We start from the raw sequence: 71,387 nt of genomic DNA, 5'->3' as shown, positions 1-71,387 counted from the left end.
ATTATCAAAATTATGTACCTGTTCAACTATAGATGCACTCGCCTTTTCCTTGGACTTTGACATTGGGCAATCTCGTTCAAAGTGCCCCTTCTTGCCACAACCCCAACACTCTGTATTCTTCTTGTTCACACGAGACTTTGATCTGTGCTTTGATTTGTTCTTTCCCTGTTGGCTAGTCCGGGTAAGAGGCCACTTGCCTGGTCATCTCTATCTCCTTCAATGTGCCTCCGCACATCACTAGAGTTAAGTGTCTGCCGCACTTGCTCAAGCTTGATAGGCTCCTTGCTATACATCATTGAATTCTCAATATCACGATATCCTGAAGTCAATGAAAATAGCAAAGCACATGCAAGCGTCTCCTCCTACCTTTTAATTCCTGCAATCTGTAAGTCCATGACAAGTTTATTAAACGCATCTAAATGATCTTGTAACGAAGTACCTGACCCCATCTTAAATGTGTGAAGATGCCATTGTAACAACATTCTTATTGTCACTGATCGGTCTTGGTATAGACCTTCTAGCTTTTCCTACAACTATTTGGCCATCTCTTCGGTACCTGTACTCATTTCACAAAGCACGTTAGGTGCAAGGGATAGTTGGATTGCACTCAATGCATCCCCTTCAATCTTCTCCTTGTCAGGAGCTGATATATCCGTAGGATACTTTCCGTCAATAGCATGGATTGAACCTTCCCTCCGCAGTAACGCCATCATCTGGATCTTCCAGATATTGAAGTTGTTGCGTCCATTGAATCTATCAATTTCAAACTTCATGGAACTCATCTTTGCTTGTTCTTCCTCCTTGGATCGTTAAAGAATCCTGTCGCTCTGATACCAATTGTTAGCGGAAACGTAAAAGAAAGAACACAAGATTTAACGTGGTTCGGATCAAAATAATCCTACGTCCACCAGAGAACAGTTGCCTTTTTAATATTAACAAAGGAAGGGGAGAGTTCCCAATTACACTTAAGAGAATTTCTCTCTTAACTCTCTACTCACTACAATGTGTTGTATTATTTTTGGGATGATTTCTACAAGTGAATGAGTGCATCTATTTATAGAGGTAAAGACCTCCTCTTGATGTCATTGGTGACATCAAACTACCTCCTCTTGATGTCATGGGTGACATCAAAGGAGGAAGCTTCCTCTTAGCATCCACACCAACTCTTTCCACCAACTCTTCCAATTGGCATGCCATTGTTGACTAAACATAAACCAACATTTTCAGCATGTCATTGTTTACTAAACATAAACCAACATTTTCACCTAGTTTATTAATAGATCTCAAAAAGTCATTCCAATTTTCAACTACTAAGTGTAGTTCAGTAGTAATTATTTAAAAATGGAAACGAATAAGACTGTATATTAGTACAGGTATACTATATATCCAAATCTTATTTTTACTGTGTCCATTTCAGTAGTGGTCTTCTTCACCAATTCACAAACACAAACAAATCAACCAAAATGAAAATAGCTATTGCACATGAACATGATTGCATCAACGAAAACTTTAACATAAATGAACGAAATCAAGAGAGTCTCAGACAAACAACAAAACACGCATAACAACTACACAACATACATAATTATCAAAACTTAATAACTAGGAAGCAGAGCGGAAATTAAGATTAGAAAGAAATTGACATCAAAGAGGATAGGTTTTCTAATTACAGCAGTCGTATATGAGTGAAAACCCAGACCAAAAAAATCTCGACTGAAAGTGCACGGGTTCGGAAAACCTCAACAATCGAGCAGCAAATTTCGACCTCAAAAACCTCTTGGAAATCCAGATTTTTCAGAAACCTTTTCTTGGTTTTTGGATCTAATTGGTTTGTTTTCAAAAATGGGTGGCTGATTTCTCAGGCGTATCGCCTCTGTTGGTTTCCAGCGGGTGGTCGTTGGGTGGTGAGGTCTGGCTAGAGGCGGAATTGGGGGGAAGTTCGACGACTGGCCTCTCTTTTGAGAGGTTCATTCCTTGGGGTCTCTTCAGGGTCCTAAGCTTTTTGGTTTTTTGATCTTTTGGTTTTTGGAAGAAAGAAGAAGGGGACAAGGTTGTCGTTCTTTAGAAGTCCAAGAAGAAGTTTTTTGGTTCTTGGTATTGTTTTCAAAACGAAGAAGAAGAACTCTAGCCTTGATGGAAAACGACTGATGTCTCTTTTAGGGTCTAGGGGTTTAGGTTAGGGTGTAGGTCTAGATCTCTTTTTATAGTCAAAGTCTAGGGTTTTAGGGGTATTGGGTTTGGGTTATTATGGGCTAGGTCCGAAAATTAGGCCTAAAAATGAGTTGTTTGAGCTCAAATTTATTCTTTCTCGGTGAACGAGACTAAAAATACGACCTCATTTACTAATTAATCTTACTTAAGTAAAATAACCATTAAAATAAGACTAATCGTTAAAACAAACCTATTTTGTATTTTCAAAATATCATACTAAAAGATAAAAAATGAAAAAATCATTGTAAAATTAAGATAATATTCCCGAAACTATTTTTGAATTTTGATAGACAAATTAAAAGTAACTAGATAAAAATATTAATTAGCTAAATAAGAGAAAATTATTTTGTAATTTTCATTTTTTGTGATAAAATAAAGCAAAAAGAGTCAAAATAAGTTGAAATAACTATATTAGGCCTAAACTAAATATTTACACGCTAAAATATATAAAATCTTGGGAAGGGTCAAAAATCACATATCTACAGGTGGTAGAAAACAACAAGGAAAAGGAGAGTCCTCCCGGGGTAGAAGAAAATGCATGATCAAATTGACTCCCCAAGTCCGACAAGCTATGAAAGATACCAGAAAGACAATAAGGGCTATTGATAGAGCTGCTTCCTATTCGGGAAGTGAATATGTGCCCTCTCGGGAAGCATCCGACTCAGACTACATGCCAGAATATGTTCTTGACTGGCCGAAGAGAAACATATTGAGAGATACACCTCCGGGCACCCCTACTGCCCAAACGTTAGTGCAAATTTCTTGTGAGTCATCTGAGGGCTCAGGTGCGGGTAGTGACAATGCCTATTCTACCTCACCTACAGCTTCAATATCCGGTGAGTATCCCATAGAAGAAGAAGGAGGGGTGAGCCCTAAGTAGGAGGAGTAGAGAGAACCAGAAAACCGGAAGCATGGCAAGATAGATTCATGAGTGAAGTGGCCTACCACAAGTTCAGAGAATGGTGGCCCGAGAGGAAGTTGATACATGAGCAGAAATTCATTACAAAGGACCTTTTGCCTCATAACCCCAATGTGCTGAGGCAGTTCAGAGAGAGAGCCGACTGGGACTATTTCATAGGCCACGTGGAGGATGCCAATGAGCACTTAGTCAAGGAATTCTACACCAATGTGGCCCACATCAAAAAGGGCACTACAGTGACTAAGGTGTGAAATTTAAAAATAAAGTTTGAAAGAAAAATGATCAATGGCTACCTGGGCTTCCGAAGAAGGATGAGACATTGTACTTAGAGAAGGTAGCTTCGGGGAGGATGCCCATCCGTGGTTAGCGGAGTACTTGGCAATCTCAGGTACCACCCCAGCATGATTGACAGCAGGAGTAAAAATTCTAAGGAGAACTCTGACTTTCGAAGCAAAAGGATGGGAGACATTTGTTTGTAGCAGGCTAGACCCCACCACTCACGACAACTCTCTTCCTATCTCCCGGGCTATATTGTAGCGTCTATCATGGCGGGGTACCCGATCAACATCGGGAATGTGATGTCCAGGGTGATTACATGGGTGGTGAACGAAGGTGATAGATTCAGTAGTAGTAGTGGCTCCTACTCAGACTCCTTCAGCTACCTCAGACATGGCCCCAGGACCCTCTACTTCTACAGCTCCAGATATTCCCTCATCTGCATCATATCCTTTGATTGCCTACCGCTTGAGACAAACCCTCACCAGTCTGGATGCAGGCAGCCTCTTCTAAGCTGTCTGTACTTTCTATGTCGGTGGTAGGCCAGTTTGCACCTCCTCAGCCACAGGTCCCAAAGTCAGTGAAGGACACTCTCAAGGAGTTTCTGGAGAACTAGAAGAAGCTCCTAGAGAACCAGCAATTAATATTGGACACTGTGGGTTCACATGGAAAAGCATTGAAGGATTTGACCAAAGAAATAAAGAAACTGAGAAAGACTCGGTCATCCAAGGAGTTGATGAAATATTTGAGGGTGGAGGTGAAGAGATTAAAGGCTGATCACTTGCCTTTGGATCTTTTATTGCATGACCCGGCTCCAGCAGCCCAGCATGAGCTGGAGTAGGAGACAGAGAGGCCAGAAAAGAGGAAGAAGGTGATTCCTCGTGCTGATGATGATGTGATAGAGTTGGAGGAGCCCGCATGGAGGTTCCTCTAGCCAGCCTCAGGCCCCAGTGCAGGCCCAGGACCCAGTACAGACCTAGGTCCCAGTGAAGACACAGGTTATAGGGATCCAGTCACAGGTTCCCGAGCATTTCGAGGACCCAGGGACCCAGACTCATGATCCTATGCAGACGGAGGGCCAATAGGGAGTTTCTTTTTATCCTCTATCTTTTACTTTGAGCTATTTTTAATTAGTTAACATTAAGGACAATGCTAGCTCTCATTTGAGGGGGTAGCCCTATTTGGATGATTTGGGTTGTATATATGACACTATTTTCTTTTATTATGCTTTTTTTTTACTTTGGTATGTACATAATTTTACCATTCTAGTTTACTTTTCGTACTTTGCAACTTTGGTCTATATATAAAGTTACTTTTTGATGTATTTATTCATTCCCCCCCTTATGTATATTTATCTAAATTCCCTCTTGTACATATTCATTCTACTTTCCAAATTTTCTCTTTCATAGTTTCTTATTTCATTTTGATAGTTTCTTATTTTGAGTTTTGCGTTCAATAAGCCTTTGGTTTTTTAACGCCACGATTCTTTCCAAAGGTGGAATTTGTGTGAACCGGGTGGCTCTTCCCGATGATGGATGGCATGACTACCTTCTTAATGGTTCGAGTCTATTTTCTTTTTGTTCTTTTTGTGTAAATAATAGCTAGTGAGTAATGGTGCCTCAAGCAAAGCTTCACTTGAGCCTAATACATTTGCCTTTGATCCTATGGTAAAAAATAAATTGTTGTGTATAGGATGGTGAAAGTTGTGACCTTGAAACTCTTGTGTTGGTCGATAATCATCAAGTAGTTTTTAGGACCATTGTATTGCTCAAATCTTAGCTAAAGTTATTGTGCCCCCTCCCCACTTGATCTCTTTAGAAATCCTATAGCTTGTGTGGTGAGAATTTGAATTACAAGCCCAAGTCCCCAGCCATTAGTCTAGAACTTGCCCTGAATATTTGTTTAGGCGAAATTTTAAGTGTAGTTTGACTCGAGATGTGATTATAGGCTCTCCTTGATCCGAATGATGTCTTGAAAACTTCTATAGCCTACCAATGTTAATATCCCTAGTCAATCTTTTTGAGCCATAGACCTTTTTCTTTCAAAAACCACGATACAAGCCTTTACCCGTTCTAAAAATACCCTCTCTTGGCACCCTATCTTTCCTTAGCACACGGCAAAAGCATAAGTTTGGGGGGAGAGACGAGGAATGCAACAAATAGGTAAAAGGTACAGATGAAGAAAAGGAAAGGCAATGAAAAAGAAAGAAAATTAAAAAGACAAAAAGAATTATCAATGTAGAAAAAAATGAAGGGATTCAATAAAAGTAAATAGACGAAAGGTGTGGAAAGTTGAAAAAGGAGAAAAAGGTTTGAAATGAACAAGAAAGAGTGACAGTGTGTCTCTATAACCCCTCAGAAAGAAGTTAATGACTCAAAAAGTCAAGAGAATGTATGCCAAAATGAAGCAAATGAAGTGCTTAAGGGAAGATGGAACCTACCTAGACCAAATATTTCCTATCCTAAACCAAAAGCCTTCACTATATCTCCATAAAAGCCCTATATGATCTTGAGTTGAATGAAGCTTACATTAGTGGTGACTCACATAAGGGGCAAGTTTATGGTACTTAGGGCCGGACTTGTGACCTTTCTTTGAGAGAGATGAGTGTGTTTCCACTATCCTCGTTCTGAGTGTTACAATCTAAAAGTGAAGTTTGCTTAGGGAGAGTTGATGAGTATGAGCTTGGGTTCCACAATGACCAAAGTAGTAGAAAGAGTTTCTTTGATGGGTTGAGTCAACTCTTGATGCTCTTGTGTCGCACTAAATCCATGGTGTTTAGAAGGTCGAATGTTGTTAATGATTCATTTGAATTGAGGATAATTGTTAGTCCCAATTGATGCTAGATGAGGTCACTTTAGGTCAGTTGAATTCTCTTGGATTTACTCTTAAAGAGGTGAGTCTTATTTTGTTTGCTTGAGGACAAGCAAAAGCTTAAGTTTGGAAGAGTTAATAACTAGGGATTATAGTTTATTTTACACTCCTTCTTACTTGAATTTTGATTAAAAATGTATACAAAATAGTCCCAAAGGCTTACATGTTGTACTTGTTTGCAGGGTTTGGTAAAAAAGGTGACAATTAGTCAAAACTAACTCAAAAAGGAGTGAAATATGCACAAGTACCAAGAACAAGTCCAAGCACAATGCAACAGATCCACTGCGGCCGCATTCCATATAGTGCGGTCTGCAGTGAGGAGATTCAGAGAGGTGCACATTTTGGAACCTCAAGCACTGTGGCCACAAAGCATTTTGTGTGGACCGCAGTGGCCTCACCGCGACCGCAATCAAGTTTGTGCGGTCCGCAAAGATGGGATTTAGAGAGTTGGGATTTTGGAGGTAATCGCCAATGCGGTCCACCGTCCTTTTTGTGCGGACCGCAGTTGAAGCCACTGCGACCGCGGTGCATTTTATGCAGCCCGCGGTGGCCAAGTTCAGAGAGCTAAGTTTGAAGCTAAAAAGCCTCACTGCGGCCGCACTCCATTTCTTGCGGTCCGCGGTACCCCCGCAAGGGTATTTTTGTTCAGGAAATTCGGCCTTATATAAATACTTTCTTTTATCATTTTTAAGTCATCTTTTGTAATCTAACTTTCAGCTGAGCACATGAACGGTGGTTTTTGACTAGTTTGAGTAATTTTATAGTGGATTTATCATTGAATCTTCAATTATTAGCTTGTAATTAAATCTTATGGGTTGTTCTTCATCTAGTTCTTTGTTTTCTTCCATTATTATGAGTAGATAAACCCATTAGCTAGGGTTGTGGCTCAACCCTAGTGTGGGTATTTGATGGGTCTTTGATTTAAGGCTTAGATGTTTATGGATAGTTGATATTTGGACTGATTTGTGTTTTCCATGTTGAATTAGGGGTTGTAAACACTAATTTGTGCCTATTTGACTTGGGTTCTTCTTGAGTAAGAGAACTTGAGTCTAGGAAAATTAGTCCAACAAGGAATTTGGGTGTAATCAAGAGATTGATAGCCTCAATTAAAGGGTTAAACCTAGAAATAGTAATACCCAACTTGAGCCTATATTGCTTGCATAATTTGGACACCCAATTGGTCTTGAGAAAGTCAATTGGGGCAAGGTCACTCAAGCTACCGAGAGGTATAGAGTGAGTAATTCCGTGCATGGGCTATATCACAATCCCCAACATAACTTCTTTGCCTTAGGCTTTAGATCCCGTCAAGTATTCACCTAGGAGAAAGTCACTTCCCTAGTGCCTCTTTAACTAATTAGAAAATCCTACAAGCAATCAATCTTAGTTTAATTTAGCACTATCATTAGCATAAATATTAGAATTAACAACCAACTAAAAGATGATTGGAAGGGTAATTAAGAACACTACGCATCTCTAGTTTAGACAGGAATCCAATTCCCACTTCTAGCTCCCTGTGGATTTGATCCCGACCATCTCGGGTAAAAACTGCTTTGACCGCTCTTGCCACTTTATAGTGGTTTAGGGTTGTCTCCGATCATAGCCAACATAGGATCAAGTGGGGAGCCTTGACGGAAGCTAAAGCGCAGGAGTTGGGGGTCAAGCTGGTGACGATAGGGGCTTGAAGGAGTAGTGCGGACGCAAGTGCTATGTGGACCACAACTGTGCAGTGCATTAGGGAAGCCGCGAGAGAGGTATTAGGGGTCTCAAAGGGTTACTCTAGTGGTCACAAGGGAGACCGGTGATGGAATGGAGAGGTGCAAGGAAAAGTGAAAACCAAGAAAGCAACGTATTTGAAGCTAGAGGAAAGTGTAGACGAAGAGGAGAAGAGGGAGAATAGGGAGAATTATAAGGTAGCTAAGAAAGAGGCAAAGCTAGCAGTTATAGCTGCCAAGACTGCAGCTTTTAGTCATTTGCATGAGGAACTCAAGGGCCAAGGTGGGGATAAGAGGTTGTTCAGGTTAGCCAAGGCGCGAGAAAGGAAGGCACATGACTTGGACCAAGTGAAGTGCATCAAGGACGAAGAAGATAGAGTTTTGTTATATGAGGGGCTTATCCGTCGTAGATGACAGACCTACTTCCATAGTCTCTTGAAGAGGAGGGTGACATGAGCATTGTACTGGGTGATCTAAAACTCTCCGGGAGTCGTTGTGACTTTGGGTATTGTAGGCGGATTAGAGTTGATGCAGTTGAGGGAGCTATGTGTAAGATGAGCAAAGGCAAAGCCCGGGCAGGATGAAATCCCGATGGAGTTTTAGAAGAGTGCGAGCAAGGCAGACTTGGAGTGGTTCACTAGGTTTTTAATGTCATTTTTAGAACGAAGAAGATGCCCGAATAATGGAGGGGGAGCATAATGGTTCATGTATACAAGAACAGGGGTGATATTTAAAATTGCAATAACTATCGGGGTATCAAGCTGCTTAGCCATACTATGAAAGTCTAGGAGAGAGTGGTAGAGCTAAGGGTGAGGAGGAGTGTATCTATTTTCGAGAGTCAGTTTGGGTTTATGCTAGGACGTTCGACAACAAAAGCCATCCACCTTGTTAGGAGATTGATAGAGCGGTATAGGGAGAGAAAGAAGGACTTGCATATGGTGTTCATCGACTTAGAAAAGGCGTATGATAAAGTTTCAAGGTAGGTTTTCTGAAGATGTTTGGAAGCTAGAAGTGTACTTGTTGCCTACGTTAGGTTGATTAAGGACATGTATGATGGAGTAAAGACCCTAGTGAGGACGGTGGGTGGAAACTCGGACCATTTCCCGGTTATGATGGGGTTGCATCAGGAGTCGGCACTCAGCCCTTTTTTGTTTGCTCTGACGATGGACGTACTGACGCACCACATCCAAAGGAAGGTTCCATGATGCATGTTATTTGTAGATGATATTGTATTGATTGACAAGACACGAGACAGTGTCAATGCGCGATTAGAGGTATGGAGGCAGACCCTGGAATCTAAAGGTTTTAAGTTGAACAGGACCAAGACAGAATACTTGGAGTATAAGTTCATTGGCGAGACTCAAGGAGGGGAAGGGGAGGTGAGGCTGGACTCGTAGGCCATCCCTAGGAGATGAACTTTTAAGTACCTTGGGCCTATTATTCAAGGGGATGAGGAGATTGATGAAGATGTCACACATCATATTGGGACAAGATAGATGAAATGGAGACTCACTTTTGGTGTTTTGTGTGACAAAAAGATGCCACCGAAACTTAAGGGTAAGTTCTACAGAGTGGTGGTCAAACCAACGATGTTGTATGGGGCTGAGTGTTGGTCAGTCAATATCGCTCATGTCCAGAAGATGAAGGTAGCAGAGATGAGGATGTTGAGATGGATGTGCGGGCACACCAGGTTAGATAGGATCAGAAATGAGGTTATTAGTGCCAAGGTGGGGTGTGGCCCTTATTGAGGACAAGATACGGGAAGCGCGGCTTAGGTGGTTTGGTCATGTGAGGAGGTATGAGAGGTTGACATTGGAGGGCCTATGGAGAGGTAGAGGTAGGCCAAAGAAGAGGTGGAGAGAGGTGATTAGGCAAGACATGACGCAGCTTCAGCTGACCGAGGACATGACCCTTGATAGGAAGGTATAAAGGTCGAGGATTATGGTAGTAGAATAGGTAGTCTAGAGTGTTCATAATAGTAGTATTGGTACGCAGTCTCGCTTTCTGTTGGTAGTAGGTTTTTATGACTAACTGTTATTTCCTTTATTATTGATCACCTTACTATCTTTTAGTTTTTATTTGGCTTTAAATATCTTTTTGGTACTGTCCCTTCTTGTCTATATTTTCATTAATGTGGTGCTTATGTTTTCCTGAGCCGATGATCTATTGGAAACAGTCTCTCTATCCTCACAAGGTAGGAGTAAGGTCTGCATACACACTACCCTCCCCAGACTCCATAATGTGGGATAATATTGGGTATGTTGTTGTTGTTGTTGTTGTATTGTATTATATTGTATTGTATTGTATCGTATCGTTTTTTGAATACAATGTTTGGATAGATTGTATTGTTTATTATTGTTAAATAATTTTTTGCTGTTTGGTTCAATTGTATCATACTGTACCGTAACTGATAAGTTTACTAAAATACTCTCAATTATTTAAATATTAAATTTATCAAAAATTATGCATAAAAATAATTTTAAAAAATAAAACAGAAGAAGGCAAAACACCTTAAGAAAGCAGAAGAAAGGAGCGAGACAGAAGAAGGCAAAACAAAGGAGTACAACTAATTAGAATTCAGTTAAAAGCAAATTAGGAGAAAAAATAAATAGAACGCGGCGAAACACCTTTAATGTTGGCGGCAGAAGTTCTGGAAAAAAAAAATAAAGTAGGTTATAGGTTGGAGATATGGAGTTAAAATAGCAAAAAAGGTAAAGGGTAAAATAGAATTGTGGAGTAATAAGTTAGGGTATAATTGAAAAGAAAAATAGGAAACAATTCCACTACACCAAATCGGTTGTTTAATAAAATAGTACTTTTTATTATTCCAGGACAATAAATTTAACAATATAATACAACTAATTTTAATGAAACAATCAAAATAAATATTATTTTAAGATAACAATTTAATACGATACAACGGGAACAACCATCTAAACAAGCTCTAAGTGAAAACTAATCGTTGAATGAGAGGATTATTTAAGTTCCCATATGGGGAGACTAGACTTTTGTTTTTTGGTAAATAAAAACTTTTCTATTTATTCTTTGCCATGCCAACAAATTGTTCCATATAGCACCAGTATAAGTACAAGTAAATAATAGTTGACTTTAATTTATTTTTAAGCAACAAGTTGGAATATTTAATTCTACCCTAGTGGGACTTAAAATGGGATGACTGCACTTTACATGATGTAATAAAATAGACATTTTTTTTGGTAAGTACAAAATGTCTTTTGGAACTAAAATCTTATATCAGAGTTTCTAGTTCTATCGTGTTTAATATCTTTTCAAGAAAATTCAAGTTATATATATTGACAGTATAAATTTTTTTAGGAATTTAATCTGTGATAGTAGGTTAATTATTATTTTTATCATATTACTTAAAATATGTGGTTAATCACCTAGAACATTTTTTGTTAAAGTTAGCTTTTGTTAAGTCATGTAACTTAGATAGTAAAATAAGTGTCAAAAGTAACAATTATTTGAGAAGTTTCAATTGAAATGCCAGGAATGGAATGTATTTCTATATCTGAAACAAAATTGTAATTGACAAGAAAAAAGACGACAAAAAAAGGATAGAATAATAAATATTACAAGATAAACGAAAATTATGGCAAAAAAAATCCTGAATTGCTAATTGATTATTGTTTTCTCTTATTATTTTTCCTTGTGTTTATCAAATAACTCTGATTTATATTCATGTTGAAAGTGGGAGATTCCATAGCAAAATTTTGGAGCAATCATTTGGAGGAATTCCCATCAATTTAGTTTCGTCTTCAAGAACTTCCTTTCTCACAAATTTCAGAGAATCCTGCAAATAAAAAAAATAAAAATTAGCCACAAAAGGAATCAACATTTTCTTTTCTTGAATAATTTTAGTCCTCAATAATTTATTTGATTTAAGGTTTTTTTATTTGTTTGGATAATGTTTATTGTAGGGTCTGTGGTGTAAATTATTATTATTATTATTATTATTATTATTATTATTATTTCCGAAAACAATATTTGTGAAACATATTTTTTCTCCTTTTGGTAAGGAAGTCATTTTCCTTCAATCATGAAAAAAATATTTTCAAAATATTTAAGTCGATCAAACTTCGAAAATTGAAAAACCTTCGTACCAAACACACCCTAAAGAAAGTGACAAAATCATGAAGTTTAGTTGTACTTTTATTTTCAGAACTTATTGTTTATTTTTTGGTAGAGTTAATTGTTCTTTTATTTTCGCAAGCACTTATTTTTTATGACAAGTTTAGGTAGAATTAGTTGTCATATATTAGTAATTGTATGTTTAGGTGTATTGCCTGTGTTTGCTTATGTAGCACTTGGCTGTCTATTCTCAACTAATGATGGTGATTAATGAAAGCTTGTTGAGGTAACCACTTCAACTACTAATTTTAATTTTCTTTTTTCTTCTGCACACGCAGGACACTTGTATACAGGGGCGAATCTAGTAGGCCGGAAGGGAGTTTAGTCGAACCCTTTTTGAAAAAATTATACTTTATATATAAAATTAAATTTTTATTTTATATGTATATATTAGATGTTGAATCCTCTTTAGCTTCTTCACGTGTTCATCTTTTTTATTTTTTAAGTTCTTTTGGTAAATATTCTGCTTCCACCAATGCTTGCATATAGATGGAGGAAATGAAAATTTAGGTAGAAAAAAGTCATTTTTCATATTTCAATTTAGAAGAGAAATTTAGTGCAAGATATCCATTTTCTTAAAATGGAGAAGCAAGAATTTACATAGTCGCCCCCAACTTATTTGGTATTGAGACATAGTTATTATTGTTGATGGTATTATTCATTTTCCTTAAAAGAAAAATGGAACTCTAAATTGAGACCCAATTTTATCCTACTTGTTTATTTTAATTGGATTTCTTGAGACCTAAGAAAATATTTTCGAATTAACATCACTGTAAAATCTTTACATAAATAGCCGGATTAATTTTCTATTTATTTTTTCTAGCCGGTATATACTGATTATACACGATTATACGAACATTATATATGAATTATACATATATTATATATCTGTCGGCTATTTTTGATTTAAGTGAATGGGTGGACGGCTATTTTAGTTTAATTCTTCATATTTTATATTATAAAAATAACTTTTCCCAAAGTGAATTAACTGGAAAATTTGTGTAGTAAATACTAGTATTTACCTGAGAAGTGTCTTGAATAGAAGAAGTGCGACCCCATCTTTCTGGATCCCAAAGAATTGAACTGTTAAAAGCAACACTTGAAACTCTAATTGGAGGCCTTTCATCTGTTGAATTATTTGCTTTCTTCAAATGCCACCCCATAACTTCAGATGAATCACAAACTGGTCCCTCTATTATCACTTCCTTCTTGTTTGCAGATAATAATGCCATTGGCCATGTCCCAAATCCCCTACAATTTAAACCATAAGCCCTAAAATCAAATATTTACCTTTTTTGGTTCTCAAAAACCGTTATGTGATCCGGGAATCACAGGTTCAAGCTCTGAAAATAGCTTCTTACAAAAATACAAGGTAAGGCTGTATATAACAAATTTAATGTGATCCAGCTCTTCACTGAATCAGTGCAATTTAGCGCACCGTTATGTGAACCATACGCCCTAAATCAAATATCTTTTTGGGTTCTCGAAACTGTTATGTGACACGGAGACAACATGTTCAAGCTATGCAAACAACTACTAACAAAAATATAAGATAAAGTTACGTATAATAAATTTAATGTTGTCCGACCCTTTCCTGGACGCATGTAGTTTAGTGCACTGAGTTATCCTTATTTTATTCTCAAACCAAATTTCTAATAAAGAATGTATTAAGAGTAATCAGACTAAGTGAACCATGTGTTTGTATAAGTTGTCAAAGATTTTCTTGGATTCTTCCTCTATAAAGACATATTATAAGATGCTTACTTGTTTTAAGAATCTCTATGTTAACACTTAGCGTTTAAAAAATTAACCAAAATAATATGAAATAAAAGAGTTTGGATTTGATAAACTTATTTTATTAGTTAGGCTTGATTTTAACAAATTAGATAATTAGCTAGCTGCCTATAGCTGTTATGAATTATGATGCTTGTTTAAGTAGTAAGACCTATAAGAGCCAAGAAAATGAGCCCACTAAGTTAGGATTTGGTCAAAGACTAGTACTATTTTTTCATGTTATTTAAATCTGTGGGGCAAAATTTCCACAACTAACACTTACTAAATGCCTTGAGATTATCCAAATGATCTGCATTTATCTTATATACACTGACGACATAAAAAAGTTTATATACTGTTAGTTCACTTAAATTTAATGGTTATAGATAATCGTCTATAAAAAGTGCGACTAAAAACCTAGAAATTAAGGTACATTACCTAGTATAATATGTTAAAACCTGAATGATTATTATTTTATTTCGAGAAAACTAAGTTAAATCAACAAATAGACTCCTACATACAAAAAATAATCTTGGAATATTTATAATGAAAAATGATTTTATATACTTTAGAGATTATCCAAATGATCCACGTTTAATTTATATACACAAATGATGTAAGAAACTTCTACACTGTCAGATCACTGAAAAATTAACCATAGATAACCGTTTGTAAAAAGTACAACTTGTACCCTGAAAATAAGATATGTTTCCTACTATAACATGTTAAAATATACTATCGTTATAATTTATATTATTTATAATGGAAATGATTTTTTAAAATGTGGAGGAGTGGAAATCAAGAATACTTACTCAATTGCTCGAAGTTGATCAAAGAAACTGAGATCATAGACATTTGATAGGCTAGCAAAATGAACAATCCCACTTAACTTGTGATGTTCAATGTGATTAAGAGCCACATTTCTTTGATGATCCACTTCTTCATGTATATTTGTGAAATTCTCCTTAAAAACCAAGTGTCTATACATAATTCCTGTTTTCCTAAGTATTTCTGATACATTTGAATCCTCATTTTGTTGCTCCACAACCACCCATAAAATTGGTTGTGGAATTAATCTCAATGTGTTTGATAATCTCCTTAGTAGCATTCCTCTATTTTGATCTTTCGCGCTCGTTGGAGTGACAATAATTAGTAGCCTTCTCGGATTCAAGAACTCTCCATTTGCTTCTTCTCGTTCTTGATCTTGATCTTGATCCTGATTCTGTTCTTGTTCATGTCGCTCTTCTCCTTCTTCTTCTTCTTCTTCTTCTTCTTCTTCTTCTTCTTCTTCTTCTTCTTCTAAGACCTTTTCTGAATGTCTCGTATCGTTTAAGTTAGACCATTCTGATGCTATTGTTGTCGTTGCTATTGTTGTTGTTGTTTCGTCTAATAAAGGTTTATTGAAAGTCTCACTTTCTAATCTTGAATGGTACAACATATTTGGTTGTGTTTGATTTGATTGAGTAATTTTAGGAATAGCACTATTCCTAGTGGAAAACAATGAACCTTTGCCTGTTGGAGCAAAGCCAGTGAAAAATCCCATAACAAAACAAAGAAGAAAATGAACAATTGCTTTCTTCCATAGTTGCACTTTTTTCTTTGATCTTTCTATAGACACCATGATTTAAAATGTGAAGAATCTTGATTTTCTTCACTAAGATGAAAAATAGAAGGAAATGATGATGTAATGGGCAAGAAAATGTTGTAACATGGAAATTATATATAACTAGTATAGTTGAGAAATGAGAAGAAAAAACCTTTTTTTTCCTATCTATTTGGTGGAAAAAAATTATATAGGGAGCTAACAAACATATAATTGAAGGTGTTGGTTGAATAAAACAAAGTGTTAGTTGTTTTCTCAATTTTATTTATTTTATTGGGTGAGGGTTTTTGCTTAAAGAAGTCATGCTTGAAGTAAAAGAAAGAAGAAATAAAGCAAGAAATCAATCATATGCAGAAATAAATAAGTTGCTTTCTTTACCAAATAGTAGTTGAGATAGAAAGCTCATACACCTAAAATGTCAAGTTTTAGGAAGCAAGAAATGATTTTCCTATTTGAAACGGCATGCATCTGCTATTTATTTTATTTTTTAAATTGAATTGTTTAAGCAAGTCGGTGACCATATTAATTTCTCACACTCACCTATATCGTATGTCACGAGTTCGAGCAGTAAAATCGGTACTGTTATTGCTAGGGGCGGGCGGGCGGCAAATGGGTGGGTTGGGCTGAATTTGGGCGGGTCAAGATGGGTTAAGTCAATAAATGGGTCATTGCCCAACCCATCCCAAAGTGTACTTGGGCTAAGATGGGCTGGGTCAAGATAAGCTAAACTGTCATAGTCAAATCCGTCCAACTTGACCCATGTTTTAGAACCATGCTCATCTTGCAAAAAAAACTTTTTACATTAAAATGTGTAAGTTAAAAAATATTTTGCGGGTGGGGGTGAGGGTTGGGTGGTGCAGAAAAACGAAAAATACCAAAAAAGAAAGAAGTAAAATTGAGGGGGTTGGGGGGGGATAGTGCAGAAAAACAAAAAAAAAAACAGAAAAGTGAAAATACAAAAAAAAAAAAAAAAAAGTAAAATTGGGGCAATTAAGTAAATTTTAGATAAGTTGGGTTGAGATCTCTTTGTTTTGGGTGAGTTTCATGGGTTGTATTTGGCTGCTTAATGGGCCAGAATGAGCTATAACAAATAATGGGTTAACTTGGGCTCAGCCCAAATAGACCCATGAGCTAAAATATTTGTACCCCAACCCATTAATCTCTGGGCGGGTTGGATGGGATTGGGCTCAAATTGCCACCCCAAGCTATCTACATCACACCCTGGGGTACGACCCTTCCCCAAACCATGCGTGAACACAGAATGTTATGTTTAACTCACCTATACTATATATTTTTGAAGGAAACTATCAATTATTACTCACTTAAAGCAGTAGGTAAGTTTAGTTCATGAAGTCAAACTGATGTTCAATCTATAATATAGAATCGAATAAAATCCTATTTTGAGTTTGAAACCTGAAAAAAGAAAACTAGTTAAGGATTGGGCTCAAATTTCTGTATGGAATATAAGCAAATAAGGTGGCAAATATCAATCCTCTTGAAAGATTAAATCTTACTTATTAGGCTCAAACTTGGGTAGGCATTAATTTGGATCTTCGTTTGATTTGTTTACAGTTCCGAATGATTGAAATAAATTTTAATGTAGCAGTGTTTCTTTTGAAGCCAAAAAGAAGTAAAAAGATAATCCATTTAAGACCAATCATCATTAACAGATTAATTTTTTTTAATCTTATGTGTGTCGTGTATACCCAACTTCTGTTTGAAATCCATAGGATAGAAGTAAAACAAAGACGAAACATTTGATAAAGAATTTAACAGAAAGTTCTTGTTAAAGTATATCAACATTGATTCTCGTAAAATATAGAACTTCTATGGCGGCAAAGTAGGTGTTTCAGAGACTAGTGTGCGCTACTAATCCGACGGATACCTATTATCTTCCACCAATACAAGTATTGAGCATTGCCGGAAGCAGAATTTTCACTGAGAGAATTTGAAAAATAAATCAAAAATAAATACACGAAGAAATTAAGGGATTCAACATATAATATATGTACAGGAAAAAAAATTGACCTTATATACACAATATAATTTCGAGTGAAGGGGGTTCAACTGAACACTCTTTCGCCCACCTAGCTTCGCCCCTGATACTAAGTAGCTCTCTCGCACCAGAGCTTAGGTGCAGATGAGAAGAATTCATCTAGCGTTGCCCCCCGGGAAGTCGAAACTTGGTTCCCAAGGTTGTTCCTTTGGAGAAACTTAGGAGACAATATTTATGTTGTAGCTTACTCCAATGTAGTAATGGTTAATGGAAACTGAAATACCCAATAATCTGACCCTGACAACTGCTCAAGCACATATATTTTACAACATTCATACAAAGTTACTCTATCCTTCGGGGTAGGGGTAAGGTCTGCGTACACTCTACCCTCCCTAAATCCCACTTGTGGGATCCTACTAGGTGGTTGTTATACAAAGTTAGATCTTTTTCGCCTAAGCTTCTCAAGCAATGGTTACTTGGTGTTACAAACAATCTCCTCTCTTTTCCTCAGCTCTTTTTCTGTGATCTGGAGCATGTAATAGGCAGAGCCCACAACTTTCTTAAAAGGATTAAAATGGTACTTTATTCTTGAAATGCTATTGTTTTGGTCCAAAAATCTCATATTCTTTAGCAGAAGAGTAGGGCTTCAATTTTGAAGTTGTAGGTCCAGTTAACTTCTAAATTGCTTCTGAGTAACAAAGCATTCTCCGAAAAGTCGCATATTCGGATTACCATATCATAATCAAAAGGTAGAATAATTTGAGCGACCAGACTTAACATACATATAGCCAATAGAGCCATTATGAAAAGGTCTACCATCTTCCAATAAAATCCTAAATAAACAACAATAATTTCAAAATATATTCAGACACGTCTAAAGTCTATACTCCAATGTCATTCAATCAACACAGCTTGCTTACAACAACAACAACCACCACCCTAGTGAATACCACAAGTGGGGTCTGGGGAAGCGAATGTGTACGCAGACCTCATCCCTATTTTATGAAGGTAGAGAGGCAATCACCAAATGAATCCTTTTACGTCGCTAATCATGTGTTTTTTCAGGAACTCAAATTACTTCCTCAAAAAGGCTGAAATGAAAGAAAAAGATTTCCTTTAATGATCATCCCTTTTGTTGAGCTTTGGTTCCCAAGTCGAGAAATTGTCTTATCATCTTGAAAAATCAGCTAGTGATATTCTGTACATGAAAAATCAGCTAGTGGGAAGTTGAATACTAACAACAACAACAAACCCAATGAGTTCCCATAAGTGGGGTCTGGGGAGGATAGTGTGTATGCAGACCTTACCCCTACCCTGGGAGGGAAGAGAGTCTAACCCCTCGACTAAACACACATGAAAAGAATTAGTGGCAACAAGTGGTCACAACAACAAGGTATAACTAAAGCGAAAGAATGCAATCAAACAATAGATAGTACCAGCAATAATAAAGAGATACCATTCTAATACTACTGCTATCGATCTGAGAAAGAAAATGGGGAACGCGCGGCTACCTACTAACCGTCCACCCTAATTTTCAACCTTAATACCCTTCTATCAACCCTGTCAATTATTGTGACAATGTGCTTGGCTGCATAGATTATTACTACTCTACTAGTTTTCTCTAACTTGTAGCAACTCCAAATCAATCAAGACAACTGATGAAAGTTTCATAATAATGAGGTTAGATTGACATTCAAAAACAAATGTCATTGTTTTACCAAACATCTCATTGCAATAATGTTTCTTGATAAAGCATGTAATAAATCTAATTAACCCACAGAATTCGAAAAAAAATTGCATGCAGAAATTTGGCATGGCATCAGAGCCTAAGTACGAGGAATCAACACACCGCACTGCTATTCTCAAACTACTATAATCAAGATCTTCATATTCACCAAAATCATAAAGAACAGTTGCGATGGCTAAGTATGAAGAATCAACAAACAGCACTGCTATTCCGAAAATGCTATAATCAAGATCTTCATATTCATCAAAATCATAAATAAAAGATGCATAGGATAACAAAACTATCATAAGAAAGTGCTATAAGATGTACCATTATAGGAGAAAATAAGTACTTCACAAGCATAACGATAATGTGCTTCCCTCCACCTCAACACTGCTCAAACTTTAGGTGGCCAGGATTTGACTACACTGCACAAGGTCTACTGTTATAGCATCAAGATTCATGGAAACTTTACCTAAAGTGGAGTTGCTGCGTGACACGTTTTAGCTCTGGTTCATCTTGTAACTAGCACGTTGATCTCTCGACGGTGGCAACTGAGACAACACCCAATCTGGTGAGTTATCGACCCAAAGCCCTATACCAGTATTCTTGTGCTTAAAATCAGGTGCTTTCTGATTCGACTTAGTAGCTCTATTATCCCACCATTTATCAGGATTTTCCAACAAATCTTTCCAAGAATCCACCTCCTTTCCTACTCCTTTAGATTTCGGAACATATACATCAAATTCAAGTCCTTCAACTCCCTCAAGTACCCACCTCGGCGCATTCTCAAGCCACAATGCAATACTACTATTATCCTTCTTCTTGAAATCAGGGTGCCTTGCTTTTACAATCCCATCTAACTTCGCCTTCCGACAATCCCACCATTGTTTCGGATTCTTGATAAGGTCCCTCCATTCATCACCTCCCTCTGACTTGCTCCCACCCGAATTAACAACAGAATCATCATTTTCCAAAGTAGACAAGCAAATATCTTTCTCATTATCAGAATGCTGCTGCTTAGTACTACTTTTCGGATAAACAAACTGTCCCCTCTCCTTTCGGGGAGCTATTTGTTTCAGACCTTGAACAAAGTTAACATTTTCAGCAACAATATGAAAAGAGAACTCATATTTATCCATTATTTCACAAGGCAATGGATCCATAGAAAATTTCCCAGATACATAAACACAATCATTTTCCTTCACATGACAAGCCACAACATGAGCTAAATCACCAACAAACACAACAGGAATCATCAAAATAGAGTTATTATTATTATCATTATTCTCATGAGCAAGAACAGTACCAGCACAGTAATTCCCATCAGGGGAAGTTTCAAATTGAATTGGGGTTTGCACAAAACCAACAAGATTGACTAAATTAGCAACTTTTGATTGGTAAGGGATTTCACTAGGCTTTGGCCAAGAAGATACATTTTCAGCTTCATTAGTTTCAATTTTTGGAGGGGTAAGTGAGTAAGATGAAGAGGGTTCTTGGGGTTTTGGGATTTTGGATTTTCTTGGGGTTGTTGTTTTAGAGGCAAATCTTGAAAAAGATAGAAAAAGTTGGTATTTTTGGGGATATGAAGAGGAGGATAAAGCTCTATTTGCTATTGTTTTTGTTAAGAAATTCATGGTTGAAATTGGGTTTTAGAGAAATTTTGAATTTTTCATATAGTGATTAGGTTTTGTGTGAATCTTTGAAGATGGAAATGATTTTACGGGAAGAAGCAGAAGGGTTTTGGGGTGGCAATACTGGGGTTTAATGTTTTGATCCAGTGAATTGGATGGTTTGCATATTTATGATAGCCTCCCTTAAGTTGCGTATAATTACAATACTATTCCTTTTAGTTTATTTTCTTTTTTTCCTTTGAAACTATCAATTGTTTTTGTTTATAGTACTAATCAATCAAGTATTAAAATTTATATTCAAGATTAACAAAATTTTACGTATTCTAATCATAATTATTTGGGCAAGAAAACTTATGGTTGACTAATCCTGACATAAGTAAATACAAGTTATGTCTGTTGTTGGTGAACATATTTCTTTTTTCACTTAGGATAGTGAACATATTTTAATTCGATGTTCTAATGGATTTAACGTTCAACTTCGAGCAAAGCGTATCGTGTTCTTCAATTATAACCTTCTATTAGTCCTTACCCTAACTACTTGCACCTTGTGTTTATATTAGCCCAATGAATACATGACATATGTATTACTAAACCATAGCTAATTAATACATATTCTTGCCTTAATTTATAACTTTAATCATGGTAATTTAATCTGGTTTGATATAAGCATTGGGAGTGGTTAAATTTTTGCTACCTCACAAGATATGCTCATTTCTTCATGTTGCATAGAATGGTTTCCAAGAGATGAAAGACAACTCACCGAGCTGTTTGTACAACATTTGTAGTTCGAATGGAAAAGAAATTATTTGAATTTGAAGTTGGAAAATATAGTTTGTGAAAGTTAAAATTACATAATTGAATTTTTTGGAAAACCAGAATTCTGTAGATAGAAGATATATGACTTATGAGTGAAGTTGAAGATTTATAAAACTTCACTGAAATACACCTTCAAACCACTATTTCGAATTTTTCAACCTGGAGAATTCTTTTTACAAGTCTTGCTGGAAAAAACTCAAACACCAACTTTAAAAAATCATTTGCGAGCGAAACTGAAAAACTCCACACACTAACTTGAAGGAACTCCATTACTTAATGAGGACCAAGGACTAAAAGAGTTTTTTCGTCGACCAAAAAACTCAGCTCAACCAGCCAATAACCAATAAAAAAAGACAACATTCATTTCTTTACCATTTAAGTGAAGATGTAACAAGAAACACCAATCCAAATTCATACATAACATAAATTACAAAGAATCATACATCAAAATTATATAAAAAAATTAGGAGCTTTGATATAATGGTGTCAAAACTGGGAGGTTGCTTCATATATCTGGCTGAGTTGAAATGGTTTCTCTTTGTGGCCTGTGTTTCTTCCACTTTTTCTTGGTCATTGACATGATCCACTCGGGAACCTCACCACCAGAAGAAGTAATAACATTTGCTATGTTCCTCAAAAAAGGAATATCTGCTTCAGTATAAAATGTAATAGCCTCTCCTCTCCTTCCTGCTCTTCCGGTACGTCCTATTTACAAGAAACACAGTGTAGTTTTCAGTGAACAGTGGAAACTGTTGTAATTCATCGTAGGACTATGACGATTGATGATCAACATACCAGTGAGCCCACGCAAAATGTTTTGCGGAAGTCATGAATTTATTAATCACTATATAAAGTGGTAAAAGTGAAACGTAGATTGGATCTTTACCAATTCTGTGAATGTATGCTGCAGCAGCGTCTGGAAAATCATAATTTAATACGCAGTTGACCCCTTTGAAATCCATTCCCCGGGACACCACATCCGTGGCAATTAGAACCCATGTTTTTCCAGCTCTAAAGTTATCAACAGCATTTTCTCTCTGCATATAATTGAAGTGAGTAGGAACCAGAATTAGTGTCCAATACAGCAGCACACAAAATTAATCAAGCAAATATAAACCATGACCCTGCACTTAAAAATCCACTTAAATTTTTCTATCAAACTTCATCAAATAAATAATACCAAAAAAAGGTCCTGCAGTTAAAACCAACCCCAGAAATATATAAAGAACTTAATTCCCATATTTAAATCAAAGGTCTAAGGTGGCTCATTTATTTGGAGCAATGAATCCATAAATAACTAGAAGTTCCTCCTACGTAGGTAAAATTGCAGAGCAGGTATCTCCATCTTTCCTGATGAAATCAGCTCTCTTCTTTAGGTGGTCAAGTCAACATCAGACTCTAAGCTCCAGTTTTCAACCTTGATTTCAAACAAGGAACCAATAAAAGCAACCAAAATAACACTCTTGTGATCCTGGCCATCCATAATCCAGCGGTCAAAGAACGAATAGACTGATAAATGCTTAGTTGAAATGAACATAATAATTACAGGCAGTCTCAAGATTATCTTCCTCTTAAAGTGTGTTCTGATTTTAGACTAAAACAGACATCCCCCTCTCCGTGATGAACCACCCGTTGATGTAGAAAATGCAGAAGACATGCCAGAATTACCTGTGTCTGAGAAAGATCTGAATGGATAACATCAGCTCGAAAATCTTCCAATTTTAGTTCGTCATATAGCTCCTTTGCACGCTCCTTGTTTTGAACGAATACTAGCACCGGTGGATTCAAACTCTACAAATATAATAAAACAATAATAAGATGAGCTTGGTATATGTTATTACTTACCAAATCATTGTAGATGTTGATCATAGATCAGCTTAACAGAACAGCAAGAAGATAGCTACCTCAATTAGCACAAATGATAAGATTTCCCAAATGATCACAATATGATACCACAATATAGAAGTACCAAACTTAGCCGTGAAAATGCAATTGAGCATTGAATAGAATGTGATTCGAAGGAAACAAAAATAGAAGTACCGCATTGAGATTGCCCCTTGAACGCTGATATTGACAGTTTATACACAAATCCAACACACTTTGACGGCAAAAAGGACAATATTTGTAACTTAAAACATATATGTTTAGCTCCCTTAGCTTTTTGGTGTAAAAAGGAAAATGTACAAGTAGATAGGATGGTTAATTTCCTCGGTCCTTTTCACATGTAGATAGTCTGATAGTGTACCAAGATGCATTTTGTTGGGGTTATAGTACTTACTCATTGCACTCTCTGGGTGCTATTATCATTACTTTTTAAAAAAAATTAAAAAAAAAACAAAAAAAAAACAAGCACCTAGAAGGTACTGTTCAAATGTGTATTTACAGAGAATTCTAAGGTGAATCCCTTCCTATTCTTAAAGGGATTCTACAAGCTCTATCATTTGCTTCAGCTTCATTTACAGAGTTCATTTACTAAGAGGTAGAGGTAGGTCTAAGAAGAGGTGGGGAGAGGTGATTAAGCAAGACATGGTGTAGCTTCAGTTGACCGAGGACATGACCCTTGATAGGAAGGTATGGAGGTCGAGGATTAGGGTAGTAGAGTAGGTAGTCTAGAAGGTTCATAACAATAGTATTGACGCACAGTTTCGCTTCCTGTTGGTAGTAGGTTTGTATGACTAACCGTTGTTTTCTTTCATTGTTATCACCTTACTGTCTTGTTGTTTTTATTCTGCTTTTATATGGCTTTTTGGTACTATCCCTTCTTGTCTATATTTTCATTATTGTGGTGCTTATGCTTTCCTGAGCCGGGGGTCTATTGGAAACAGTCTCTCTATCCTCACAAGGTAGAGGTAAGGTCTGCGTACACACTACCCTCCCCAGACCCCACAGTGTGGGATAATACTGGCATGTTGTTGTTGTTTACACCAAAAGTGCTTCTGAGTAGATTTTCCCTTTGTCTTCAAAGCATCTGTCATTTCTTTCTCTCCAAATAGTTCACCATATACGTGCAAAAATAGTATACCACCACTTCTTCTGCTTTCTACTTCTTCCTTTAACGTTCCATCACTTTAAAAGTTCACAGTAGCTCTAGGCATAGTCCATTTAAGCCCCACCATGTTAAGGAACAGCTGCCACAATTGATCAGTAACATGACAGTGCAAAATAGAGGATTGACATTCTCAGATTCTTTTCCAGAAATATAACACTTTACACTGATTACTTCCTTCCATAGTGCATGTTCTTCTGAAGTGAATCTCCACAATCATTTCATCATTAAACTGCAGTTATGTTGTCTTAATTTCGATTCCAAAACCCCTTACTTCTAATTAAGTGTAAGTGAATTCCATTTAACAAAATGGGAAGTTTTATTATATATTGCCCTGCCAAAGAAATCCCTTCTTAGCTTGCCCAACCTCTTCTCCACTTTGTTAAGGGAAATAAGGACATCACAGATGTGGGAAACGAATCAAGGACCTATTATCAGCAGCAACCAACACCCCCCCCCCCCACACACACACACAAATGATAAGTATCAACTTTTCCACCTTGCCAACCTCTTTTCACATCTTTCTAAAACTCCCTGCCAAATGTCTAAAGCTTTGTTCCTAGATCAAACGGCAATAATCCAACACACCTTTTTTATTCTTTATAAGCTTTTGCCGCATCATATAGCCAACTGGATGAACTTTGTTGCAAGCAATATATTTTTAGGCCGCTTTTGTGTATAACTCATGTATACGGGGATTTTATTCCTTTCAAGGTAGTAATACTCCTTTGCCTATCAAACCGAAAAAATGAGTCGCTTACGTAACAGTAGATGGTAGCAAAATGGTAATTTAAAAGCAGCAAAGAAAACAGGAGTTTCATATCGTGTGAGAAAAAAGAAGAAAAATGTCCAAATCATCAAACATTGAGATCCTCAAAATATTCAACAAACCAACTGGTGTCAGCTTAGTGCCCATCTTCTGGGAATGTAAAGATCAAATAAGCAGAAAAAAAATATCATGAAAAGACGGAGGCACATAATGCCCGTACAATATACTGGAGTACTTCAAAAGTGATAATTAGACAGCAAATGTAATATCCATATGCAAATCACTCATGCCCAAGGACATGGCCCTTGATAGAAAGATGTGGAGGTCGAGCATTAAGGTTGTAGGTTAGGAGGTAGTTGAGTATTTTTCTACTTTGTAGAGGTGTTAGACTAGTCTGACAGGGTTGTCTTAGACGGCTAGTGGTTAATGTTGTGTTCACACTATTTTCCCATTTTTCATTGTGTCAGGCCTTATCTACTGATTGTTGTTAGTGCTTTTCATCTATTCTCTGGTCCTTATGTTGTTGTCATTATTTCTATTGTTTTCTGTTGATAGTACTGATATATTATCTCTCTTTTCGTCTTCTTGAGCCGAGGGTCTACCGGAAACAACCTCTCTACTCCCTCAGGGTAGGGGTAAGGTCTGCATACACTCTACCCTCCCCAGACCCCATTTGTGGGATTTTACTGGGTTGTTGTTGTTGTTGTTGCAAATCACTCATGTAATTTTGTTGTGCAATTATGGTGGAGGCAACCTCCAATCACTGCAAAAGAGGTATACAACCAATTCAGACAAATAAGCAGCATGAGGATCATACCTCTGCAAAGCTTTGACGAAGAGCTAGAAGTTTTCCTTCTTCACTCCCTACGAATACCAACTTTTGCTTTATTGTTTCGGAAGCAGAATTTCTGCAGAAATGCAAAGCAGCCAAGTAAGCATTCGCCAACACAGAGAGACAGAAATAGGAGAGAAAGGACAGAAGAGGCCGACGATTTTTCTTCTTCCTCACCAAGAAACAACAGAAAAAAGTGTACAAGCAGCCCAAAATAACTGTTCACTTCACTGCAGTTTTAAAATACATCTGACAAAGGCCTATTAGTACTTACTTCCTACCAATAATGACTCGAACAGCATCATGCATTATTGTACGCGCTCTGTCTTCAACTATATCAGGTAAAGTAGCACTGAACAACGACCGAAGAATTGAAGGATTTGTGCACGCGTTCACCACAAAATCAACCTGCTCTAGCAAGCCAGGCTCAAAAAGCTTATCCGATTCATCTAAGACAAGAAATTCAACCCTGCACCAAAAAGGAGTTGGTGAAAAGGCATACTAATGCAGATTAAAAAATGGACTATATTTAGCACCAAATTCTAAATAGCAACATTTTATACGTCTACACAGTAAAAGCCAAGGCATATACTCCTCTACATCTAATTCGGCATGCAAATATTCAAATCTCAGTGTGATTGTGCAAATATAGTAGTAAAACAAAGAGAAAATCTTTGAAATCATTGCATATCTACACTAGACCCTGAGCTTCACCAATTGGGTTTTATTATGAATTACAGTTCAAATTATGCATTCATCCTGGGATCTACCATCTCATCGCCCTCTAGAATCTTCTTTAACAAGACTCCAGACTGATCTAATATCAAGAAGATTATACTTTGAAATGACAACACTAGCACATGGGAGTTTGACCACTAGAAAATAAGGAACGTACCTTCTTTTTTATCAGAGAGGAACATACCTACTTAAATCAAGCTTTCCTTTGCGGATAGCAAACTGTAAGCGCAATGGTGTCGAGATGAGTATATCACATCGCAATTTAGAAAAGTCTCCACTTTTAGCGAGCTTTTTAGTCATCAACCTGATGTAGAACTTCTTCCCTTTAGCCAACTTTCTGCATTCTCTTGTAGTCTGAGCAGCTAACTCTTTTGTAGGGGAAAGAATTACAGCTCGGACACCATCATTTGAAGTATCCTGATCAAGAAAGATGGCTGTCAGATGTCCAACAACTTCTCATAGAAAATGATATTGATCACAAAATATCATAACAATGCCAATATATATACCTTGAGTTTCACAAGTATTGGAAAGACAAAAGCAAATGTTTTTCCAGAACCAGTAGGTGCACAAGCAAAGCATTCCCGTCCCTTATGAAAGTCAAATATGATAAAAGACTGTTAAAGGAAAAACAAGAAAGATATATAGTGGCGGGATCAAGGAAGATCATACAGATAAGAGGACTGGAATAGCCTGTCTTTGGATTGGTGTTGGTTCTTTGAATCCCAGTTCTGCCAGGTTGCGTAATAGATATAATCGACATTTATATCTGTATAACCATATACAAACAGAACATTGGTAAAAGAGAGGACAGAGGGAAAGTCAAGTGCAGGCAACAAGAAATAGACTGATAAACACAGAGAAAGCAACTTGCTCATCACAACAAATTTTGTGTAGAGTGTTAGTAGATAGTCGAGCATTCTTGTATTCTATTATTCTTAGATTTCTATTACTATGTCTTGTTTCTTTTGCTTCGTTTTCTTATTATTTTGTTATTGTTACTGCTTGTTGCTACTCCTTTCTTTTCATCTTCGTTGAGCCGAGGGTCTATCGGAAACGACCTCTACCTTCTCAAGGAATGGTTAAGGTCTGCATACACACTACCCTCCCTAGACCGGACTTGCGGGATTATACTGGGTTTGTTGTAGTTGTTGTTGTCTCTCATGAAACGGAATGTGAAACAAAGAAGGATACTCCGAAAGGAGAGTTAGGAAAGAGGTTCCATTCCAGAATTGCAGAATCCTACCTCATTTATCACCAATGGTCTATTCCCCCAAAAAAGCACAGTACACAGGTAAAGATGACAGGACGAAATAAGAGTAGCCCTTGAGAATAAAATCATCTAATCATGCATGATATATTTCAAAAACTCCTGCCATGTATGCTCTTTAAGATGAGCCTTCCAAATTGAGGCCTCTTCCCCAACCATTCCCCAGGCAAAATGAGAACAAAAATTGGAATGGAGAAGAACAGATACCATAATTGCAGGAGAAACAGCAAAATCTTCATTAGCCTACTTTATTTCGCATGCAAATATCAATTAAAAAGAGCTTAAAGTGTTCATCAACATCCTGTTACATCGTATTCTTGCTTTACACACATCACAACAAAATGCTTTAACTCACATAAAATTAAATTGAAGGAGAAATAGAAAGTGTCAACCAAAATGAATGGACTAAGGCTTTGTTGGGTGTTTCACTAAATGTAACTTCCTTAACTTGATCGAAGTATTCCACGATTAGATATCCTACTGTAAATAAGTAAGCATCTGAAATATTTGACCATAGTGAAATTTGAGACCATCAAGAGCAACAATGATGGTGGGATTAAGTGTCTCCAAACTAAAAATCAACAAAAAGCGTGACAGAGTACCTTGATCTTAATTCTGCAAAACTGTGCAATGGCGAAGGGACATTACTTCCAGAAACATGAATGCCGTGTAACTTCCGGAAAAGTGCATCCCTCTGAATCCAACAAAATCATAGGAACAAAGGAAATACATCTCTTAAATAAAAGTTCATAGTAATTCATGAACACAACAAAACAACTTCCTACCAACTGCCACTGTAACAAAATAGGAAGCAAACGAGACAAACCTCCAATTGCCGATGATATTCTTTTTTTCCCTCAAGCAGTTCATTTGCAGATTGATCATTCTCTTCACTGGCAGCTTCCTTTTTCAATTTCGAATTTTTGAAAACGGAGAATCCGTCCACTGAGTCTAAAACCAATGCTACGAATTAGGACAAAAGGCAAAGCAGCAAACTTTAGTACCCAATCTATACTGGGAACAAAGAAATAAATAAGAAGCTCAAATAGAAGACAAAAAAGAAAATTACCAGGAACTGTTCCCTTCTCCTTTCTCTTCCTCTTCTTACCAACACAGGTATTTGTCGCATCTTCCATTTCGGATTTTTCATTCTCAACTAACTCCAGCTTCTCTAATGAGTTGTCACTTGTTTTATGCCCCTATTTTAAATATAAAAGAAATCTTCATTTGCAAAACATAACAGAGGCACACTATGACCCACAGATATACACAATAAGAAATAATTAAGCTCTCAAAAAAAAATGAAACAACAAATATGCAAATGCTATTGCTACATAGACACACTTAAGAGGAACTCGGAATTCCTTTTATTCTCTTAAAACACACAGTCAAAATTCGTTTGCAATGTAAAATCAACAAAAACTGGAACAAAAATATTAACTAGGTTTCTATTATATGCATAAGATTACACAAAAGTAAGAACGTTTTCAATGTAAAAATCAACTCAAACTCAAACGCACAATTGCAGAATCATATGTAACAAAAATTTAGCTCTTTTATTCGGATATTTAGGACGAAACTAAAAAAATTACCTTAAACCTGTCAAAATCGGTGGCAAACTTTTTACGATTGAAAGTGATGCCGCCGAACAAAAAAGATGCATCTTTTTCCATAACCCTAAACTGCGGAGAATGAAGCTATGAGTGAAACTCAGCAGGTGTTTGGTTGAAGAGGAAAATAGGACCTGAAGTTAACGAGGAAATAAAATAGAGGGGATGTAAATGAATTGCAGAATGAATATTTGGGGCAAACCCTACAACTTGTATTGGCAGCTGATAATTTGGGGACTTCAGTTCAGGGGTTTAGAACAGTAGTTTATTTAGATGCTAAAACCCTACGAGAGGAAAAGAGAGAAATAAAAAGAATAGAGTATAATTACAAATTTACGTAAATTTTCTCTTTACAGGAGTTAAAATAACTTACCAAACGTTCAAAATATACTTATTTTGAAACCACTTTTGGAAAAAATAATTCTTCATAAATTTACTTTGGAATAGAGCAGTTTATGTTCATCAATTCATTCATAAAACGCTTTTGAATGTTAGTTAAACGATTCGTGTTTGGCTGATTTTCTCTAAAATATATTTTTAAATATTTAAATTATGAAAAGATGATACGAAAGCTTGGCAAAACAAGCTTATATTAATTTACGAGTAGAGAATTTTAACCTTTGTGACTTATTTTTTACTTATATTTTGTGGTAAAATTATATTCTCATTTCATTGTATTATGAATGTACTATATGATTCATGCTTCTTCAAATAGTTTTGCAAACTTATAAAAATAAATGGCTGGAATTATCCAATTAAACGAAAAGTGTTGATTAATTATGTAAAAAGTACTGTACTAAAGGTATTGTACATATCTTGGACAAAAAAGCTACAAGAGAAATGACTTTTAAAGTTACTTTCTAATATTTAATATTTTTTTCATTTATAGTATTACTCTTCATGTTGAGCCTTAAATTAAATGATTCAGTGGCATGAAAGAATTAGATCATAATATACTTTTGTCAAACAAAAATATAAAATAAGGGACACTCGCATAATATTTAATACAAGAAATGTTATGTGTTGCAAGTGGAATCTCAAATGATAAATGTATAATTGATAAGTTGATTTTTAGCCAAAGTCTCTTGTATTTTTATAGGATTTTATGCCCCATTTATTGGAAAAAGAGACTAATTATATTTTGAATGGTTCGATTTCATGTAATGAAGCATTAAGTACGCTTAAGGAATGGAAAGGAATCAAAAATATCAAGAAAAGGTCAAGTCCAAGTGAAAAATAAAAGAAAAGCTGAAGTTTGAGCTTAGCCTTGCGTAGGCAAACTTGTGTAGGCTACACAAAGGAAGAACATTAGAAGTGAAGCTTTAAGGGCATTATGTTTTTGCGTAGGCGGAAAATCTGAAGTGTTCAAGCTTGCGTAGGCTACGCAGTTAGCCTATGCTCTTGCATCCAGCCTATGCAAGTGATCGAAGGGCAATTTTGTCCACTTTTGGGACTTAGTATAAATAGTTATTTTAAGTCATTCTAGGATATCTTTTTGACAAGAATATTTGTGCAGTAACTTTTGGGATTTTGGGTGACTGCACCACTGTTATATACAATCTTTCTTTCCTCTTTAGCTATTATGTTTAGATTTTCATCTCTTTTTGTATTTTCCTTCAGTAATATGTCTAGCTAAGTTTATAAAGCTAGGATTATGAACCTTAAGTTGGGTTATTAACCAACAACAATGGTTATATTGTTTATATTAATAACCCAACAATATAACCAACAACAATGGTTATATTGTTGGGTTATTAATATAAATTTTAGGTTTGATTAAGCTTTGTGTTATCTAATTACTCTATGCTTTATTGATCGATTTTGTGATTGCAAACACAAAATCCATGCTTATTTTGTTTGTTCTATCTTGAAAAAGTGGAATTTAGCTTGGGTATAAAGTAATTAGCTAAGAATAAAATGGGTTAATCACTTGATTAATGAAATCTAGCTAAGAATCGTGTGATTTCTACTTGTGTTAATTAATTGCACATAATTGAGCTTTGGTTGTCTTGGAAGAGCCACTTGGGGTAGAAACCTCGTAAGTGTTGGAAAACATTAAGTTGGTAGAACAAAAATTGAAGTCATAACATATGCTTAATTAACTAGAGTTGAACATTTGTATACCCAAGCATAGCCTACACAAAGGGGAAGCAATCCTATCACATTTCTCTTACTTGTTACAACTACATCTTACTTGCATTATAAGTATTCGATAAAATTCCTAGACTAGTTTACATAATAATTTTAGAAATAATTGAACAACCATTCTTTGTTTGAAGATTACATTAAGAATCACCAAATTTATACATATTTGGACACTCTAACATATACCTACTCCTTGTGGGATTTGACCCCAACCTTATTGAGTTTATTATTGCTAGCGATCGTGCTACGCTTCATTTAAAGGTGTAAGACTGGACGTCATCAATTTTTGGCACAGTTGTCGAGGAGTACGGTGTTCTTGTATTACTTTATTATTGTACGTTTTCTTGAGTTCTTGTCTTTTCTTCGTGATACCTTGATTCATGTGTGCTTGTTGTAGGTTACCAATAGCGAACAACAATGACCTTAGTGATTTTCCTCTTGGGGCCATTAATGAAGATATGGTAGATAAAGAAGCGGCTTCGGTTCAAGGAAATTGGCATGGTCGAGGGCAAAACCAATACCAACCTTCGCCGCTTCCACCACCACTACCTCCACATGGCCAGTCGTCTCAATAACTTGCCGCACTAAATGATGGCTATGCAAGTGAAATTATCCCACCTCGCATTAGAGCGGGCACTTTTCAAATTACAAATGTCATGCTCACCTTTCTTGAGCAAAGAGGCTACTTCACCGGAGCACCTCATCAAAATACATAAAGCACTTAAAGAGACTTGTATATGCTTGTTGGGGAAGTAAGCAAACAATTGTGTCCGAAGATGCGTTAAAGTTGAGGCTATTTTCTTTCTCCCTAAGGGAAAAAGCCTTGGATTGGTTAAAACACTTACCAAATCAGTCTATCAATACTTAGGATGAGTGGACGAAGAAGTTTATTGCCAAATTCTTCTCACCCGGGCACATGGCTATTTTGAGGGATGAAATCTTGCCATTTAAGCAAGAACTGAATGAGCCACTAGATGAAATTTGGGAACGCTATAGAGCTATTGTGAAAGAATGTCCTAACAATGATATGACGGGGAACATGTTGCAACAAACCTTCAACCGTGAGATTAAAATAATCAATCAATGTGTAGTGAACCAACTTGCCGGTGGAAACTTTATGACCATGCCTTACCCGGAAGCTTGTGCCATACTTAATAAGATGGCAGAGACATCATCTGCTTGGCAATTCCGAGCAAATGTGCCTCAAGGGGATCCGAATATGATTCACCTCAAGGATCTAGCCAAGAACTAATCAAAATCAATGAGGTAACTTTTAAGGATCTAGCCAAGGACAATAGAGGCCGAGTAATAACCAAGGCACTTGGGACAATAACAATCAAGGAAATTGGAGGAACAACAATCAAGGAAACCAAGGTTAGAGTGGCGGTAATCAAGGTAATTGAGGGGGTGGATCTTCCCAACAATATCAACAAAGATCCTACCAACTTCCTTCATACAACAACCAAGGTGACTCTTCAAATCATTACCAACTTTTAAGGATGATGAAAAGGATGCTCAAGAAACAAGAGCAATCCGATAAAGAAATACGAGAAATGAATCAAGTGGTGGCTTCTCATACTACTTCAATCAAGCAAAATGAAACTCAATTGGGTTAAATCTCTTCTCAATTGAATGTGAGACCACAAGGATCATTGCTTAGTGGCACAATCCCAAATCCAACGAGAGATGAGGGAATAAAGCGTGTGTTTGTCGTTTCCACAAGACGAGGCAAAATCCTAAAGAAAAGATCTATTGTAGTTGAGGATTATGATGGAAAAGGGGAGTTGCCACTCAAATATGCTTTTCCTAAGGTCAAGAGTCTCAAGGCTCCTAAGGTTTCTCTTCCCAAGGTTGATGATCCTCCTAAGTTGATGAAGTTCCTAAGCAAGATGTACCTCTCATGGTCAATGAGACACCTGAGGTGATGAAGTTCCCAAGAGTGAGGTACCAATAATAAGTCAATTATTATTGAAGAGGTGCACCAAGTACCTCTCAAAATGCAAAGGAAGTCCCTTGAAATGAGAATAAACAAATCAATAAGGCAAGCAAAGGAAGCACCTAAGGTGTACAAGCAATTACTGAGACCGCCTTCTCCGTTTCCATAAGATTTGGAAAGAAACAACAAGAAGGTCAATTATAAAAGTTCTATGATATGTTGAATCAAATCACCATCAACGTGCCTTTTGTGGAAGCTCTTGAAAAGATGTCGGGTTATACTAAATTCATGAAGGACTTGGTCATTAAGAAGAAGAATATTAATTTTGATATCATCAAGGTCACCCACCAATGTAGTGCAATCATCTCACAAACTGGGGTTAAGAAGATGGAAGACCCAGGGGCTTTCGCTATTCCTTGTGCTATTGGGTTGACAAGCTTTGCAAAAGCTTTGTGTGATTCAGGGGCAAGTAACCACTTGATGCCTTATGCCGTTTTCAAGAAGTTGGTCTTGGGTGGTCCAAGGCCTACATCAATGAAGTTATTAATGGCGGATCGCACTTTGAAGAGACTATTGGGCGTTATTTATGATATCTTGTCAAAGTGGATCAGTTTTACTTCCCCGTAAATTTTGTGATTCTTGACTGTGAAGTAGATGTAAAAATCCCAATCATTCTTGGTAGGCCTTTCTTGGCTACCGGGAGGGCCGTATGTGATGTTAAAGCAGGAGAGCTCGAATTTTGGTTAAATGTTGAAGAAATGGTCTTCCGCATAAAAAAAATCAATAACATCCACATGACCATGGAGTGATATCTGTGATTGATGTGGTTGATAAAGTGGTAGATGAGCATATGCAAGACATTTATATGGATGAAGCTTTGCATACTGTTCTACTCAATTCGGAGAATGATTCAATTGAGGGTTACATTGAAGCCGTAATGGCTTTGTAAGGACTTGGTTCCTATTCTTACAAGCCTGTAAAATTGTCCCTTGATTTGGAGAACCGGGTTACTCCTCTTACTAAACCATCTATCAATGAGCCACCAAAGCTTGAGTTAAAGCCCTTGCATTCATATTTGAGGTATGAATTTCTTGGCCCTAATGAATCTTTGCCCGTTATTATCGCATCATCTTTGTCTAGTGTGCATGTTTATTTATTGCTTGATGTGATCAAAAAGCACAAGTTGGCATTATGATGGACCATTGCAGATATCCAGGGATAAGTCCGTCCTTTTGTATGCACAAGACAACTTGGAGGAAGGGTGCAAGCCAAGCGGGAACACCAAAGAAGGCTCAATCCTCCTATGCAAGAAGTGGTAAAGAAGGAAATCATAAAATAGTTAGATACCAGAGTAGTGTATCCAATCTCAGATAGCACTTGGGTGAGCCCGTTACAATGCGTGCCAAAAAAGGAGGGATGACAGTGGTTCTCAATGATAAGAATGAGCTAATTCAAACAAGGACCGTCATCGGATGGAGGGTTTGTATGAACTACAGGAAGTTGAACAATGCTACCCGAAAGGGTCACTTTACACTCCCTTTTATTGACCAAATGTTAGATCGGTTAGCGGGAAGGTCCTTCTATTATTTTCTTGATGGTTACTCGGGCTATAACCAAATTCAAATTTCCTTGAAGTCCAAGAGAAGACGAATTTTACATGTTCTTATGGCACCTTTGCCTTTAAGAGGATGCCATTTGGTCTTTTTAATGCTCTGGCCACCTTCCAAAGGTGTATTCTCTTGATGGGTGTTTGGCTAACTTGGCCAAGGTGTTGAGATGATGCGAAGAAACAAATCTTGTTTTGAATTGAGAGAAATGCCACTTTATGGTAGAAAAACACATTGTGCTTAGGCATGATGTGTTCAAAAAGGGTATTGAAGTTGATTCGGCAAAGATTGATGTTATGGGTATTCATAAAATCTGAAAAACTGAACCAAACCGACCAAAAAAATCGATATTTTCTAGGTTTGGTATGGTTTTGGTTTTGAATATTAAAAATTGATCAAATTTGGTTTGATTTTGGTTTTAATCATAAAATAACCGGAAAAACCGAGCCAAACCGACTATAAAAGTAGCTATTTAAATTTATTATTACACCTATATATATGTATATTTTTATATAAAGTTTCTAAAATTTTAGAGTACATATTAGTCATTTGTATTTTTAGTCTAGTTTTTTGCTATTATAATAATCTAATTCATTGCATTTACATTCTAGTTTGATTGGTAGTTTTCTTTTGCTAAATACAAGAATTTATTTCATGTTACAAATAATCAATTTATAATTGAGTACTTAAATTACTCATCACTATTTGATTCAATTATCATTAATATATCTTGGTAAATGATAGATTTCTCAAAGAACAATTAATTTGTTAGTGTTAAGTTGAAAATATGGTTGCCGGAATATGTGTTTGGTAGTGTATGTATCATATTTAAGAAAAAAAATCGATAAATAATAGAGAAAACCGAAAAACCGACAAAAACCGAATCGATAAAAACCGACTTAATTGGTTTGGTTGGTTCCAATATTTGAAAAACCGACTTACTTGATTTGGTTTCTTTTTAGGAAAAAACCAACCCAAACTGAACCATGAACACCCTAATTGATATTATTGCCAAGTTACCTCCGCCAAATACCGTGAAGGGTGTAAGAAGTTTTCTAGGGCACACGGGATTTTACCATCATCAAAGACTTCTCAAAAGTGGTGAACCCATTGTGTAAATTATTGGAGAAATATTTCATGTTTCACTTTGATGAGGCTTGTATGGTTGCTTTTTGAGGAACTCAAGTGGCGTTTGACAACCACTCCTATCATTCAAGCTCCAAACAGGGAGTTGTCGTCTGAGTTGATGTGTGATGCAAGTGATGTCGTCGTGGGGTTGTGTTGGCCCAAAGAGTAGGCAAGCTTTTCCATCCTATTCACTATGCTAGAAAAACAATGAATGTCGCTCAAATGAACTATACGGTAACTGAAAAAAAACTTCTTGCAATTGTTTACGCTTTTGACAAGTTTCGTTCTTATCTTGTAAGTTCAAAGGTGGTGGTGTATTCTGACCATGTTGTAATCTGGTACCTTTTGGCAAAGAAGGAGTCAAAACCAAGGTTACTTAGATGGATATTACTCTTGCAAGAGTTTGACTTGGAAATCACGGATAGAAAGGGCACAAAAAATTAAGTGGCGGGCCACTTGTCTTGTCTTGAGTTGGGGGGAGGGAGACCTTTGGAGGTCGAGGAGATCAATGAATCCTTCCATGAGGAGCAAGTCTTTGCAGTCGCAATTGTTGTGGATGATGAGTTGCCATTGTACACCGACATGGCCAATTTCTTGGTGACTGGGTTACTATATCCAAGGATTCCTTCATACTAAAAGAAGTTCTTGAGGTATAGTGACTCCTACTATTGGGATGAACATTATTTGTTTAAGATATGTGTGGACAACATTATAAGGAGATGTATCCCAAAAGAAGAAGAGATAACGATCTTGATGGCTTGCCATGAATCTCTTTATGGTGGACATAATGGAGGACATAGGACAACGACTAAGGTTCTTGAGTATGGATTCTATTGGCTCACTTTGTTCAAAGATTCCAACACCATAGCCAAAGTTTGTGACCAATGCCAATGTCAAGGCAACATCTCAAGAAAGAATGAAATGCCTTTGAATCCGATTGCAGAGGTGGAGTTATTTGACATGTAGGGAATTGATTTCATGGGACCGTTTGTGAGCTCCTACAAAAATAAATACATTCTTGTGGCGGTTGACTATGTATCCAAATGGGTTGAAGAGGTAGCTCTGCCAAACAATGACAAAGGAAAACGGAAGTGGAGGTAAAATGACTATACCCATCAGTAATAATTGCATGTGCATGCTCAATGAGTATGAACTTTTGCCAAATGGGATTGGGTTAAAAGCCCAAAGATTAAAGCTTTATTCATATTTGAGTATTCCTTTTGTGTTTGGACTTTTAAGGAAGAAGGGGGCTTAATTGGGGTTTAAGAAGCTCAAAAGCTTCTCCAAGAGAAATAAGGCAAAGCCTGTATTGAACAAGGAAATTCTCAAGTAAGAGTGTGTTTGGTATGAAGGAAAATATTTTCTAATTTTCCCATATTTGGTTGGCTTAAATGTTTTGAAAAATATTTTTCTTATAAACTCATTTTCCTCCAAATGGAGGAATATTTGGAGGAAAATGTTTTCCTTATCAAGAGAAGGGAAAACATTTTCCAAAACTTCTTCTCAACCTTCCCCGCCCTCACCACCCCACCCCACCCCCTCTCCAAAAAAGGTTTTTTTTTTTAAATTTCAGTTTTTCCGTTACCACCCACCCTACTACTCTCCACCCCCAACCCCCACCCCCTTCCCGCAAAAAATAAATATTTTTTATCTTTTTTTTATTGCAATTTTAAATTTCTGTTTTTTCGTTTTTCTGCACCACCCACCCCCTCACCCCACCCCACCCCCACCCCGCACAATTTTTTTTTTACTTTTTTTTTGTAATTTTTAAATTTTTATTTTTTCGTTTACTCTCCTCCCCCCTCCCCCCCCCCCCGAAAAAATTTAAATATATTTTTCAGTTTTTAATTTTTTATTTATTTATCAGTTTAAATGTTCAAAATTTTACAAGTTCCAAAATTATGAGTTCCGAGGTTTATGTGTTTGGAAGTTTACAGATTTACAAATTATGAAGTTTACGGGTTCGAAATTCCGCAGTTTTGAAAGTTTAGCGGTTCGAAAATTTATAAAATTTGTGGGTTCGGAAGTTTGTTGGTTTAAAAGTTTATGGCTTCATGTTTGTTATATCTAAATTATTTATGAATACTCTTGAAAAGTCATTTTCCTTAATTTGGGTACCAAACACCGGAAAATGAATAAGATTACTACTTGTTTTCTAAGAAAACATTTTCCATGGAAAACATTTTCCTTTATACCAAACACACCCTAAATGTTTTTCAATTCTCAAAAGCTAATACTAAGATTGCTTACTCTTACTATTAACAATTGTCTGCATTTGAAACTTGGAACTGAAACTTATGAAACAGAGTAAAAGTCCAATCAGTTAAGACACATGAAATTCCAGTTGACTCACAAGTCACAACTAGCAAGTAAAAGTATATATAAAATGCTTTTAAAGCAAGGAACTAGGCTTATGACAGGCTGTTCTACGCCTATGTCCCGTATATCTCTTGTTTCTCCAAATCGAAGGAAGGTTCGGCTGTTGCAGGCATTATCTATCACCACAAATGATCCTTCTCTCACCATTACTGTGGAAACTCTGAAGGAGCAAAAGAGCAAGATGGTTATTAGAAATGGTAATTTAAAAGCTAGCAAAACGAAACACGACACCAGAACGTGCAGATATGCTTCGTACAAATGTGGATACATAGATTCAACTAACTCAAACATGACCTATTATTAGCACAATCTTTGTGCATACAGAGTTAGCATATGTATTTTATAGCACACTTATTTATGTCAACCAACAACTGAAGTAAAAATGACAGAAGCTCTATCTACCTAATTGTCCCGTAGAAAGCAACTAAAGGACTTCAGGTAGAACTTGAACTATGGCATGCCAAACAGAGGCGGATTGAACTTTGTGGGTTCGGATTTAGAGTTTTAACACATTCCATATAATTTATTGGGTTCAAAATCCATTATTTGTACTTAGTGATTTTTTAACACATAGGTTTTAAGTTAAGGCTATTGGGTTTGGATGAACACACCGCCGCGGGCATGTTTACCCAGAAATTGTTTAATATGTTATATAGTTACTTTAGCATAGTTAAATAGGTGAGCATGTTGTAGTTTATGTACTAATGTTCCATGTTGGGTAAATGCAGCATCATTAACTGAGCCTATAAAAGTATTTAGGGAGAAGACGATTATCTTCTGCGTTCACACAATCTCTTCACTCGTTGCTTATTTTTCACATGGCAGCAGAGAGTCTAGTCACCAACAACGTTCAGGAGAAAACATGTCTTCATCATGCAATTTTTCGGCAACTGTTGAATCAGTTCGAGGTTAGATTGTCCATGAGTGCTCTGCATAATAAGGACCACCACAGAACTCGATATCTTTGACACAGAACCCAAGAAGCTGTGCCGTCATCGGAGCTCGCATGCGGAAAATAAGTTCACACGTCTACACGCACTGCCACATGTACTCTTTTCATGCCACTTTCAGACAATTATCTTAGTTTTTTGGGATTTAACTCAACCTCCACACTTGTCTAATTTTAAGATATTCTGACAAGTTTTCAGAATATCGCGTTTGGCCAAATTTTCCCATACTCTGAAGATTGATCCCAGCTTTTGACTTTTTTTTCTTTTTGAGATGGTAACATATTTGTATATATTTAAACAAGAGCTACACAAAATAGTGTAATCCTTCATAATTACAGAGAGAAATTCAACCTGAGATCCTAGCCCTTAAACCAACTCATAAGTAATCTAAAACGCCAAGAATAGACTCAGCTTCTTTAAGGAACTCTAGTCTACACCAAAAATAAAAAAGCACTAAACAGTTCACCTTCAACTTCTGAATAGAGCTGCTATTGACCTTAGCTCACTAATTTCTGTTTCTTCCTTCTATGTCGGTTTTTACCAAAATCTCCCACGCTCTTAAGACTTGATCCGAGCTTTTGATATTAGCTCACTAAACTTCAGAACTTCCTTCCCATTTTTTTTTCTTTTTGGATTATGGGTTTTGGAGACTTCCTCAACAAAGAGAGTTCCGCCAGTAGTTTTCACGTATTTTTCTAGCAACTATTATTAAACCTTCAGGTTTGTCTCATCAAATTTTCAAACATTTTCTTCCCTTTTAAAAAAAAATAACACTTTCTTTTAAGGCTTTGTGGTACTTTCTTCAATTGTTCGATATTTGTCATTGAACTCTTTCCAATCCAATAGCATGTGGGCTGGATCTGGCAAATCTGATACCAAGAAGATGGGCTCCTGTTGTTCGAGTGGTTGGTTGGTTTTGTTATCTATTTATTATGAGCTCAGTATCAGGGAATCGTCTCCACATGCTGTTTCCTCGGGTAAACACTTTCTCTGATGTCTCCCCACCCCTGTTTTTGAACCTTGATTCCTAACTCATGAGCTTACAAATCTGTACTATTTATTATTTTCAGTCTCTTCCCATAACCACATTGGCTAATGAATCCCAAGCCATAGCAAATTATCTCAAGCTATCACTTTTCGCTCTTTAACTTTCATTTCAACCTCACATCTATTATTCGGTTATCCTAAGAACTTAGCTGTTCAGTAACATTTTAATAATTCTATAGTCATACAGGATTGCGTACCGGATAAACAGTTAGTAAGCATGAGTCATATCAAATTTTTACTATCTTAAACTTCCATGATCATTCACAGCTTATCCTGTTGTCGATTCTCTTCAAATACTATGCATATGATGAAGACATCATAGTTTATCTAAAATTCAAATAATTGTACCTTCTTCCATCTCACTTGTCTTTGTCTACATTAAGAAAGATGGATATTTCTAGCTCTTAAAATTGAAGAAGGGCTCAAAAGAGAACAATATGTCTTCTACTCAAATACAAAAATGAGTCTCTGGTAGTATTTTTCAACTAGGTTTGTGTAGAGCTCAATGCATAAGGATAAGGGTCCTGATCTTTGAGAACAAAATTATTTCCCGACAATGTTACACATGATAATGCTCAAAAATATGCTTTCTTTCAAAAATGGCATTCTTTGGCTTCAAGACATAAGCCAGTGGTTCTTCCATGCAAGACCCGCCATGACAGAGCTTCCAATGCGTACTTTAATAAGTTGCGCAAAAGCTCTTTCTTATCAAGGACTAAAGTGCAAATATGCTTTTTCTTTGTAGTAATTCCCTAATGGGTCATTACTTCTATTCCAAATAGATCTCAAATACTTTATGAAGTTACACTAATTAGCCAGTGAAAGTTTTCCAATTATTTCAAAGCTCAATCTTCCATTTATTTCAACTCCCAATATTTTATCAAGTGTGTAGAAGATATTGAAAAGGTGTTAACGCATTGAATTATTTTCCAAGATTTTACAAGTCAGTTTAAATAATATCTAACTATAATATATTACAGTATGATCCTTTGAGGTCCCAGTCAAAGCAGCCATGACCACAGCTCAATAAAACTAATTTGTTAACTCATTGACACAATTAGTTATTTTTCTTAATTAATTCACATTTAACTAATTAATACCCAATAGAAAATCATGCTTTCTCATTGCAACAATCGACAGATCTAGATGACCATATAGCAACAGGTCAAGAGACTCAAGATCCCCCAGTACACTAGGATATGGAGGAGATACCAAAACCTTCCACGATATATTGTTGTGTAATCAAATCCCTCATGTCTTACGTCCCAAATGAGGTAAGTTTATTTCTCGCTAAGAAGGAGATTTTGCAAATTATTGAAGTATGCATTGGAAATCCTATCTATTCCCATTTGGATATAAGACATGAGGGATTGGATTATACAACAATTTGCAAATTATCGAAGTATGCACTGGAAATCCTATCTAGATAGATCTTGGAAGCAAGAACCACTAGCATATTCCTTAAAGATAAAGAACAAGAAAGCATTTTCTCTTAAGCACTTCTATGTGCAATAATGTCAAGGAATAATTGTGTTTTGCAGACTAAAACCTTACCTTTTTATACATGATGCATTTAGTTCTATATAAGGCTTAGTTAAGAAATACAACAAGAGTCATTGTTGTATTTGATGCCAGACTTGTTATTCTCTCTTGAGGCATTTGCTTCTTCCATCTTAAATGCTCAAAATTACATTGCTTCTTGGTGGATTTAGCTTGAGAGGGAGGACACTTGGACTCCTTAGAGACAGAAAATATTCATAATCTACAAGCTCGTAGGAGCAAAGGAAAGTTAGGTGTGTTATTTTAACTCCTTAATTTGCATATTCTCATGAGTGTACGATCCTTTCATGAGATGATGGAATTGTGAAATTTTTGAAATTCTAAATGCTTCTGTTTCTTGTTTACACCACCACTTCCTTCAAAAGGTTGTCACCTAGGCTTTCTTTTTTCTTTTTCTTTCCTTTTGGCCGGGGCAAAGGGGGAAGACTTAGACGGAAGGTATACGTGGACATAATTTTCCTAAGAATCAAGATTGCATATTCCCCCCCCCCCAATCCCCCACCCCACCCCCCCCCCCCCCAAAAAAAAAAAGGAGGAACTTTAGTGAGAAGGCCAAAATAAACTCTAGAAGGATCACTATTTTGGGCGACCAAATCTAGGAAAATTCCTCTCCACTCCAATCCTAGATTCTTCTTGGAATGAAGCATCAGAGGGATGTGTCAAAAACCACAGTTTATTCGTCTGAAGTGGTTGGTGGAAGGCATTCCTTGAAAGTCCTTTTATAAGGAAATCTCCACACAAAAAAAGAAGTCTTCTTTTGGGATAAATTCAAAAACAGAAAATTTACTTGTTATTGAAAAAATTTCACCTGGAAGATCGTTGAAATTAGCTAAAAACCAGATCTCTCTCGTTCTAAAATGCTTTTGGAAATGAATCCTTCCAAGGACTTCTTTAGCAAGACTGAAGAGAAGTTAGTCTCAGACAAAACCAAGTCTTTGCTAGTGTTTTAGAACCTCCCAGTTGAAATATTCGAGAAAGCTACTTGAAACCTTTTTCCAGAAGATTTTTTGGGCTCATTTTAGGTAAATTAACTAGGTGTGCAAGTAAGCTTCCAACAAAGTATTGCCCTTCAACACTGCACAACTTACCTGCAAGAGACCCATCCTTTTTTATTTCCAGAAAGAGATCCCACCTCACAATACCTACACCTACGTAGTGGTTAAACAAAGTTTCCCACAAGCTTTGAGTGCTAAAGCATAGGTTTCGCTTGAACAAGTCCTTGAGGAAAGAACACGTTGAAGCCGAAACTTGATTTGTTCATTGTGTCAATTATGATCTTTTGTGCTTTTTTGTTATGCTTTCATGTCATATCAGCTTTAACTATTTGTGCTTTCTAAACATTCTTTTCAAGTTTGGTGAACAGCGCAGACAGAAGGAGGCTACGGTTTACTGTTCAATTCTATAGCATTAGTTTTGTATTAGTGAACCTGACACAACACTAGAGATCAGTTAAAACAATCTCTGGTAGGCCTTCTGTTTCTGTTTCCAGCTCCTTAGTCATAATAAACAACTTTTCTTGCTTTGAAGCAATTTCATCATTGTAGTTTCTCTCTACTCTACCTCGCCTCTTCACTTACAAGTGCTATCTTTATCGATTTTCCTTCTATTTCATCGTTCTTATAGCTTTTAAGCCCATTTCCTAACCAAATGATAACTTTGAAGTCTTAGAACAGTGTGGATTTGCATCATTGGAAACAACCAATAACACATCAGGAGGCAAGGTTGCCTTCCATTCAGTCATATTTGAACCTGCCGTAATACCCTTTTAAGATCCAAGGTAGTAATAATGTCATGTATTCGAAGATAGATGAATGTCAAGTTTCTTACAGAATGATTAATAAGGTACTTCGGCTACATTTTGGTTAACCTTAAATTCCCTATCATATTGCCTATTCATCCATAGACTAACATAGAGAGAAAAGAGTAATAAAGCAATTAACATATGATGACTAAAGTAGAGAGCCATAACATCAAAACGATCAGTTAAGTTCATCAAATTCTGTCATCAAATATATAACCAATTATCATTTAACCAAACACATTGTATTAGTAGTTAATTCACAAAACGAAATCAATAACAAAGTCATGTTTCCATCATGGTAAAATTTAAACTGACAACAGATTATCAAAGGAATAGGATTAATCCCTTACCAGTGGACAACTAATAAATCAATCAGCACGCTTGTAGGACACGTGTTTCCTCGCAGCACGTGCATTCTCGTACTCAAATTTCAACACATTAGGAAGATGAGAAGTGTCCTTGACGTAAAAGAACCTCCCAAAAGCACTCTCTTCAATAACAGGGAAAAAACCACTGAGCACATTGTTAACAATCCAAAACCAACCCCCACCAAGCACTGCTCCTAAAGTAGCTCCAGCAAATACCTGCACCAAAAGCCTAGTGATAAGAGCTCAGCTTCTGATGTATGGGTTAGGCGCACATCACAGGTTTGAACCCCATAACATACAAAAGCCTAGTATTAATAAGGGTTGAGGGGCATATCCATTATCCGCCGACAACAACAAATAACAAACCCAGAATAGTCCCACAAGTGAGGTCTGAGGAGGGTAGTGTGTACGCAGACCTTACTCCTACCTAGAAGGTAGAGAAGTTGTTTTTGATACACCCTTGGCTCAACGAAACAAGTGAGGTCTGAGGAGGGTAGTGTGTACGCAGACCTTACTCCTACCTAGAAGGTAGAGAAGTTGTTTTTGATACACCCTTGGCTCAACGAAACAACCTAGTTTTGAATAAGAAAATAGTGTTTAAGTTACATACACCGTTAGTATAGAATACTATCATGTCACCTAAAAAAAATTTACATAAGCTTCCATAGAATAGTGAGGTTTGTAATAACTTAAAAATGAGTTTCGAAACGTTACTAGCTACAACAAGTAAATGTGAACTGCTAACATAAATTTATTTACAATGACCGTATATATAACTTAATTTCAAACGAAATGTACCTGTGCGACCGTATGATAACCCAAATAGACTCTAGAGTACAGAGTCAAAATCGCCATAGGCCAAACCAAAAGAAGCACAACCCATAATTGGTTTCTACAAATAAGTCCCAATTTTCTATAAGTCAACAGAGTAATATACACAGCGAAAAAGAACATGTACTGAGAATGACTAGAAGGCCAGCCATGAGAATCACAAACTTCAAGAAGAGCACAAGTTTCGGGTCGGGCTTGTTGGAATGATTTTTTAATAATTTCATTTATGAATTGGGAAATTAAAAGCCCAATAGCGAAGAAAATGCCCTGAAGTTCACGCCGGAAAATGAAATGAGAAACGAAACCGCCGAGGCTGATGAAAACAGGAACTAATGAAACCCATGCTAAGAAATGACCTAATTGATCTCCTTTTTGGTATCTAACGTGAGTCAATGTTACTGCTTTCAATGGATGTGGAGACATAGCTTTAGGATCTGATAATTGGTCAGATCTGTAATTGTTTGAGAATTAAAGAATGGGAAAAGGGGAAGGTAGAGAAGCCAAAAAACGTTGCCAGTATATGGGAAAGAGAAAAGAAGCTGGAACTAGCCATGTGTTTAACTACACGTGTGGAAGATCTGATATGCCGTTAACAATGTGGCAAGCAATAAGAGAATTGTCAATTCATTTTAATTATTGAGCATATAATAAATTTTCTAATATAATTATAAATTTTCCTAAGTGGTTTTGGTTTTGATGATTGACAAAGGAACACTTGCATGAACCAGGTTTATGGATAGTATACACAGGTTACAGAGGTATCCACGTGAAGGGTATAAGTATAAGTGGTTATATATGATACTTCCTGAATGAAAATGTTGCATGATTGAAAAGGAGCATGACTTCTTACTTGAAGGGAACTCTATAAGGAAAAAGTTAGAGTTAAAATTAACTAGAACTCTTCCACCTAGGAAGAGTAAATCATTAAAACTCTAGTTAATCCTAGTCCTACTAACTTTATATATTTCAGTTGTGTTCTCTTTTATAGGTGACGTACAAACGCTAAAGTTAAGCAAGAATTGAAAGCAAAATAGCAAGGCATTTTACAAGCAATTCATGTGTGTTTCAAGAGTGTGAACCTGAAGCTACATGAACCAAATAGAAGAACCAATTTCGTGTGTCTGTCTTTTATTCTAGTTCAATTATAGCAGGCTATTGAGTTGTACCTTACAGCTTTCTTTAGAAGCATTTGTACTAGGTACTTTGAGTTGTATTGTTCAAGTTAAAGTTAACTTGAAGCTCTCGCAATAGCCTGTGGCTGGTTGCTACAAGGGTTAGAGGTAATCTTTAGGTTTACAAGAGGTTTGTAAACATTGTTATTTTGGCTCAGGATTGTAGTGAAGTTTTGGGAAAAATCCTACTGAGAAATAAGTCGTGTTTTTTTTTCACCTTTTGAGTCGGTGTTTTCCATGTAAAAATACTTGTGTTCTTTACTTTCTACATTACTTATTCTGCAACTGTAGTGTAAGGAACGCGTAGAAGAACCAGGTCCTTCCATAAACCAGTGCACGCAAAAATTGGACACGGCACAAATCATCCCCCTCACTCTTGTGTGGTATTAAAGTATAAAATATCAATATCACAACTTCAGCTTACCGAGAACATGACCTTTAATATGAGGGTGTGAAGGTCGAAAACTAGGGTAGTAAGTTAGTGGGTAATCGAGCGTATTTCTATGCCTTACCAACTGCTAGTAGTATTAGTATTTTACTCTCTTATTCTTAGACTTCTATTACTACCTATTGCTTCTTTCTCTTAAGTTATCTTATTATCTTAATGTTGTTATTGCTAATTGATTCTGCCTTCTTTTTTCTCTTTTCCTTGAGTCAAGAGTCTTGGAAAATAGTCTTTATATTTTCACAAGGTAGGGGCTAATATTTGCGTACACATTGTCCTTCCCAAATCTCGAAATTACATTATGTATATTATTGTTGATGTTGTTAAATAACATTTAACCAAACATGTGTAATATGTTTAAACGACAAGCAAATGATGTGATCACTGTAAGTTATCCAAGATGTTGCATTCATGTCCAAACCTTTCGACACTGATAAATAGTTGGAATTGAAATGGTTGAAGTCATTCCTTAGTTTAACTGATTCATTAGTCTCTAATTCATAATTTGAGTTGCATATCATAGTTGTAGCAGAAGAAATTGTTGCATTTTTATGGACAAAACCATTTACTAATAGAGTAAATATTGATTTGTTTATTAAATTGGATTTCTTAAACTTGTGAAATCTCAAATCAAAATCAGTCATCTAATATTCAGCTTGTTAATAAGATGGCTTTGATATGTGAAGTCAAAAGTTGAATTTAACCTCAAATTGAGACATATAGTTCACGTTTGGCTATAGATTTTGGCTTTATTTTTTCAATTTTCTTTTAAAAATATTGTTTGTTTATGAAATATGAATATGTTTTGGAAAAAAAATAAATTTCCAAAAATTGGTTTAGGGCAGCTTTTAGGTGAAATTTTTTCTTTCAGTCACAAAACTTTAACTTTCTTTCAAATAAAATATATGTTCAAACACAACTTTAACTTTCAAAAATTATTTTTCATCACAACTTTAATTTTTTTTAAGTGTCAATCAAATCTATATCCAAACGCTAGCATAGATAAAGTTAGTGTAAAAGTGCAAGATCTCAATATGAATAGGCTAATTTTTTGTTACAACATAAAAAGTAGAGGCTTAGTTAAATTATGATCTCTAAAGCATAAGCAAAATAGTAGAAAAGCTCTTAAATCAGGAGCTATAACACAATAAATAAGACCTTATGCCATGATTTCTACTAAAATACCAAATATAGAACAACATTTTTGGTAGTACCACATTATTTTTATATCTAGACAACATCATAGATCAATTGATAGATTTGTTATTATTTGATAAATTGACGATGATTGTTCTTTATTATATTTGGAACTTATATTTCAAATTTGAGCTCGTTTGAAGAAGTTTTGAGCGGAATCATGTGCTGAATTATTGAAATTCAAATAACAAGTTACTATTTCTGGACAAAAATTTGTTCAGCTAAAAATCAAGCATAAATGTCTAAACTTCAACAATATATGGCTAAATTGTACAAAACCACATCATAGAAGGTTATATATATATATACACATGCATTATCTTGAGTAATGCCTAAGTCGCAACATCAAGGTTTGAGCCAAATTAAGCAAGGGCGGCCACTTCGCGATATTATGCCAATTTTAGTTTTGAACTACTGCTGACTTATTTCATAGTTTTCAACTGAGTGGCAGACCCGACACGATTGACAGATAAGCCGACAAAAGCGTATTCAACACAGACATGATCAGGGAAAATATCCTATACTTGGGATAAGTGAGCACAAGAATTTGTAATGAATGCTTTTATTAGTACTTGAAACAAGCTTTACTCCTCATGGACAATTCACCACTTCTTACTTACTTACTACTTACTCAAACAATACCGGCTTGAACAAGGAAAGCGGTCCCTTACCTTCTCTATTTCCTTCCCGTAATCGAACCGGCTAATAAGATTTGAACATAGATTCATTCCCATCGACTGGATCTGTCACAGAGACCACGAACAAGGATTAAGAGTAATAGGGAATTGGGGATCAAAAGTATATATACTTTTCATTACACACGTACAAAGAACTCGTTGAAGCCTTGATAATGTATTAAGGAAGAGGCAAGAAAGTTGAGTTATACCTCTTTCCTTCCTTGTGGTTGACTACTTTTTCTTCATTTTTCCATACTCCAGGAGGAAGAGATCAACAGGTTCAACTTCCACTGGTGATGGCGATTTTTTCTTGAAAAACAGTATATCCAGTTGACTCTTCATATTCTAATAATAAGATCGAATCAATTCCTATTCGAAAAGAGGATTTCATCATACCTGGATTTCTAACCTTACAACTGATACTAAGACTTTACTTTATCAAGCTGGAAATAGGGAATTTCTTTTTGGAATTGCCTTTGATCTTAGGCTCGCGGCTACTACGTGCGTACCCTTAAACCTGACCCTCTTTTGGGTCACAGGTATTGAAAGACGCCTTTTGAAATAGGCTTTTTGGTACTAGCTTGAGGAAGAGAAGGGATTTACTATAACTATATAAGTAATGTTGTTAAGTAATGACTTGCACTAAAGGAACTGAGAGATGCCACGATCTTTAGTATTCCTGCTATCCCAAAGAGCATGGAAGGCTAGAAGGAAGGGATTGAGCTTGAAGGCTTTCATGCATTGATGCCAAGACAAGATTCGAAACTAGACTTGGGTAAGGCCGGGTATTCAATGTCTGGTTCGATAGGACCAGGAAGAAGAAGGTTTGGCAAGTGAATATGAACTCCGCTATAAGAGAAAGAGTGCCTCGAGAATAGGTTTTGAGCGAGAATATAATTCTATTATACTATTGTCCTATATTCAATCCCTGACACTATTCTATTTACTCTCTCTCAAATGAGCGGTTAAGACCGGTTTCAACCCAATAAATGGGGATTGTCACTGGATGTTAAATTTCAGCTTCTGAATTTTGATTAATTGAATCTCCCGCCCCGGGTGTTATTTTGCGTTATTCCGTATATAAGCCTCTTCAAATTGGGCTTATTACAATTGATTGATCCCCCATAGGACGTGGTTAGCGAGAATTTATTATTGAGGACAGACATACCGGTATAGCAGCAGTAACCACTGATAGGATTCTCAATCAACAAGGTCAAAATATAATATGTGTTTATATTGGGCAAAAAACTTTTAACCTACTTTACAGGAAAGGGGGAGCGATGGAATAGACTATTGCGATAACCGAAAGGGCGGATTTCCCTACTACATTACAATACCTTGCTCCTTATATAGGAGCAGCTCTATCTGAATATTTTATGTATCTTGAATGACACACTTTAATCATTTATGATGATCCCTCCAAACAAGCACAAACTTATCGCCAAATCTCTCTTCTATTATGAATATAATCTAGTTGTAAAGCTTATCCATGAGATATTTTTTATTTGCATTCATGACTTTTGGAAATACCGCCCTTCCTTATTATATGAATAACTTTTCGACTCTATAGGCATGTGAAGTGAAGTGATTCCCGAGTGGGGATCACGAAGGCAGTTGTCGTTCTTCTGTAAAAGCAAGGGAGTAGGGAAGTCACCTTTTCTCTAAGGATAAATAGTTAAATATCCCTGCTCTAAGTTCTTGAACCTGTTATCTTTTACCAACAAAAACTACTAGTGGGTCAACGGTTCTCTCGTCTATGGAATGGATAACACCTATACTCGATTCCTAAACTCTAGCTCCTACTCGTAAAAGTGAAGATTTTGATATCTACACGGTTGAAGGATCCAATAGTAAATTCTTATTTTCTTTACTCAATATTGAAGTTGGTGCTGAAGGATCAAATAGGTTATGTTATGGGGAGTCACTGAAACCAAGACTTTCGGTTTAGTGTATATTAAAAAGAACAGAGGAAAGAGGCTATATAGTAGAGTATTAGGCCCAACTCACAGGAAGATCTAAAGTCTATTAAATAGTCCCCTAAGCAGACGATGGACGAGACTCTAGCAGAGTGGCTTTCTGTTGAGGTTGTTTCTAACATGCTTGTGAACAATTCCGGAAAAAAACCCTAGTGAAAACTATGTATGTATAGTGTAACCGCCGTTTCAAATCAATTGAATCAATGCAAGCAATGTTGTTCCCACATGCCTATTCATTCATATTTGGTTGGATTCCTTGGTTAATCTTATGCCAGTGATGGAATAGACTCTTTTTATAGCTATTACTTTCCTTCATTCAGGTATGGGGCAGGGAATACGAAGGTCAAGTAAGCTTCGTCGGTTTGAGAAGGTGAACGATGAATCCGAAAGATCGAAGGTTCAAGTACTGAGCGAATATTCAAACGTCTATTCGTATGAGAACTTCTTTCCCCTTTGGTTGACACCACCTTAGCCTTAGTCAGTAAGAGAGGGGAGTGACTATTATATAGGGACTCCGGAAGTTCATGGGAAGAGATTCGTGGAAGAGGTCGTCTTTCCGAGGTTGGAGTCATTGAAGTGGATGCTAGGCAAGAAAAGATAGATAAGTAGACCTGACAAGAATAAGATTCATTTAATAGCCAAGTAAGAGAGTATGCACTACTTCAAGTACTAACAACTAAGTGTAAAAGAGAGCGGGGCAAGATATATACGAAAGTAAATTGTAGACTGAACTCAATCTGAACCTTTTCGATTATTAGTAGCAGTTTGTGAGGTCTCTTTCTTTACAAAAATGATACATTCCCCTTTACTTGATATTATAATAGTAAAGTCAAGCCTAAAGGCCATTTATTAATATAATAGAAGGTAAGGCAGTTAAGCCCTATATATTATATATTCACCAGTCATTTTAAGCCGACTGGTGGTTTTGAGCTCTAGCCTGTCATTCAGTAGTTTGAGGCCATGAGCAGCTTCACTTCAGGTATTATGACTTGTACGCATGGTCATAATTGAATTTCGGGAAGCTCATAGTTGATTTAGAAAGGGAATTCTCATTTCGGAAATTTTAAGTTGAAACAATTGACTGAGATCGGATTTTTGAGTAACGACCTCGGAATCGGAATTTGAAGGTTCCAACAGGTTCGTATGATGATTTTGGACTTGGGCATATGTCCGAATCGGGTTTTGGATGACCCGGGAGCGTTTCAGTGCCTATTATGGAAGTTAGCCTTTTTGGAAGAATTTCATAAGTTTGGGTTGAAGTGCATTTCAGTGTTATCGATGTCTGTTTGAGATTTCGAGTCTAGGAATAGCTCCGTATGGTAATTTTGATATTGGGAGCGTGATTGGAAGTAAATTCGGAGGTCCATAGGTCATTTTGGAGTCATTTTGCTAAAGTTAAAAATTTGAAGGTTTTTGAGAAGTTTGACCGGAAGTAGACTTTTTGATATCGGAGTCGAATTCCGATTCCTGAAGTTGGAGTAGGTCCATAATGTCAAATGCGACTTGGGTGCAAAATTTGAGGTCAATCGGACGTGATTTGATAGGTTTCGATATCAAATGAAGAAGTTTAAAGTTCTAAAGTTTATTAAGCTTGAATTGGGTTGTGATTCGTGATTTCAATGTTGTTTGATGGGATTTGAAGACTCGACTAATTCTGTAATGTGTTTTGGGACGTGTTGGTATGACTGGACGGGGTCCCGGTGGCCTCAAATGGATTTTGGGTTGTTAACAGATTGAAAAAGGAATTTGAGGAAAGGCTGAAACAGCTGGGCTTCTGGTTTAACCGCACCTGCGTGAAGAGGGCCGTAAGAGTGGGAAAAGACTCGCAGAAGCGGAATTTTGCTGGGGAGGCGTGGACCGCAGATGCGGTCGAGATCCGCAGAAGCGGACTGCACCTGCGTGCGTAGAGCCGCAGAAGCGGAGTGAGGGGCCTGGTGAAAGACCGCAGAAGCGGTAATGGGGACACACCTGCAGAACCACAGAAGTGGTCAAGTGACCACAGGTGCGAAAATCGGTCAGGGCAGTGTGTTCTTTTAAAAATGAGGGTTTGGCTCATTTTCACCTTATTTCCTCTATGAGAGCCGGTCTTGGAGCAAGTTTAGAGCTCATTCTTCGTCATCAATGGCAAGGTAAGCTATCCCCACCTATATGAGTTAAATATATTAATTATGTATAGATTTTAATATGGAAAGTAGTGGGAATTTGGGATTTCGAAGAAAAACCTAGAATTGGGTATTTTTTGATTTTGACCACGATTTTGGACATGGAATTGAGAGTAAATTATATTTTTGAGCTCGTGAGGTATTGGGTAAACTTTATCTCCGAAGAATTCGAGCACATGGGTCCGAGGGTATTTTTATCGACTTTTTGACCGGAGTTGGGAATTGTTAATAATTGAATTGCTACAAGTATTAGAGTATATTTTCATTGGTTTGCCCATTATTTGTCTAGTTTTGGTGTGTTGGGCGTCAGTTTAAGTCGTCGGAAGGGATTAGAAGCCGATTATGGAACTCTGGAGCAAGTTAAGTCTCCTTTCTAACCTTATAAGAGGGAATTGTCCCCATAGGTGAAATAATCAATTATGTGCTACTATTTGTGGGGGCTACGTACGCACTAGGTGACGAGAGTCCGTGCATAACTACTATTGTGCTTAAGTACGGGTAATCTAGGACCCAAAAACATGTTATACTTGAAATATTTGTAACCTTATTGACAATTTAAACTTCTTAAATCATATCGAATTAGTAAATGAATTTCTAAAAAAGTTAAACTTCATGTTCTTAATCATTTAAAAAGAGGATTGACTTTTCCTTGGATAAATGTTCCCCGATGAAGTCTTGATTCAATGTTTGAATGTGTGTATCTATGTGTGTCCGTGTCGCATATATGATTCACGAGCGAGGTGATTCTTTTATTTATATTTGACTGCATCGCATGTATGATTTGCGAGCAGAGTAATAGATGCATCTATGGTTCACGCCATTTGACCCTCTAGCAGTGCACAGTTTAAATATTGTTGGATCGGGCCGTACGACCTCGACATGATTTGTACATTCTTGTATTGCTTGCCTGAAAAATTTATAAGTAATGATATTGCCTCCCTGGTCTGAGATAAATTGATAAATCATGGAATACGAATTTGGAGACTTCTTAATATAAAAAGGATTGTTTACTTGCTTCTTGATTTACTTGAGTTTACTACCGTTTTTAATAAATCCATGACTGATTATATTATTGGACCACTAGTAAGTGTCGAGTCAATCTCTCGTCACTACTTCTTCGAGGTTAGACTGGATACTTACTGGACTTGTTGTGCATTTTTGTTGCACAAGCACATGTATGTCTAGTGGCCTAGTTGGGCACAACTGCATGGTTGATACGGAGACTTAGGTGAGTTGCACCTCTCGAGACAACTCGCAACCAGTACAGTCTCCTTCAGAATATTGTATTGTTCTTTCTTTACTGTCTAAATTTGTATTCCAGACAATTATTGTATTACAATTGTTTTCCTAGAAATTGCTCATATACTTGTGACACCGGGTTCTGGGATGACTATGGGATTATTCAGTAATTGAATTTGTTAAAGACATCATTATTTACTCAGTGGAGTTCATTTATTTATTGTTTAATGTAATTAAAAGAAATGATTTCAAAAATACTAAAATAAGAATTTAATTAATTTCTTGGTGTTAGCTTGACTAACAGTGGTGTCCGGCGCCATCACGACCCTTAGTGGATTTTGGATCGTGATAACATGGTATCAGAGCACTAGGTTCCCTTAGGTCTCACGAGTCATGAACGAGTCTAGTAGAGTCTTGCGGATCGGTAAAGAGATATCTGTACTTATCTTCGAGAGGCTACAAGGCTGTTAGGAGCAACTCCCTTCTTGATTCCTCATCGTGTAGTTTGATTCCCTTAAATCTTATGCTTTTTTTCCCTTCCTATTCAATCCCATGCAACATGAAGCGCTTTTTATCAATTGGGAACCAAGGAATTGTAATGATACTACAGATATGGTGCAGGCTATTGCTCCCTGCATAGTTGATTGGGCTATTGTCGTCGCCTTGCGAAAGGATGTACTGTCATTCGGCTCGATAGCTGCACTTCTGAGAGCTTTGAGGCTATGCACAGGTTACTATGATGCTCATGATTAGTTATTGCACGATATTGATGTGATGGTAGGATACTTGCTTGTGTGTCAGGGAAGTGAATGACTTGAAAGGAGGTCTACTCAGTACGTGATTCAGGGATTCAATATTTTATTTCCAGCCGAGGAAAAACAATCGGACTATGAATGTTCGGGTTTAGGTTGATGGAGTAGCGAGATTTGGTATTTTCGAGCATGGTGGAATTTTTGTCTGGGATGTGGTGTCTTCACCCTTTATTGAATGTGTTAAATTCACTAGTGCTATGGTCTTCTACAATTCGCCTTTTAGGCAGGGTATTGTGAAATGGTATCGGAGAAGCGGTCGCGGTGTGCGGTGGTTCAAGATTGAATCGGTGTTTCTAGTGCTGATGGTTCGATAAAGATGATCTTCGGGAATGTTTAAAGTTAATAGCGATCTATTGATTCAAGTGCTATAGAGATGGATTTTGATTTAAGGTAATAGTTGGGCAACGAAGGATGATGAAGGACATGCGGGAAGTGTCAGGCGGTGGTTAAAATTTCCTAGAAGGCTAGGTGTAAGAAGTGAAGGTCGAGTAGTTGCTTAGAGGAGTGAGTTTGGCCAAAGTGGGAGAGTGGAAGAGTAGCATATGGGTTCAATGGCAGGATAACCACACACCTTGAGGAACATTTAGAGTGATTTGGGAATTTTAGTGAACGGTGATTGGGTCTACGAACTTAATTTGAAATATTGTCTATTGTACGGCGGGAGATTTGATGCAACAGAAAGAAGTTGCTTGCTATGAAGAAGGATGCAACATAACTTTGAGTTGGAAGATATTGTCGTACATTCAATTGATGTCCACAGGGAGTGGATGAACTTTTGCAACCGGCGAACGAGAATAGGCTCTGGATGGGTTATTGATGTCGTAGTGATGGTACCCATTGCAGCGACGTTGGAGGATGTTGGCATGTAATTTCCACAGGTAGGTTATCTCCTGTGAGCAGGTCAGCGGTCTCGTGATTAGCGAAGTTTCTACAAAGGATTTCACTGACTATCTAGTAAGAGGTTGAATATGTGAATGTTTCTAGAGATTCAGGGTGTTCATGAAATGCTAACAAAAGGATTTCGAGGAATTTGGTGAGTTGGTTGTGCAAAGATCAGTTCAGCGAGGAAAAAAAATCTTGGTGGGTTCTAGAGTTGTGTAATAGTGGCTTCAAGCTAAGTGGGAGAGTCCCACCGCCTATGGCTGGACTGCATGGTCATCTATTTGTGAGGTTTCAGGTTATCGGCGTATTGGTGAGTTATTATAGCTAAGGGAAAAGAACATAAGTGGTGATTTAAGCAAGGGATTTGATAAAGGTGTGCTATGGTTGGTCTTATTGGATCATGTTCAGGCTTTGGGAAGGTTCAGGATTTATGCTTCGTACAGAGGTGATTTACCAGGGAAATGATTCAGTCGGGTGCTTCATCGAGAGGGTATTCATGTGCTAGAAGAGCCTTGGAGTTGATTATATCAGGGACCAAGCCAGAGTAGGTGACTCTCAACAACGGTCCTAGTGAATTCAAAGGTTAAAATGTGGTGCCTAAGGATTTCAAGCTCGCGGTGTAGTTAAGAATAGAGCTTTTGCAGCAGATCATGATAAGAGGCTCGGAATGTTCTATGATATTTTCGGCTTGCAATGTAGCATTTGGAGGAATGAGATAAACATACTTTAGATCGTAGAGGAATTATCGGAATGGGTGTATCAGTTGAGGATGCAAACATGCGTACAAAGAGGGTATGAGATGGTTTGTGGGACTTGAGACAACATGGTCTCATGATACAAGGCCACTCAGGATGAGTGCGGATTGAGTTCGTTATGTGTTGGATGGAGTTATTATTATTTCTAAGACAATTAAAGATAAATTAGAAGAAGTTGGATTTGTTAGCCATGGTTGAACTGTCATATTGGTGGCAGTGATCAGTTCCTTCAGTGTGGTTATGTTATGCATGTGATTTGTGACGGTACGTGCGAGACTTGACGACCGCCGTAATTGATTTTATTCGGAAGTATTCAAGTATTATGGCCTGTTATGTGTAGGCAGATCCTGGAAGGGTTATGGTGGTCTAGACCGCTACTCGAGGAATTGCATGATCTACAGTTATGAGGATTCACTCGCGCGTTGCTATGGTTCTCCTGAAATGAGTTAAGTGAAAAGTTTCTATATGATGAAGTATTAATCTATTAGTGGTTCAGGAGATATGATGAAAATCGTGTACTATCGCATATTGGCATGTTAGGTGCAGTGAGTGGTATGGAATTTGAAAGTGAGAATCAAGGTTACGGTTCGGTGTTTACAAAGACGTCACGATCTCAGATGAGCAGGAAAGGAGTTTGGATGTTTAGAGTGAACTAGTATTGTCTTCCGTGCCACCTGAGATCAGTGCCTTGTGCAAGAGGCTTCATGTATTGATTTGCGGATTCTTGATTTGCTTTATAGCCCTTAGTGCGGCTGGTGGTTTGAATGTACAGACTTGTTACCTGGTGCGAAAGGTCGTGGGGGAGTATCTCACAGGAAGTTTGCATAAGTGTGGCATGTAGTCACTTGACTGATTGAAGAATTAAACCAAGTATGAAGATTGTGGTAATATCACTAAGTTGAGAATTTATGCCTGGAGGGTGTTGATACCTAATTTTTCCCTATATATTTTTAATATGTATAAATACTTTCAAAATAGCATATATATGCATGTATAAGCATGCAAAAGATTTTTATAATTTTTCTATAATTTTAAATATTTTAAATTGATTTATTTCCTTCCCTTTTACTCATAAAATCCCCAACAATTATTCCTCAAATTGTTGTTGTGGTAATTTAGTCATCTAAATACTATATATATGCCAAAATATTGTTAAAATATTTTTTGTGCATTTTTATAATTGCATTTTGTATTTTTAAAGCCAATTTGCATATAATTGCAATACTAGCCTTATTAGGGCACAATTACGTTTTACATGCACAAAACGACCTTCTATATTTTTAAAATATTGAATATCTATTTTAAATCATTTTAGTACATGAAATTATTTTATAGAAATTATTTACTATTTATTATAAATTATATAGGTATAAATTGGCTATTCAAAATATAGCCAGATTGCATTTCAATTTTAGCCTCAATTTTAACCCAACCCCAGCCCAATTCCTAATCGAATTACCTAACCCAAACCCTAAACCCACCTACCCGACCCAGAACTAATTAAATCATGGCCGTTGATCTGAGAGATCAACGGCCCGTAGTAACTCTTGCCTTCTTAAAATCTAAACGACCCCTAACCCTAACTCATCCTCCCAAACCCGCCGCCTCTGGATTCTCTCATCTCCTCTCCTCACCTTCAAATTCTAGCCCTTCAACCTCTGATCTCTCTTCTCCGGTCTTCTCCGGTGATCTCTCATCGACTCTTAAGCCTCCAATAGCTTCTCTCATGCCATGCCTGCCTTCTCTAAGGTCTTTAAGGGCCCAGGGCCATGCAGACTTGCATCTAGGGTTCGTCACTTGTCTGTTCTTAGCTACTCTAGTGTGATTTCGAGCAAAATCATGCTGTATTTGTTACGATCCTTGGGATTCTAGACAGGTTCTTTCATCTCTATATGGATTTCTTCTGAAACCCGAATTTCCGCCTATATCTCCTAGATCTGTATAGATCTAAAACGATTTGAGTTTGTTTCTTTAATATTTTACACTGTCCTTGGAACTCTTTACAAGAATCATGTGATTTCAAGTGTTTTCGTCTTCTTCTAAAAATTAGGGTTTCAAAACTTTTTTTAAAACTTTGTTTAAACGGATTCTTTATGTTTAAACTTCTATTTGTTGTATATTTCTACCGATTCTATGATTTTACTACCTCTTCAACTCTCCTATGTCGAAAGCCCTAATTTTCTAGATTTATTCATTTGGTTCTGTGTATTAGCATGACATATCGTTGCTTGTTTGAGTTTCTGTGACTATCTTGCCTCGAATATGTTCTTACCGAGTTTTTAGCCTAACTTATGTCACCTCTACATGCTGGGGTTCATCTTGACTGGTCAATACTTGCCTCTTTGCTTGTTATGTTTGGTTACTCTTATCTCACTCTATTTAAATGCTAAAATATTAACTCATGACTCTTTCTTTGATTGACTTTGAGCTCCTTGTTTCTTGGCTTGATTTGAAAACTTCCCTTTAGACCTTCAATTCTCCTGTTTAAACTTGGTTTATTTGCTTATTCATGGGAACCTATATTACTCTCCTTAAATCAGTAATTTCGAGTCCTTGATTCACTGATTTACTGTATGCTGATTTTCGATTATTTCCATATTCTGCAACTTTATTTGTTTTCTTACCTTATTTGGTTAACCGAGTATTTTACTGATTCTTCACTAGCTATTTCCTTAATTGAACCCTTATATACTTACCCCTAATTATCTATTTTGTACCTGATTCCCTACTTGATTTCTTTCCTTAAACATTTTCTGCCCATTACCGTTGGTTGATTACCCCTTAATTAAAGGAGTACTTGCATTGATTTGATTCTAATTAGTACTTGGTTCCATAATTACTATACTACTATGATTCTTGCCTTATTTTATCTAATTTCGAACTACTATATATACACACTCTCTCATTAACACAAACACACAAACATTGGTTCAAAAACTCTCTCTTTCACACTAAAAAGCTTTCTGCTCTCTTTTGTGTCACTTACTACTGTCTAAAGTCAGCCGGCTACAAGCCAAGGCTGACTACTGGGTTCTCTTTCACTTTGTGTTTACTATCCCCTTACTGGTACGTTCCAATTTTAATTGAAGTCCCAAAAGCAATATGCTTCTCATATTACTTCAATTTGTCATGTTTCTAATATGCTTCTATCTATGGTTTTGATGTTCAACCTGCAATTAGCATGTCTACTTCACTGTCTTGTTTACTGCATGCTATATACCCCCTTAGGATCCCTTTCTAGTATGTCCCAAAGTGACTATGTTTCTCTGATCCCTGGCATGCACCTTCTTGTATGAAGTAATTGGCTATCCTAAGCCTATTGGTTTTGTATTAACTCTACATTTCATGCTATACTTTAAAATCCTTGACCTCTTTTTAGGCTCCTCTGATTCTTACTATGTGCCCTATGCTTACCCCAAATCCCCATTTACCCCTAAGTGGATGTGTGCACCTGTTTGATTCCATGTATTGAAGTGCTGATGAACTTCTTCTGGTTCTTTACTTGGTTTGATTGATTGTTAGTCATCTTATCTTTCTTTTAAATTGTCTTATGTGTTTTTTACAAAACCATCTCAAACAAATCTCTTTTTAATACTGTTTTCCTACTAAAACCTTTCAAACTGTGTCAAGCACTCTCACTCTACTCCTAAGTCACTAGGTTCTGCCCCCTCCAGTGTGTGTACTACCTTGGGATCCTCTTGATAACCCTCTGAACTTTAGCACACTAAGGCTGACCCTTCCACACTGCACTTACTTAATTTGGTTACCAAGTCTAGGTGTGAGCACTGCCCGGGATCCTTGAGATCCTTAGGGAACTCTGACGCACCTAGACAATTATATTGTCTATGAAACTGGCATTTGAGGCTATTGGAGGTTTTGGGAAATCACTTGGGCCTACTTCAAGCTCCCTATAGTGTAACTTCTTCTTTTCCTTTTATCTATTTATGTAATTCATTCATATGAGCTGTAATAATTTGTAACAAATATTGGGGTAACTAGTGAAAAAGGTGGGTAGTTACATATTTGTGGGGTAATACGAGTAGAAACCATGCCTATAGGACTTTATATTTTGATGTGTTTGCCTTGCCATGTTAGAAGTCATGCCTATGGATCTCAAGTGGTTCCAATAATAGAAATCATGTTTATAGGTCTTAAAACCAACTTCACAAATAGAAACCATACCTATAGGACTTTATATTTTGCTATGTTAGAAATCATGCCTATAGGTCTCAAGTGGTTCCAATAATAGAAATCATGTTTATAGGTCTTAAAATCAACCTTACAAGTAGATACCATGCCTATAGAATATGATCCAGTTCAACTTTTGTTATAACAGATATTTATATGTGCTTTCATTTGTTATCATGCCTACCAGTTTCTAACATCAGTTTTTTTTTAAAACAATTAGATATCATGCCTATAAGAAATAACACCAGAAATTCTGCCTATAGATTTAAACCAGTTTAGTTTAAATAAATCAATCCAGTCTACGATTAGTTCACTTCGAAACTAGTTTAATTAGTGGTTTATTTTCCCTAAAATGAATTCTTTCAAAAAACTGCCTTAATATATCATTAGACAACATGCCTATTGGTATTCAAGAGTCTGTTTTAAAATCTACCCTGTTTACTATATAAAACGTAGTTATCATTATTTCGCATGTAGGCTAGCCTATAAGGTGTTTTCAAATCCTGTAACTCTAAAACTGTTTCTATTACTTAATGTCGTTCTGATTTTAACATGCTTAAAAAATCAGTAGGCAAACTGATAGGGCCATTACTTCTGAGTTTATAAAATAAATAAACTGCCTATCTTCTGTGTCTTGATATTCATTGAGACATCATGCCTTAGGATACTATTTAACAAAGGCCCTTATCTGTGTTTGAGTCGTGCTGCTTATGTGCATTGTTTGTGGAGGTAAACTTGAGCTCTAATTGCTTCTTTCTTGTCTTATGTGCTAAGGTCCTATTTGTTGTTGCCTGTCGCCTTAGTATTTTCTCCTTTAAACCTTAGGGGTATGTCTAGAACTACCTATAGGTAGAGGTACTAAATTTCCTCTAGGACCATTAAGAAGGGACGGGTAACAACACGCAATAGAGATCGCTGACCAACACTCGCTTTAATGACCACTAAGGGGATGGGAAGGGTAGATATGGGATATGATGACTACGCGCTAATGTCATGTGTAGCCCCTCATTGAGGAGTGTTTACCGGACATTGTGTGGGGTGATCCTATAGGCTGACCAACCTAAGACTCCTCCTTTCCCAAAATTCCTTTTGTTTAAAACTTTGTTTTATTTGTATACAACTTGTTCAAAATCTTTGCCTTGTTATTTGAGTTATATAACGTCCAACGTGCTTTACTTGCAAAAATATTTGATTCAACTATTTATTTGTTAATGGACTAATTCGTAAGTGTAAGTTCGGCCGGGACCCATAGTTGTGGACCGAGAGGGGTGCCTAACACCTTCCCCTCAAGGTCATTTTGAGCCCTTACCCTAATCTATGGTAACACAAACCAATCCAAGAGTTAATCACTCTAGGTGCCCTGACGCACCATAACCCGTTATGTGGAGACTCTTCAAATACCCAATTCCCAAAAGGAAACGAGTTATTACCCCCATGAATGTCGAAACCCAGACTTTCTCTGCGAAGGGGAAAAAGGGGGCACGACAGAGGGTACTCGGTTCATTGGGTTGTGGACTTTAAAGGTTTACCTCGGTTATGATGGTTGTTCTTGTGAGTCATGGGAAGAAGGGGTTATTATGGACCCTTGAAAGGTTATTAGCCTAGTACGGTGTGATCAGAATCGGCTTGAGATATGTGAATGGATTTAAATATGAAAATGGGCTCTATATCATACCAGATGTGTTCATTTCAGCATAGCGCTCCCAATGGAGGAGTATTCGAACGTTGGATGTTATTTCATCGTTGGCTATTTCATGTAATATTATATTGTGCTGTGTGAGTTGTGAAACAACTTGATAAAATTCTTATGTTTTGAGGTTCTGCGTAGCGATAGTGTTATGTGAGCAGGATGGCTCTTGAGATTCAGATCATATATCGCACCTCAGTTGTGCTTGAGTTTTGTAGTTTATGTCGCTATCTGTCTCCCTAGGGATGGTATTATGCACTTAGCGTGCTTGTGACTGATATTTGGTATTTTGTAGTAATGAGCAATTTAACTTGGTGTATATCTCCATATGTGAATTTTATGTGTGGATCGGGTGGCACGCCACCACGGGTATGTTATTTGGATTGGGTTGCACGCTGCAATAGTGTGATGTTGAGTATATTTTTCTATATTCTATTTTTGTGTGTTTTGTTTACCATTTTCTGAGGGAAGTTCATATTAGTTGTGTAAGTTCAGTAGTCCCTTCCAAAGTTCATTTTCTTTATGTATCACGTTCAAGTTTGTAGCCTATTGGCACATTGTGGCATCATATGAGACTATTGGTCATGTCCGGGGTGGCTTATTGCCTGAGGAGTTCGTATTGGGTAAGATAAGATTATTGGATCTAGGATCGCTGCAATCGGATTATATGAAGTGTATTAATGAGCAAATACCATTATTTGATTTAGAATGGGGTTATGGTTCTTGTTAGGAGTATAGACTCAATGATTTGTTGACTCGACAGTTGGTTATGAAATTCTACACATCTCTTCCATCGTGGCGGTCATGCAAAAGTTGGAGCAAGATGTATATAGGTCATGAGATGCATTGGGAGCATCAGATTCGTGGAATTTTGGCTACTATGATCAGAGAATGTTATTATGGTCCTGTGAATAAAGTGGTGCAAGGTGTGAATTCAACAAAGGTATGCAGTCATGTTCTGGTACATCGTGTGGTGATTGATACAGTGTTCGTATGATGGAAGTAGGCTTGGAAAAGGATTTCGGATGTTGGAACTGGGCTCTAAGGCTTATTTGCCTAAATGGAAGAGGATATCTTCAGATTTGATCGAAGTTGATTTAGAAAGAAATTCTCATTTCGGAAGCTTTAAGTTGAAAGAATTGACTGAGATCGGATTTTTGAGTAACGACCTCAGAATCGGGATTTGAAGATTTCAACAAGCCCATTGATGATTTTTGGACTTGGATGTATGTTCGGATCGGGTTTTGGATAACCTGAGAGAGTTTCAGCGCCTATTGTGGAAGTTAGCCGTTTTGGAAGAATTTCATAAGTTTGGGTTGACGTGCATTTCAGTGTTATCGATGTCCGTTTGGGATTTCGAGTCTGGGAATAGCTCCGTATGTTGATTCTGGTATTAAGAGCGCGATCGAAAGTAAATTCGAAGGTTCGTAGGTCATTTTGGAGTCATTTGGCTAAAGTTAGAAATTTGAAAATTTTGAGAAGTTTGACCGGAAGTGAACTTTTTGATATCAGGGCCGGATTTCGATTCCAGAAGTTAGAGTAGGTCCGTAATGTAAAATACAACTTGGATGCAAAATTTGAGGTCAATCGGACGTGATTTGATAGGTTTCGGCATCAAATGAAGATGTTTGAAGTTCTAAAGTCCATTAAGCTTGAATTGAGTTGTGATTCATGATTTCGATGTTGTTTGATAGGATATGAAGTCTTGACTAAGTCCGTAATGTGTTTTGGAACGTGTTGGTATGACTGGACGGGGCCTCGGGTGGATTCCGGGTGGTTAAATGATTGAAAATGGAATTTGAGGAAAGGTTGAAACGTTTAGGCTTCTGGTGTAACCGCACATGCATGAAGAGGGCTGCAGGTGCGAGCTGCAGGAGCGGGAAAGGACTCGTAGAAGTAGAATTTTGATGGGGAGGTGTGGACTGCAGATGCGGTCGAGATCCGCAGAAGCGGGACCGCACCTGCGTGCGTGGAGCCATAGAAGCAGAGTGAGGGTCCTGGTGAAAGACCGCAGAAGCGGTAGTGGTGCCGCACCTGCGGAACCATAGAAGCGGTTAAGTGACTGCAGGTGCAAAAAATCGGGCTGGACAGTGTGTTCTTTTAAAAACGAGGGTTTGACTCATTTTCACCTTATTTCCTCCATGAGAGTCGGTCTTTGAGCGAGTTTGGAGCTCATTCTTCGTCATTAATGGCAAAGTAAGCTATCCCCACTTATTATGAGTTAAATACATTGACTATGTATAGATTTTAACATGGAAAGTAGTGGGAATTTGGGATTTTGAAGAAAAACCTAGAATCATTATTTACTTAGTGAAGTTCATTATTTATTGTTTAATGTAATGAAAAAAATAATAATTTAAAAAATACTAAAATAAGAATTTAATTAACTTCTTGGTGTTGGCTTGCCTGATAGTGGTATCCGGCGCCATCACGACCCTTAGTGGATTTTGGATCATGACAATGCAGCTATTAAAGTAATTCTTCTTCCAAAATCGGATATATTATTTGGGAAAAATGGCATGGTATGACAAAACATAAGGAGAATTGGCAATTTTTTGGCCTTATATTAGGTTTGGCAATAGAAGCCCAAAAAAATTGGCATTACAGACCCAAAGTTTTTTTTTTAAAATAGTAATAAAATATTTAGAACCGATGTATACACATTATCTAATATGTTATACACAACGATTTTCAAATAATATAATTATTTTATAATTATATATTCCCCTTATTAATAAGCGACAGTTTGAGGAGCTTGGGGTCGTCCGAGGGTATTTTTGGAAAACTACAAATATTTTGGCATAAATCACATGTTAACCCTACTTTAGTTTTGACACGTTGCTTTACACTGCTCAAACGAACATATCTATTTCCACCTAATTTGCCCAGTCTTTACGCTTGGTTTCTTCCTCAAAATTTCCGCCGCCGCTCACCTCTTCTTACAATTTCCCTTGTTTCTTTTAGTCTTCTCTCTTCCCGGACAGTTAATTCGCCTTGATTATGCAGTATAAGGTGAGTTTTACTTTCTTGTTTTCTTGATTTTTGGAATAGCTGCTGCATATAAATTGTTTAAGCTGATTAAATTATTCGTGCATCATTCTTTCTCATCCGTCCAGAAAATCCTGGGATATTTGAAGTTGTTGATGATGTTGTTCTTGAATCATTTGGTGGGTTCAGTCATGTTGATGTATCTGTTTATGCTTTTAAAAGTGTTGGAATGATTTTACCTTTATGAAGCGATAACTGTAGATTCATAGTTGGATTTAATAGTTAGTGTCATAAAACTGATTATAAAGGCTAACAATTTGTTTCCTTTAAGAGCAATGTTGATATAAATACGATCGTGAACAATCCTATGATAAAAAAAACGATGTTAACAGAATTCTTCTCTATGAACCAAACCGATGAAGAAGCTATTGAGCTGAATTTACTATACAAGGAATTCTCTGAATACTTTGTGTGGTCCTCGAGTGACAAATTCTGGGCACTTCGAAAACAACGCTCTGCAATTGGTCGAATCGTAACGTGTCATCCAACAGAAGGTGAACGGTATTATCTCAGATTACTACTATTGCATGTGCGCGGACCGAAATCATATAACGATCTTTTGACAGTAAACGGAGAACTTTGTAGTATTTTTAGAGAGTCCGTGGAGAAAAGAGGATTGTTACATTATGATAATAGTTTGATAGAATGCATGTCTGAAGCAGCAAGTTATCAGATGTCATACAGCCTAAGGCGTTTATTTGCTACATTACTGGTCTATTGTAATCCTACCAATCCAAGACAATTATGGGAGCAATTTGAAGAGTCGATGACCGAAGACTATAAAGTACTACAAACTAATGAAAGAAAAGAAATACGATACCAAGCTTTGAATCATATCAACGATATTTTACATTCTATGGGCCACGATGTGAATGAGTATGAACTCATACCAGAAACTATTCGGCCTTTAACATCAGCAAAAAAGGCAAAAGAAGTTCATTTTAAAAAATCTATTACTGTAAGTGAAGAAGACATATTATTACATATGAGATTAAACAAGAAACAACTGATAGCATATAATATGATTACTGATAGAATATTTTCGAACAAAGCAGGTGCTTTCTTTGTCGATGGTCCAGGAGGAACCGGAAAAATATTTTTATACCGTGCTTTATTAGCAACTGTACGATCTATGGGATATATAGCTTTAGCAACAGCTACTTCAGGTGTTGCTGCATTTATTCTCCCCGGTGGACGTACTGCACACTCGCGCTTTAAAATTTCTATTGATATTGATGAACATTCCAGTTGTAACATTAGCAAACAAAGTGCACTAGCAGGTTTAATACGAGATGCAAAATTGATTGTATGGGATGCAGTATCTATGGCAAATAAAAGAATGGTAGAAGTTTTTGATTTGCTTCTAAAAGATCTCATGACTACAAATGTTTTATTTGGTGGGAAAGTCGTTGTCTTAGGAGGTGACTTTAGACAAACTCTTCCTGTTATGCGAAATGGAAAGAAAGAAGATTTCATCAATGAAAGTTTGTTATATTCTAGAATTTGGTATGAACTTGAAAAATTATAATTGTCTGAGAATATGAGAGCAAAAATAAATTCTCCATTTTATGATTATTTGATGAGAATTGGAAATGGACAAGAACAAACTAGCTCAACAAACAAGATTAAATTTCCTGATTCTTTGGTTATCCCTTTCACAACCGAAAGAGAATCTTTAGATAAGCTATTCAAAGTGACATATCCAAATTTGAATTCGTTGAACTCCAACACATTGTGTACAAATTCTCGTGTAATTTTGACTACAAAAAATGATTTTGTTATGAAATCAATGACATACTTATTGACCAATTTCCAGGGAAAGTAAGAACATTTGTCGGCATTGATGAGACCACTGAATTGAATAATCAAACACAATTTGAAGATTTATTACACAGCTTAAATCCTCCGAGTTTGCCTCCTTATAAATTATCTTTGAAAGAGAATTGCCCAATTATGTTATTGCGTAACTTAAATCCATATGAAGGTTTATGTAATGGCACACGACTAACCATCGACCACAATTGTTTTAGTATTTGGACCACTTGATTTACCTGAAGTACTTGATGTCGAACCTGGTTCAAGATAGTTGTTGATTAAATGTTTGCGCGTAGTAAACGAAGAAAAATAAATGATCATAGCAGATTTATAGGCTTACCCTTTTCAAAAGTAGAAATAGAATGAATCACATTTTCCTTTTGTCAAGAACATTTAGTGGCGTAAAAACCTCACGATCAGTTGCAACTACAGTAAAATATAATTTGTAAACATAGAGGTTTCAGGAGCGTAACCATTGTGCACACATAGTCATATAGAAGACACATATGTGAGGAAATAAGGAATAATGAATTTGATATTCTAACCTCTTTTGGAAATAGAACAAGAGCCTCAAACAATAACATTATCCTGAATTGCACACATTGATTCAGCAAAATTGATAGATTTTATACTTCCAAGAAGACGATTAGTTGTTGCCTCTTTCTTTTTGAGGCGGCGTTGCAGCAGAAGTGTGTTCTTTTTAGCCGTGGCCATGTCACACCAAAATTTGAAAGTTCAATAAACTTGGAATGTGTATAGTAACTCAAATTCATTTCTCTTTCGATCCAAAACAAAATATTTCTTTTTCGAACAAAATTTTTGTGCAAATTTGTGGAAAGTTTGCTTGATTTCGTCCATTAATACTAAGTGAGAATGAAAAAAACTTATGCCAACTTTAAAGACAGGCCTCCATTCCTTTGGGCATGTATTTATGCCAATTTGTCACGTACTTAGTATTTGACTAAGTACACGTGCGGCACTTGACAACTCGCTCACGATTTTGCACAACTTGCTCATGTTCTTGCTGTGCCAAGTCAGCCTTACTACACTAAAGATCGCTAAGGAAATGTTAGAACACAAGAGAAATGCCAAAGGAAGCTTTTGTATCAGAGAGAACTTGATTGTTTTGCTTGGTGAATTAAAAATGAATGGCTCCCCTTTATATACTAGTCTCCTAAGGGCTAGTGTGTAAATATTAATTGTTATACAAGTCCCTTATTATTTACAAGTAAGTCCCTTCTCTCGAATTTTTTACATAGACAGAATCTTCTAAGGACTTTTCTAACAAATCTATAGGGATAAGGAAATGTCCATACTTCTCTAAAATCTTCTCACAAATGCTAGCCTTCCTCCTATATAAGCTTTCACATGGAATTAATTTATGTCAAAAGGTGCCTATGTGGCATGATGACATGGCGGGTCATCACACTCTCTCCCACCTAATGTTGCGACGACCGCGGCGCAATGCTGCTGCATAAACTCTCGGATCTTATCTTTGAATTTCCATTAGTCTTCATATCGATACCACATGGCCTCCTCCGGTGATTGCCCCTTCCAATGGACGAGGAACATAGCGGTGGCTTTTTGCCCTTGTTTTTGCCTGGCCTGGTAATCCATGATAGCCTCAATCTCGCAATCATGCGAGGTGGTGATAGTAATAGGTGCTCGACTTGATTGGCCCTTACTTGGATCATCCTTGTCTTCATGATATGGCTTAAGCATGCTGGCATGGAAGACATAATAGATCTTAAGATATGATGGTATGTCAAGCTTGTATGAGATCTTTCCTACCTTGGCGACGATCTTAAATGGCCCATCATACTCACGAATCAGATTTTGATGCATGCCCTATAATGCCTTGAACTGTCTCAGGTTAAACTTTACCATGACCATGTCCCCAACTCTATAGTCCGTGGGATGCCGCTTACAGTCTACAAACTTTTTCATCTTCTTAGCTGCCTTATCCAAGTAGTACTTAGTAGTATCAAGATGCTCCTCCCATCCTTTGGCCATATGATAAGACCCTAAAGTCTTTCCCTCGAACGCAACTGGTAATGAATGTGGAATTTGTGGTTGTTGTCCTGTGGCTAGCTCAAATGGTGTCCACCCCGTGGACTCACTCCGCTGCAAGTTATAAGAGAATTGGGCAATGTCTAGTAGCCTTGCCCAATCTTTCTGATGCGCACATATATAATGCCGCTAGTAAGGCATTGACCCGTTTTATTTGTCCGTCCGTATATGGGTGGAAACTAGTGAAAAAGTGTAGTTCCGTGACAAGTATGTCGAATAACTCTCTCCAAAAGTTCCTAGTAAAATAGGGGTCTCAATCCTTAATGATATGCCTTGGTAAGCCCCAATACTTCACCACGTTCTTAAAGAATAGCTTGGCAGCTTCCTTGGCTGTGCAACCCAGTGAGGCGTACATAAAGGTGGTATATTTAGAAAATCTATCTACGACCACCATAATTGTACCATAATCATCGAAATTCGCTAGGCAAGTGATAAAGTCCATAGTTACGCTCTCCCATGGATGCTCTGCAACTGGTAGTGGCTCCAAAAATCCTCCGAGCTGTTGTTGCTCAGCCTTGTCCTGCTGATATACAAGACAAGTCTGCACATAACACTTTATGTCATCTTGTATGCATGGCCAATAGTAGACTGAGTCAACCAAGGCCATAGTGCGATGTTAGCCTGGATGACCAGCCCACATTGTGTCGTGACTCTCCCTTATGATCCACCGTCTAATGTCTCCAAACATAGGCACGTAGACCTGCCGACCCGTGGTAAGTAATAGGCCGTCTTCTACCCAAAAACGTCTTGTCTTCGCCCTGGTTGGCTAAATCTATAAGCTGTTTGTCTACTGGATCATGTTGCATGCCTTCTTTTATAGCCTTGCAAATGTCCAACTTGCTGAAGTGATGGCAGCAAGCTCGGCTTTTCAGCTCAAAGCATCGGCTACAACTTTACCTTTGCCCGGCTTATACTCCAGCACATAATCAAACTCGGCCAAGAAATCCTACCACCTAGCCTGTTTTAGTGTGAGATTCTTCTGCGTCTGAAAGTAACTAGATTGTTAGTCTTGACCATGAACCTAGATACGAGCAAATAATGTCTCCATGTACGAAGGCAATGCACAGTGGCAGTCATTTCCTTATCTTGCACTGTGTAACGTCACTCCATCTCATTTAACTTGCACTCTAAAATGCTATGGGATGCTTATCCTGCATCATGACACCCCCAATGGAAAAGTCTGAGGCATCTGTATGCACCTCAAATGTCTTGGCAAACTCAGGTAACGCCAAAACTAGCTCCTCTATTACATCTACCTTAAGGCCTTTAAATGCCTTTTGACAATGTTCCGTCTAAACCCATGGCTTTTCTTCTTTAGCAACTTAGTCAATGGTGCGGCCTTTGTTGAGTAGCCATTGATGAACCGACGATAGTAGTTCACAAGGCCAAAAAAGGATCTCAACTCAGTTACCTTTGTAGGTGCCTCCCACTCCTGGATAGCACGTACCTTAGCCTCGTCCATACGTAGCTCGCCATTGCTAATAACACAACCTAAGAAGTGCACCTTTGATTGTGCAAACTCGCATTTCTCCCTCTTGATGTATAGCTCGTTCTCCCGC

General features: G+C 37.0%; 5 protein-coding genes across 10 annotated transcripts; 1 reads left to right on the top strand and 4 right to left on the bottom strand.

The window, feature by feature from the left end:
* Positions 1–11,491: 11,491 nt before the first annotated feature.
* LOC107762480 (beta-1,4-xylosyltransferase IRX9) lies at positions 11,492–15,702 on the bottom strand. The gene is made up of 3 exons (XM_016580846.2): positions 14,724–15,702; positions 13,161–13,389; positions 11,492–11,800 (listed from the first exon to the last, which is right to left on the bottom strand). The coding sequence occupies exons 1-3, from the start codon at positions 15,530–15,532 to the stop codon at positions 11,687–11,689; spliced, it is 1,152 nt and encodes a 383-aa protein (XP_016436332.1). The 5' UTR covers positions 15,533–15,702; the 3' UTR covers positions 11,492–11,686.
* Positions 15,703–17,434: 1,732 nt separating this feature from the next.
* On the bottom strand, positions 17,435–21,007 carry LOC107762478 (protein OSB2, chloroplastic-like). 3 transcript variants are annotated; one of them, XM_075222630.1, is made up of 2 exons: positions 19,712–21,007; positions 17,435–17,452 (listed from the first exon to the last, which is right to left on the bottom strand). In XM_075222630.1, the coding sequence occupies exon 1, from the start codon at positions 20,871–20,873 to the stop codon at positions 19,740–19,742; it is 1,134 nt and encodes a 377-aa protein (XP_075078731.1). In that variant the 5' UTR covers positions 20,874–21,007; the 3' UTR covers positions 17,435–17,452; positions 19,712–19,739. The 3 variants fall into 3 exon arrangements, with proteins under 3 accessions (XP_075078731.1, XP_016436330.1, XP_016436331.1); XM_016580844.2 differs by lacking the exon at positions 17,435–17,452 and adding an exon at positions 18,204–18,708; XM_016580845.2 differs by lacking the exon at positions 17,435–17,452 and adding an exon at positions 18,204–18,601.
* A 1,023-nt stretch (positions 21,008–22,030) lies between these two features.
* Positions 22,031–30,222, bottom strand: LOC107762477 (DEAD-box ATP-dependent RNA helicase 57). 2 transcript variants are annotated; one of them, XM_016580843.2, is made up of 12 exons: positions 29,934–30,222; positions 29,411–29,540; positions 29,168–29,292; positions 28,944–29,035; positions 27,744–27,840; positions 27,581–27,661; positions 27,256–27,488; positions 26,608–26,802; positions 26,319–26,409; positions 23,355–23,477; positions 22,573–22,723; positions 22,031–22,391 (listed from the first exon to the last, which is right to left on the bottom strand). In XM_016580843.2, exons 1-12 carry the CDS (start codon positions 30,012–30,014, stop codon positions 22,192–22,194), a joined length of 1,599 nt encoding a protein of 532 aa, XP_016436329.1. In that variant the 5' UTR covers positions 30,015–30,222; the 3' UTR covers positions 22,031–22,191. The 2 variants fall into 2 exon arrangements, with proteins under 2 accessions (XP_016436329.1, XP_016436328.1); XM_016580842.2 differs by having other exon boundaries at positions 29,168–29,304; positions 29,934–30,193.
* Positions 30,223–39,019: 8,797 nt separating this feature from the next.
* On the bottom strand, positions 39,020–46,266 carry LOC107762476 (lipid phosphate phosphatase gamma). Its single transcript, XM_016580841.2, has 3 exons — positions 45,671–46,266; positions 44,855–45,088; positions 39,020–39,306 (listed from the first exon to the last, which is right to left on the bottom strand). Exons 1-2 carry the CDS (start codon positions 46,124–46,126, stop codon positions 44,873–44,875), a joined length of 672 nt encoding a protein of 223 aa, XP_016436327.1. The 5' UTR covers positions 46,127–46,266; the 3' UTR covers positions 39,020–39,306; positions 44,855–44,872.
* A 19,392-nt stretch (positions 46,267–65,658) lies between these two features.
* On the top strand, positions 65,659–67,482 carry LOC107762475 (uncharacterized). 3 transcript variants are annotated; one of them, XR_012695381.1, is made up of 2 exons: positions 65,659–65,907; positions 66,999–67,482. XR_012695381.1 is itself a non-coding variant. In XM_075222629.1 (2 exons), the coding sequence occupies exon 2, from the start codon at positions 66,287–66,289 to the stop codon at positions 67,469–67,471; it is 1,185 nt and encodes a 394-aa protein (XP_075078730.1). In that variant the 5' UTR covers positions 65,719–65,907; positions 66,276–66,286; the 3' UTR covers positions 67,472–67,482. The 3 variants fall into 3 exon arrangements, 2 of the variants coding, with proteins under 2 accessions (XP_075078730.1, XP_075078729.1); XM_075222629.1 differs by having other exon boundaries at positions 65,719–65,907; positions 66,276–67,482; XM_075222628.1 differs by having other exon boundaries at positions 65,720–65,907; positions 66,012–67,482.
* The last annotated feature ends 3,905 nt before the right edge of the window (positions 67,483–71,387 follow it).

This window comes from Nicotiana tabacum, chromosome 10 (genome assembly GCF_000715075.1).
Source record: "Nicotiana tabacum cultivar K326 chromosome 10, ASM71507v2, whole genome shotgun sequence".
NCBI classification, from domain to species: Eukaryota; Viridiplantae; Streptophyta; class Magnoliopsida; order Solanales; family Solanaceae; genus Nicotiana; species Nicotiana tabacum.
Note: the sequence above shows the minus strand (reverse complement) of the source record. Positions and strands in the feature narration are given on the sequence as shown.

Bases quoted from the DNA above. Each gene is read 5' to 3' on its own strand.
- LOC107762480 (XM_016580846.2), bottom strand. From the start codon at position 15,532: ATGGTGTCTATAGAAAGATCAAAGAAAAAAGTGCAACTATGGAAGAAA. The intron at 13,390-14,723 runs GTAAGTATTCTT...TTTAAATTGTAG, and splicing joins GATCAACTTCGAGCAATTGA to GGGATTTGGGACATGGCCAA. The intron at 11,801-13,160 runs GTAAATACTAGT...TTTTATTTGCAG, and splicing joins CTATTCAAGACACTTCTCAG to GATTCTCTGAAATTTGTGAG.
- LOC107762478 (XM_075222630.1), bottom strand. From the start codon at position 20,873: ATGAATTTCTTAACAAAAACAATAGCAAATAGAGCTTTATCCTCCTCT.
- LOC107762477 (XM_016580842.2), bottom strand. From the start codon at position 30,014: ATGGAAAAAGATGCATCTTTTTTGTTCGGCGGCATCACTTTCAATCGT. The intron at 27,841-28,943 runs GTACTCTGTCAC...ATGGTTATACAG, and splicing joins TTTGCAGAATTAAGATCAAG to ATATAAATGTCGATTATATC. The intron at 27,489-27,580 runs GTATATATATTG...TTTCTTGATCAG, and splicing joins CAATACTTGTGAAACTCAAG to GATACTTCAAATGATGGTGT.
- LOC107762476 (XM_016580841.2), bottom strand. From the start codon at position 46,126: ATGTCTCCACATCCATTGAAAGCAGTAACATTGACTCACGTTAGATAC. The intron at 45,089-45,670 runs GTACATTTCGTT...CTTTTGGTGCAG, and splicing joins GTTATCATACGGTCGCACAG to GTATTTGCTGGAGCTACTTT.
- LOC107762475 (XM_075222628.1), top strand. From the start codon at position 66,251: ATGATAAAAAAAACGATGTTAACAGAATTCTTCTCTATGAACCAAACC.